At 46.1% G+C, this 66,675-nt stretch overlaps 7 protein-coding genes and 1 long non-coding RNA gene across 8 annotated transcripts in view; 6 read left to right on the forward strand and 2 right to left on the reverse strand.

Moving 5' to 3' along the window:
* The window catches only part of LOC113036488 (olfactory receptor 10A3-like), a 1,125-nt gene extending 485 nt beyond the window's left edge, over window positions 1-640 (forward strand). Inside the window, exon 1 of the mRNA XM_026192881.2 lies at window positions 1-640. This exon is cut by the window's left edge and continues 485 nt beyond it. Within this exon, the coding sequence (XP_026048666.2) occupies window positions 1-493 (493 nt within the window). The 3' untranslated portion in view covers window positions 494-640.
* A 9,834-nt stretch (window positions 641-10,474) lies between these two features.
* On the forward strand, window positions 10,475-13,068 carry LOC145420193 (uncharacterized). The gene is made up of 2 exons (XR_013901493.1): window positions 10,475-12,464; window positions 12,551-13,068. It is a non-coding gene; the product is annotated as an uncharacterized LOC145420193 (long non-coding RNA).
* Window positions 13,069-16,055: 2,987 nt separating this feature from the next.
* On the forward strand, window positions 16,056-16,889 carry LOC113036489 (olfactory receptor 51G1-like). Its single transcript, XM_026192882.2, has one exon. It carries the CDS (start codon window positions 16,056-16,058, stop codon window positions 16,887-16,889), a length of 834 nt encoding a protein of 277 aa, XP_026048667.2.
* Window positions 16,890-27,762: 10,873 nt separating this feature from the next.
* On the forward strand, window positions 27,763-28,753 carry LOC113036490 (olfactory receptor 10J5-like). The gene is given in 2 exon segments (XM_026192883.2): window positions 27,763-28,506; window positions 28,508-28,753. Coding segments are annotated over 2 exon segments (942 nt in total). The 3' UTR covers window positions 28,706-28,753.
* A 4,352-nt stretch (window positions 28,754-33,105) lies between these two features.
* Window positions 33,106-34,041, reverse strand: LOC113036491 (olfactory receptor 10J5-like). Its single transcript, XM_026192884.1, has one exon. It carries the CDS (start codon window positions 34,039-34,041, stop codon window positions 33,106-33,108), a length of 936 nt encoding a protein of 311 aa, XP_026048669.1.
* Window positions 34,042-44,967: 10,926 nt separating this feature from the next.
* Window positions 44,968-49,738, forward strand: LOC113036411 (uncharacterized). Its single transcript, XM_026192747.2, has 4 exons — window positions 44,968-45,463; window positions 45,703-45,783; window positions 46,936-47,016; window positions 47,097-49,738. Exons 1-4 carry the CDS (start codon window positions 45,220-45,222, stop codon window positions 47,999-48,001), a joined length of 1,311 nt encoding a protein of 436 aa, XP_026048532.1. The 5' UTR covers window positions 44,968-45,219; the 3' UTR covers window positions 48,002-49,738.
* A 3,388-nt stretch (window positions 49,739-53,126) lies between these two features.
* Window positions 53,127-54,062, forward strand: LOC113036270 (olfactory receptor 4S1-like). The gene has a single exon (XM_026192489.2). The coding sequence runs from the start codon at window positions 53,127-53,129 to the stop codon at window positions 54,060-54,062; it is 936 nt and encodes a 311-aa protein (XP_026048274.2).
* An 8,547-nt stretch (window positions 54,063-62,609) lies between these two features.
* The window catches only part of pgm2l1 (phosphoglucomutase 2-like 1), a 12,284-nt gene continuing 8,218 nt past the window's right edge, over window positions 62,610-66,675 (reverse strand). Inside the window, exons 8-14 of the mRNA XM_026193005.2 lie at window positions 66,504-66,601; window positions 66,244-66,424; window positions 66,076-66,169; window positions 65,631-65,760; window positions 64,555-64,744; window positions 64,346-64,479; window positions 62,610-63,571 (exon numbers count right to left, since the gene is read on the reverse strand). Of these exons, the coding sequence (XP_026048790.2) occupies window positions 63,469-63,571; window positions 64,346-64,479; window positions 64,555-64,744; window positions 65,631-65,760; window positions 66,076-66,169; window positions 66,244-66,424; window positions 66,504-66,601 (930 nt within the window). The 3' untranslated portion in view covers window positions 62,610-63,468. The remainder of the gene's footprint in view (window positions 63,572-64,345; window positions 64,480-64,554; window positions 64,745-65,630; window positions 65,761-66,075; window positions 66,170-66,243; window positions 66,425-66,503; window positions 66,602-66,675) is intronic.

Consider the following 66,675-nt stretch of genomic DNA (forward strand, 5'->3'; position numbering starts at 1 on the left):
TCTGAGTGCTTCATTGCAGCTCTGTGGAAATGTCATTAACAAAGTGTACTGTAACAATCACTCCATTATCGAGCTGGGATGTCATGACGCCACAGTTAATAATCTCTATGAGCTCACTGCTGCCTCTGTCACAGTGTGTGTCCCAGTATCTGTAATCCTGTACACCTACACAAGGATCCTGAAAATCTGTTTTTCTGGATCCAAACAGACCCGACAGAAAGCCGTCAGCACCTGCACGCCTCACCTCGCTTCTCTGCTCAACTTTTCTTTTGGGGTTTCCTTTGAAATACTACAGAGCAGGTTTGATATGAGCCACGTTCCAAACATGTTACGGATATTTTTATCAGTGTACTTTCTTACATGTCAGCCCCTCTTCAATCCTGTCATGTATGGCTTGAACATGTCCAAAATACGGACCATATGTAAAAATCTGCTCTTAGGTTATGTTGGGAAGAGCAGGATATTAATCAAAATTGTTCAGATTGAGAAATAAGAGACAAACTACACTGATATGAAGAATGAGCGGTTCTACATATGATATATTGTTTATGCTTTGGAAATTTACCATTCGACAGCTGATGCAGACATGTCTAACAGTCATTGAAATCAGTCAAATAAAAATAATGGAGATGTAAAAAAATGAGGAAGTGTCTTCATTCCCAGACAGATTATTGAAAACTGTTTGAATAATGAAAGAAAAGATAATTGTTTCTGTGTTATTGCTGCTTGATGTGAACATTAACATTACGATACTTTAAACTTGGACCACAGAAACGTCACTACACTCACCTGTTCTCAGCTGCATTTGAATAAAGCACCAAATCTGCACTGTTTTACTTTTGAGCTTAAATTTCAAAACTTACATTTTAACTACTGATTTTATCTACTAGTCCTTTCTTTTTCTTTTTTTTCAATTTTAAATCATGCTTTCTATTTGTTTTGTTTTTTAATGTCTCTGTAAAGCACTTTGAATCACCTTGTTGTTGAATTGTGCTATATAAATAGACTTGCCTTGCCTTGATACACTATCTGCAAAAGACTTGAGACTGGGGCGGAGGTTCAGCTTCCAGCAGGAAAACGACCCTGAACATGAAGCCAGGGCAACAATGGGATGGTTTAAAACAAAACATATCCATGTGTTAGACTGGCCCAGTCAAAGTCCAGATCTAAATCCAATCCAGAATCTGTGGCAAGATCTGAAAACTGCTGTTCACAAACGCTGCCCATCTGATCTGACTGAGCTGGAGCTGTTTTGCAAAGATTGAGCAAAGATTTCAGTCTGTAGATGTGCAAAGCTGGTAGAGACGGACCCTAAAAGACTGGCAGCTGGAACTGCAGCTGGTTCTACAAAGTATTGACTCAGGGGCTGAATAATTACACACACCCCACTTTGCAGTTATTTATTTGTAACAAATGTTTGGAATCATGTATGATTTTCGTTCCACTTCTCACATGTACATTGATTCATGTTTGTGGCTGTAATGTGACAAAATGTGGGAAAAGCTGAATACTTTTGCAAGCCACTGTATAACAACCCCATTGTCACAAACTGTGGTTCGCTAAGGTTCTTTCTTTCTATCTTTACATCATCAAGTGCCCTGAGATGGCTCATATTAGACTATATAAATAACTTCAACCTGGATTTAAATAAACTGAGTGTTTCAGCTGATCTGAGGCTTTCTGGGAGTTTGTTCCAGATATAAGGAGCATAAAAGCTGAATGCAGCTTCTCCGTGTCTGGTTCTGACTCTGGGAACTGATAAAAGACCGGATCCAGATGACCTGAGGGATCTGGAAGGTTCATACTGGGTCAGGAGGTCACTGATGTATTTTGGTCCTAAACCATTCACAGCTTTATAGACCAGCATCAGAACTTTAAAGTCTATCCTCTGACGGACAGGCAGCCAGTGTAAGGACCTCAGAGCTGGACTGATGTGGTCCACTTTTTTGGTCTTAGTGAGGACTCGAGCAGCAGAGTTCTGAATGAGCTGTAGTTGTCTGACTGATTTTTTAGGTAGACCTGTAAAGATGCTGTTACAGTAATCAAGCCTACTAAAGATGAATGCATGGACTTTTATCTCAGCCTTGGCACCAAGCACAGATGGATGACGTATGGAATAAAACAAGTTGGAGGTGAACAGTTTCACCCCTGACTTGTTAAAATTAAATCCATTTGCTTTGAACAGATGCCTGCGTTCCCAAAAAATATTAAAGTTGTCGATAAAGTGCACTGAGTGGTCAGCACATGCTGATATGAGCCATTTATTCAGTGTAAACAACCTTCTGAATCTCTCGTCTCCTCCTCTGACCGGCGGTACAGGTCCACTGATGAATACAGCTGCATTCAGAGAGTTTACAGTATTTAATAATCCAGTAAAGTCCCGTTTCAGAACCTCCGACTGTTGTTTGGACACATCGTTTGACCCTGTATGCAGAACAATGTTTGTCACAGTTGGATATTCATCTGCAATTTGAAGAATTCTCTCCTTCAGGTTGTTGACCATATCGTTAGGAAAGCAGAGGACTTTAGTGTTCTTACCGCACATCCTTTGTACATCCTTTACGGCAGAGTCACCCACAATCAGAGTTTCAGGCCTAGCCTTTAGCTTTCCCTGTGGCCTTTCACTTTTCAACAGATTTTCAGACCTTATTTCGCTACTTTTAGATGGATGGTTGTCCGATATAGATCCAGGGTCCTTTGATAGTGGAGCAAATCTGTTCTGCAGTTTCACATTCAGTTGTTTTGGAGGTTTGTTGTTAACCTTCCTATTCACGGTTGTCCAGTCCTGTTTCCTCCCGTATACAGGGGTAGAAGAGCTTCTCTGTCTCGTAGGAAGTGAAGGCCAGTCGGTTTCAGAGATTTCAGCTCGCTGTGCCCTGCCTGTGATACGTCCTCCCCCTTCCTGGAGACATGATTTATGTCTTGGTTTTGCACCAAGACAGTCTAAGGGGGGATTATCACTTGAGGATTTATAATAATGCACAGAGTCTACTTTCTTGGTCATGTTATCTGTGCTCCTTAGCTGTGTGCTAGCTTGCTCATCGCCATTGTTTTGAATCAAAGGCAAGGTTGTTTCATTTCCACACAGTCCATTTACCGCCACGTTTACTTCTAAACAATGAATTTTTGTCTCCAGTACTGCAATCTTCTGCAGGAGGCTGTGGTAGTCATCTGTGGAGAGGGAAGGCATCTTGTTGCTAGTTAGCCTAGCGGTTAAGTCAAGTCAAGTCAAGTCAAGTCAACTTTATTTGTCAATTCTGCCACATGTACAGGACATACACAGAATAGAAATTGCGTTACTCTCAAACCCTAGTGATTAGAAAAATGCAAATAAAATAATTAAAAAGTAAAAATTTAAATAAATACAATACAATTTTACGTATAACAAAAAAAAAGCTGTGCAATATACAATATACAATATTCAAGTAAGAAGGCATAGTGGTGCAAAATAGGCAAATAGTGCAAATGGAGATTTAGTAGTGTACGGTAAGAGATAGTGTAACAACAAAGTCTTATGAGGTCCGATGCTTAAGCAGTCCAATGCTCCACAAAGTGACTGGAGCAGGCCAGTGAGTGCGTCAGAGAGTGAGTGTGTGTGTGTGTGTGTGTGTGTGTGTGTGTGTGTGTGTGTGTGTGTGACAGAGTTCAGTGAGACCGTGGTGGAGAAGAGGGGAGAGGGGGGCAGAATCGGGAGGGAGTTAAGCTTCCTGACAGCCTGATGGATGAAGCTGTCCTTCAGCCTGCTGGTCCTGGCCTGGAGACTCCGCAGTCTCCTCCCCGACGGCAGCAGCTTGAAGAAGCTTTGCATTGGGTGTGTGGGATCAGCCGCTATGCAAAGGGCTTTTTTAGTGAGACGGGTGCTGTAAATGTCCTGGAGGGAGGGGAGAGAGACACCAATGATCCTCTCTGCAGCTCTCACTATGCGTTGGAGGGTTCTATGGCAGGACGCATTGCAGGCTCCAAACCACACAGTGATGCAGCTCGACAGGATGCTCTCGATGGTGCCTCTGTAGAAAGTGTACGTGATGGGGGCTGGTGCTCCTGCTCTTCTTAGTTTGCGGAGAAAGAAGAGACGCTGCTGTGATTTCTTGGCCAGTGCTGTGGTGTTGTACGTCCAGGAGAGATCCTCTGTGATGTGCACACCCAAGAACTTGGTGCTGCTCACTCTCTCCACAGACGCTCCGTCAATGGTCAGAGGAGCATGTTGGGTGTGCATTCTCCTGAAGTCCACAACAATCTCCTTCGTCTTCTCCACATTCAGAGAGAGATTGTTGTCAGCACACCACGTGGCCAGGCGTCTCACCTCACTTCTGTAGTCGGTCTCATCCCTGTTGCTAATGAGACCCACCACCATTGTGTCGTCCGCAAACTTGATGAAGAGGTTGGAGCTGTATGATGGAGTGCAGTCATGGGTCAGCAGAGTGAAGAGGAGGGGGCTCAGCACACATCCCTGCGGGGCCCCCGTGTTTAAAATGATGGTGCTGGATGTATTACTGCCGACCCGTACTGCTTGAGGTCTTCCGGTGAGGAAATCCAACAGCCAGTTGCACAGTGAGGTGTTGAGCCCCAGCTGGACCAGTTTTTGAGTGAGCTGTTGGGGGATTATGGTGTTGAATGCTGAACTGAAATCTATGAACAGCATTCGAACATATGAGTCTTTTTTGTCCAGGTGTGTGAGTGCTGAGTGGAGTGCAGTGGAGATGGCATCATCGGTTGAGCGATTGGGCCGATACGCAAACTGGAAGGGATCCAGGGAGGGGGGCAGGACAGTCTTGATGTGCTGCATGACTAGTCGTTCGAAGCACTTCATCAGGATGGGAGTAAGTGCAACAGGACGGTAGTCATTAAAGCAGGAGGGAGATGACTTTTTTGGGACCGGAATGATTGTGGTGGCTTTAAAACATGTGGGGACGACAGCCTGGATGAGTGATATGTTGAAGATGTCTGTGAAGACATCAGTGAGTTCCACTGCACAGTCTCTCAGTACACGACCAGGAATGTTGTCAGGACCCGGAGCTTTACGTGCATTGATCCTGCTGAGGGATCTCCTCACGCTGTTAGCCCCTTTCCAGGCTATTGAGGCTGTTCGGTGCCCAGACGCTGTAATCAGGCTTCAGCTGTGTGTAGGCCACAGACACACGGAGCGCTGAAGGTAAGTTAACTATAAAAATGTTGCTGTTTCTGTTAAGAACACTTTAGTCCTAATGATCTATAAGTGTCCAGAAGCTATCGCAGGTAAGCTCATACGGAAAAAGGGAAAAAATCAGCATAAAAATCAACAAAAGAAGCAAAGCATTAAAGAGCAAAGAGATGAAGCGTCCACACTCACAAAAGGGCAGGAGCATTCAGCACACTAGAGACTGTCTGCTGCCCTCTCTCGACCCCTACCAGGTTGCTTACAGAGCAAATTAAACCATGTAGCATCACTATTGCTCTTCACTGAGCACTGAGCCATCTGGAGAACAGGAAGACCTACGTGAGGACTACAGCTCAGCATTTAACACCATAATCCCAGACATCTCAGCACCAAACTGGACCACCTTCAGACACCCACCCACTCCTGGATCAAAGGCATCCTTACCAACCGGCATCCATCAGCTTATGTCTACACTAATCGGGATAAATTTGAAAATCTAAATCTAAAAACATCCGTGTCCACTCTATAGTTTTCCATTTGTGCATTCGACCTGCGTCATTTCCGTCTGCCGTTTATTTACTTTCTGGCTCTTTGAAACATTGCAGCAAAATGTCGAGGAAAAGCGCTGAGTTTTTTAAATGGACTGACAATGAGGTGGACTTGTTGTTAGTAGTATTTATTTATTGTCATTGTCAAGAACAATGAAATTGCATTTGGGGCTTCCATACAACCCCAAAAAAAGAAGAAAATAATAAATACCCCTTAAAACCCAAGTGTACATATTTAACCCAGTGTGACTCCAATGCAATAAGACAATCCTTAGCAATAATGTTCGTAGAAATTCAGACAAAGACCTGAGAAACATGACAAAATACAACAATGCACCCATTCAATATTATTGTACTGTGAGATATGATATCAGATATGATAGTTATCTATTTAAGAAAGAGGGGGGGGGGGGCAGGAGGGGGAAGAGAATAAAGATATGATGCACCAATGCAGACCAGTTCATTGCTATTAAGAAGTTGGATATGGTTATTGTCCGTGAGAGGGGGGCAGAGAGTTCAGGAGCCTCACAGCCTGTGGATACAGGCTGTTGGCCAGTCTGGATGTTCTGGCCTGTATAGACCTGTACCTTCTCCCTGAGGGCAGCAGATGGAAAAGGTGGCGCGCAGGGTGATGTTGGTCCCGCAGGATACTGTGCACCCTCCTCAGACAGCGAGTGGGGAAGATATTACTGATCTCTGGCAGACTTGTTCCAATAATTCTGCCAGCTTCTTTCACCACCCGCTGGAGTGCTTGCTGATCGGCCTTGGTGCAGCTGGGGAACCACACTAGAAATCCATACGTCAGAACGCTGCTGATGGCACAGTTGTAGAAGTTCAACATCAGAGATCTGGGAATGTGTGCGCTCCGCAGTCTCCTCAGGTAGTAGAGGCGCTGTTGGGCCTTCCGTGCAACTGAGGTGATATGGTTGCCCCAGGACAGGTCCTCGGTCACAGTTACCCCCAAGAATTTAAAACTGCTCACCCTCTCCACCGCCTCACTGCCAATGAAGAGAGGCAGATGGTTGTTATGGCCCTTCCTCCGGAAATCTACAATGATCTCCTTGGTCTTTTTGGTGTTTAAGACCAAGTTATTGTCGTGGCACCATGACTCTAGTTGTTGCACCCCTGTCCTATAGTTTGTTGCGAGTAACACAAGGGCACAAAGTTGCTGAACAACAGCTCTGAGTAAACACTCCGTCTTCTGGAGCATGTACAAACTGATATTAATCTTTAATAGGGCTGTCAAAATTGAGAGCCAACAAAACAACTGCCGTACAATGCCTGTCATGGTCCCCGTGTCTGCCTGGCTGACTCAGGTTGGCTACATGTTTCTTGTTTACATCTACCTCTCTCACGCTTGCCGTGTCTCGCTGGGGCGGAGCTCATTGCGGGCTCCCGCCCCTGGCCCTCTCACCTGAAGTTAATCACACACGTGTTTCATTGCCTAAACTCATCCACTACTTAACCCTTTAAAGCCGGTCGGAGCAGCATGCTCCGTTTTGCGTAACTATTTTTAAATCCCTGTAAAACCTGAACCGTGTAAGCTAGCGCAATAATTTTTTTTTGCATATGAAACCGGAGGAGTTGTACTTACATCTTACGCCATCAGCTTGTCCTCGGTCACGGTTTCCTTCCACATAAAGCTTTGCAAAAACTGCATATGTATTTGTGATTTAACACAGGTGTTATTCTAGAAGGGAAACCCTCCTCAAAAACGGACGGAGCAGTGGAGCCGCCGAGGGAATGCACTGAATTAAAAACTGTATAATTAAAATATAATTTATTATACAAACAATTAAAAATGCAAAAGCAATTAAAACAACCCTGGCCAAGGGGTAACACAATAAAAATCAATAAAACACAACATTAAAAGTCCAGTGGCATCCGCCACGATATAAAAGTCACAAAGAACTAAAAAATCCAGCGAAGTGGTGTAAAAGGGAAACCCAGCGGAGTCCTCGCCTTCCTCCCTGCATTCCGCGTCCCAGTACGCTGAAGGAAGGGAGGGAGCGGCAGTCACTATTCTTTTCAAGCAGTTTTCATTCGTAAAAAGGGGATAAGTCGAAGACTTACCCCGGGTGGGCAGAGCTCTCAATTCCGCTCGCCGATTCTTTAAAACTGCAAATCGGCACCAGCTGTCTCGCCGCCTCTGCTCTCCCGCAGTGCACAAGCTGGGCTCTTGTTGCTACTGCCGTCCGACTGTTCGCTCTGCGTCCCTAGTCGCTGGTGCTGTATCGTCCTCCCGCACTGCTGACACCAAGCTTCGCCAGCCCTTCGGCTTGCAGGCGCCGGCGCCGCCTGACACCGCTCACTCCTGCCCGTCGCTCAAGCCTCCCCTCAAGCCTCTCCTCTCTGTGGTCTTCCAGGCCCTCTTATTGGCCTCTGGGACCTCCCAGGTGTGATCAGGTTTATAATCGGGTAGGGGCTGTTAGGATGCCTGGGTCGTTGACCCAGGGTTTTTGAGTTTATTTTATTATTTATTATTTTCAGTCTTTGGTTTCTTGGTTCTGTCTTATAGTTTATGTCTCTGTCTTCTCTAGCTGCTCTGTCTCCCCTGTCAGCTGTATCCCCTTGTCTAGTTCGCGTCTCTGTGTATCCTTAGTTGCTATATCCCCGTGTCCAGTCAGTGTCTGTGTCTGCCCTGGTCCCACGTCTCTGTTCCCTCTGTTGTAGTGCCTGCATGTGAGTCTGTGTCTTTTGTTCAGTCTTTGTTATGGGTTTCCTGTTTTACTTTGAAAGTCCATGTCTGATGTTAATGTATCTGGTTTTGCTTCCCCTTGTCTCGTTAGGCCTGATTTGCCCCAGCTGTGTTTCCCTCCTGTTACTCATTCCCTGATTGCTCCCTCTGTGTATTTAAGCCCTGTGTTTCTCTGTGTCCGTGTCGCGATCTACCGTTTATTTAGCTGTGTGCTTTGTCAATCCGCCGGTGTTAGTTTTTTTTTTGACCTTTTTCCAGTTATGTTATGTTTGAGTTCAGCATTAAAGCTGTTTTGGTTTAAGTTTCTCTCTGGAGTCTGCATCTTGGGTCCTATCCCTGTCCGCACACAGCCGTCACCTAACAGAAGATCACAACCATACTATGGACCCAGCAGACATTGAACTTCAGGAGCGACGCCGAGCAGCCTTTGCCCAGCTGGAGGAGGAACTCCGCTGGAAGCCATGGCTCACCCCTGACGTCGTGCGCATTTTCCATGGCACTCGGCTGGCTCTCGGTGGTCCCCAGAGCTGTCAGAAGTCTCCACCTGTTGCTCCGCTGGCACTCAAGATGCGGCCGCTTCAGTTGGAAGTCCTCCGCGTGGCTTCAGGCGCTCACGCTCCGGCCTCAGCGTCACCATTCTGTGCACTGGAGGCTCAGTTGCTAACGCCGCCAGCTACCTCTGCCCAAAGGAAACGGCGCTCACGTCGCCGTCATATGGACACGTCTGAGCAACCTCCGGTGGTGAGTCAAAAGGACTACACCTTCCAAACTCCACCTGAGCTGTTAAACAGTAAAGACTATGAACTTACCTCAGACACTTTCGGGATTTCTTTTCTCGACGAGGATTTGGATTGGGAGGCCAGTTTTGGTTTGAATCCTCCCGCGCTAGTTCATCACAATAAGCATTCGTCTGGGATTTTTAGTTCGAGGTCTGCTTGTTGGAGTGGGAACAAGCTAAAACCCAAGTTTGCCGAGTCTGTTTTTTCTGAGACTGTGAACACTGCTAAACCTAAGACTGTATGGACTGTTAAACATGGTGGGAAAGAGTCATCACCTATTTTTGATGAACCAGTTTTCAGTGAGCCTGCTCCTTTGCCTTCCGGTGCTCCTCCGCCCAGGGCAGATGCAGTCCAGCCGTCTCCTGCACCTATATCAGTTCCTCGGGTGAGGGGGGCTAGGGCCCAGTTTGTCCCTGCTCCAGTTTCCAGGCCGGCTGAGGCTCCGCTAGTCTCTGCGCCCGTGCCTATTCCGCGGATGGGAGCGGCTACTGCCCAGCAGGCCCCTGCACCGGTTTCTGTCCTCGCTGGAGGCTCAGGTGAGCCCGTCCAGCAGTTTTCCGTAGGCTCGGAAGACATAGCTCAGCTTAGTGCGCATCCACCATCTCACCCACCATTACTACCATCGTTACAACAGTCAATACAACTTAAACTTCTCTCCATAGCTCAAACATGAGCTCACCTGTCAGCTCAGTCACCTGCTCAGTTCTCACCTCAGTCATTCACTCCACCGTCTGTTCCCGCTGGGGGTTCTGGAGAACCGCTTCAGCCGTCTCTTCCTGCTGGAGGGTCCGAGGGGCCCGTTCAGCCACCTGTCTCCGCTGGAGGGTCCGAGGGGCCCGTTCAGCCTCTTGCCTCGTCAGCTGGAGGACCCAGCCAGCACGTCCCAGTGTCTGCTGATGGTTCTGGCGAGGCCGTTCAGCCACCACCGGCTCCACCGCCTGGTCCGGCCTCCGAGTCTGCAGCTCCGCTTGGTCTGGCCTCCGAGTCTGCAGCTCCGCCTGGTCCTGCCTCTGCAGCTCCGCCTGGTCCGGTCTCCGGGTCTGCAGCTCCGCCTGGTCCATCCTCAGCCTCTGCAGCTCCGCCTGGTCCATCCTCAGGCTCTGCAGCTCCGCCTGGTCCAGCCTCCGAGTGTTCAGCTTCGTCTGCTCCTGAGATCTCCCTGCTGTCTGTTCCTGCACGTCCCGCCCGGCCTGCACGTCCCGCCCGGCCTGCACGTCCCGCCCGGCCTGCACGTCCCGTCCGGCCGATGACTGGACGTCGTTGCCGTCATGGACGGCCCCCTGAACTACGCCGCCGCCAGTGCCTCCCGCCCGGCCGGCCTCCTGACCTACTCCGTCGCCGCCGGTGTCTCCTGCCTGCCCGACCCCCTGAACTGTTTTCTGGGCTCTTGGGCCGTCAGCCTCCGGGCCGCCCCCCTGAACTGCCCGGGTTTGGACTATCGTGCTGTCAGCCTCCGGGCCGGCCCCCTGAACTTTGTGTGAACTGTTTTTCCTGGCCGCCTGCGCCTGTCGTGAGCCTGTGTTTTGTTATGTTGCTTTCTGGGCTCCGTTGTTTGCACTTTTTTTTTGTTTCTGGCTCCTTGTTTGGTTTGTTTCGAGCCCTCCGTCCTGTTTCCCCCACCGCCCTCCCTGGTTGGGTTGTTTTTTGTTTTGGTGTTTCGGTTTGGGCTGTCTGGGAGCCAGCCCTTTAGGGGGGGTACTGTTAGGATGCCTGGGTCGTTGACCCAGGGTTTTTGAGTTTATTTTATTATTTATTATTTTCAGTCTTTGGTTTCTTGGTTCTGTCTTATGGTTTATGTCTCTGTCTTCTCTAGCTGCTCTGTCTCCCCTGTCAGCTGTCTCCCCTTGTCTAGTTCGCGTCTCTGTGTATCCTTAGTTGCTATATCCACGTGTCCAGTCAGTGTCTGTGTCTGCCCTGGTCCCACGTCTCTGTTCCCTCTGTTGTAGTGCCTGCATGTGAGTCTGTGTCTTTTGTTCAGTCTTTGTTATGGGTTTCCTGTTTTACTTTGAAAGTCCATGTCTGATGTTAATGTATCTGGTTTTGCTTCCCCTTGTCTCGTTAGGCCTGATTTGTCCCAGCTGTGTTTCCCTCCTGTTACTCATTCCCTGATTGCTCCCTCTGTGTATTTAAGCCCTGTGTTTCTCTGTGTCCGTGTCGCGATCTACCGTTTATTTAGCTGTGTGCTTTGTCAATCCGCCGGTGTTAGTTTTTTTTTGACCTTTTTCCAGTTATGTTATGTTTGCGTTCAGCATTAAAGCTGTTTTGGTTTAAGTTTCTCTCTGGAGTCTGTATCTTGGGTCCTATCCCTGTCCGCACACAGCCGTCACCTAACAGGGGCGGAGTCTTTCCAGGACAAGTCACCAAATAAATACTATTAAAAACATGCAGTAAAACTCATAAAAATAACCCATTGTACAATATTAAAATATTAAAAAGGTAAAACACAGCAAAACATGCATAGTAAAAAACCCTAAATAACTTCTCCCTTTCTACCCCGTGACATATATAAAAATTGCTGTATCTCCAAAATAAAACTATGAAGACACTCAAAATAAATTTCCTGTTGTTGTAAACTATTTTTTGCAACTTTTTTGTATTTAAAGATTTGAGGGATAAGTCTCTTAAATTTCTCCAAGTAGAAATATATGTTAAAAAAAAAAAAAAAAAGATTTTCAATTTTTTTGTACTTTATTGCACTTGTTTGCAATTGATGTAGTTACTATGGACTTAATGCAGACATATTATTAGAATATGGGCTATAACAGTTGTATTGATGTATAGCAACTTGAAATGCTCCCAAAAATGGCAAAAAATATAAAGTAAGTTCTGGCAGACTTGGTTCTATGGTAGGTCTTAAAGGGTTAAGGCAGTGGCTGGAAGCATCTCGTCGCGGACTATTGAGTAACCTCGGCAGTAAGCTCCGGAGTACTAGTCTCTTGTTGCCTTTTCGTATCGCTGACCCTTTGGATTAATCACTTGTTGTCTGTAAACAGGAATTCCGTTTCTGTCAGGGTCCTGGGACTGGGCGACCCAGGACCCCTGGGCAGTCATGGACCTGTGATACTATTATGTATTTTTGGTGTTGCTTCCCCTTCTCCGTGCTTGTACATATGTGTGTGTGTGGGTGGCTGTGTGTCTGAGCGCTTGTTTATAGGCGCCGTCAGGCCTGGGGGGTGTGGCCCTGCTAGGGGACTGGCCACACCCGAAGCCACACACCTGCTGCTGATCAGGCCTCGTCGGGGGAGCTACTTAAGAGAGTCTTGGAGCGCCCACCGACGCGGGATCATTGCACGAGACTCCACGTTAGTCTTCTGTTCAGTTTAGTCTGTGAGTGTATGCCTACTGGAATTACGTGTCTTGACGGCTGCCTCTGTCATTTTCCCCTCAGGAGGAGCGTGGAACACCGGAGGGCAGCAGGCACGGGGTGTGTGTGGACACACGAGAGTGGAGAACATGGAGCACAGACTTTTTGGGAAGACACGACACGGGAGTCACGGGAGAGCACGGGGATTTACTGTTATTGTTTCCATCACTGTAAATAAACGCACTGTTTATACACAGAGTACCGCGCCTGGGTCCTCCCTCCCCACATCCCCCACGGTTTGCCACGCCAAACCGTGACAGCTTCCCTGGAACCCTTGGTGTGCGGGCTGCTGGTGTGCTGTGTTTTTGTGAAGTCCCTTGTGTGTGAAGAGCTCCTTTCCCGGATTTCCCTGTGCCCTGGATTCCCCCGCCCTCTCACTTGTATATATTTGCACCTGGTGTTGTATAGTAAACGTAACTGTATTCTAGCTTCCTCGTCTGCGCTTGAGTCCATCCCACTTCGTGACAATGCCATCTGCCATCTTAGCTGTAAAGGTCACATGACTGCATCACATGATTAAAATGCATTATCGTTTTTGAAAACCTTCGGTTTTTTGCAGTTGTAGAATGTTTAGCTGATTTAGAGTTTAGAAATGTGTTATCATAGAATGTAGAACTGTTGTAGAGACACTGCCCTTAAAGTAATAAAGGCCTCACTCTGTCGTGGACTTAGGAGTAGGGTACCCCTCCCCCACTTGAGCTGTGAAAGTAAAACAGAGAAGAGTTTATGCTGAGTGGAAATTCCCCAGAGGAAGTTTTAGGGTGGGGGTCTCAACATTGTAACTGGATACCTGTGGTCTGGAAGTGAGAGGGGTTTTATGACCTCTAGGGAGTTACCTACACCCACAGTGTTTTAACGGTCACTCACACACATCCACACGCACACTCACTCATGAGCACTCACATAGACACGCGGGAACGTGCACATGTAGGCATTCATGTGCTCGTGCACATAGACACAGACAGAGTTTGCAGCACACCGTAGGGGGTTTATGATGGGGACGTTTCTATAAAGCTGGCTGTAACTAACAAAGGGGTGAAGATTTTGGAGAGGGACATTGGCCTCGTCTTCCCTTCTAGAAGTGCATGCTTAAATGAAGAAGAGTAAATTTTAAAATTTTAGTTGTAACTTTTAGAGCTCTGCACGGTGAAGCTCCCCAGTATATCTCTGACCTGTTGAAACCTCATGTTTCATCCCGAGCACTTAGGTCTTCAGGTCAGAGGCTACTGGTGGTCCCACGTACTAGATTTAAAACACGTGGGGATCGGGCTTTTCAGGCACCGAGGCTGTGGAACTGTCTGCCGTTGTCTTTACGCTGTCTAGACTCTACTGACTCCTTTAAAAAGCAGCTGAAGACATTTTTGTACAAACGGGCTTTTAATTAATTTAATTAATTTTAACTTGTATGTCGGATCTTATTGTAAAGCACTTTGTGATTTTTATCTGTGAAATGTGCTATATAAATAAATTTTACTTACTTACTTACTTAAAGATAAATGAAGATGAATAAAGATTTTGTGGCACCTGACTACTAAGTCCGGTGCCATCTCTGGATGCTCGAGGAATAAAAAGAACCGGGGTAAAACTGATTTGCCAACACAGTCCACAAGGCGACACGAAAACGGCATTTCAAATGTCTCCACTTTGGAGAGCGTTTTCAAAAAGCTCCGTTTTCCTTGACTGAAGACGCCGTCTCAGTTTGGATGGAGAGAAAATGATGCGTTTTCAAACGAAAACGTATTAGTGTGGACATGGCCTCAGTCAGACTCGGCCCCCACCTCTCCCCCCAACAGGTCAATCTGCCTCCCCACCTACTCCACCCTCCTCCACCCATGCACACATTTTACATTGGCAAGTATATTTGTCCTTAAAAGGTTTCCCCTTTTTTTTGTTCACTCCCTCACATCCACCCTGATCAGGAATTTGCTGAGTCCTTCCATACTCTCACTGATTCATTCAACAACTGTGGTCAGAATGCAGCTACCCGTGTCCACTAACAACTTCTTAAACCCATGAAACCTTCAAACTTCCCTGAGAACAGTTAGTGATGAGACCAGGGTGCTGCAGAGGAGGTTGTTCTGGTGGTTTAAGATAAGATAAGATAACCTTTATTAGTCCCACACGTGGGAAATTTGTTTTGTCACAGCAGGAAGTGGACAGTGCAAAAGTTATGAGGCAAAAATTAGAATACAATAAGAATAAATACAGTACACAGCTGTACAGAATAGAATAAAATAAAATACTATATACAGTAGAATAAAATAAAATAAATATACAATAAGATAAAAATAGAATACGAATGCTATATACAACTGAGTAAAAATACAACGATGACAGAAAGGATTATTGCACTTAGTGTTATTGCATATGTATGGATGTGTGTGCTTGATCAGTTAAAGTCTTTATTATGGAGTCTGACAGCAGTGGGGAGGAAAGACCTGCGAAATCTCTCCGTCCCACACCGTGGGTGCCGCAGTCTCCCACTGAAGGAGCTGCTCAGTGCTGTCACAGTCTGCTGCATGGGGTGGGAGACGTTGTCCATCAGGGATGACAGCTTAGCCGCCGTTCTCCTGTCACTCACCACCTCCACTGGGTCCAGAGGGCATCCTAGAACAGAGCTGGCCCTTCGGATCACCCTGTTCAGTCTCTTCCTGTCCCCAGCAGAGATGCTGCCGCCCCAGCAGACCACGCCATAAAAGATAGCAGAAGCCACAACAGAGTCATAGAAGGTCTTCAGGAGTGGGCCCTCCACTCCAAACGACCTGAGTCTCCGCAGCAGGTACAGCCTGCTCTGCCCTTTCCTGTAGAGGGCGTCTGAGTTATGAGTCCAGTCCAGTCTGTTGTTCAGATGAACACCAAGGTACCTGTAGCTGTCCACAGCCTCAATGTCCATACCTTGGATGTTCAGTGGTTGCAGTGGAGAATGCTTGTGCCTGCGGAAGTCTACCACCAGCTCCTTGGTTTTACTGGCGTTGATCTGGAGGTAGTTCAGCTGGCACCAGTTCAGTTTAGTGTCCAGGATCAGGAAGGTTTGTATTTCATGGTCTCTGCAGACGGTGCTGTTCATAAGGCCAAAGACTGACATCATTTCCCTGAACAGGTAGGCGGTCTTTGTCAGGTTTTTTCTGCTGATTTGTTGCATCAGTCAGCTCCAGCTTTAGTGACGGCTGCCTCTGCGATCAGGGAAAGTTTCAGTGAGCGTGGCAGCAGTAAGGCGAAGCTTCACAAACACACAATGGTACGTTTGTGTAGAGAATACTTTTAAGTAGATACTTTGACAGATGTGTGTAGCACATCTGTGTTCATTAACATAAAGAGAGAAACGTGTTTTTCCTGCTCTGATCATGTGATGATGGCTTATGATGAGAAACGCCTAAAATGTGAAATTGTGTGTTTGCAGGATCACAGTGAAGACACAACGCAGGGGAACAAAATACAGCTCATCATAAACTCCTCAAAGGTTTCATACTTCACACTTGCTGCTTACTTCGACACCAGTACTTTGAAATATTTCTGTTTCACGGTTGTTATGTCTTTATACTTATTGATTCTTTGCGCCAATGTCCTGCTGATTGTGGTTATCTGTGTGAACAGAAGCTTACATGAACCTATGTACATGTTTCTGTGCAGCCTGTTTGTGAATGAGCTGTATGGTAGTACAGGGCTGTTTCCGTCCCTCCTGCTTCAGATCCTCTCTGATGTTCACACTGTTTCTGCTCCTCTCTGCTTCCTGCAGATCTTCTGTCTGTACTCGTATGTCTGTGTTGAGTTTTGCATCTTAGCCGTCATGTCTTATGACAGATACCTCGCCATCTGCTGTCCTCTGCAATATCACACACGTATGACGCCTGCAACGGTTGTCTTGCTGATTGCACTTTCCTGGTTATACTCTTTTCTTACCATTCTTGCTTTGATCTTACTGATCGCTCCTCTGGAGCTCTGTGGGAACGTCATTAACAAGGTTTACTGTTTGAACTACTCCATTGTGAAACTGGCCTGCTCTGAAACCACAGCAAATAACATTTATGGTCTTTTTATCACAGCTCTCACAGTCTTTGTTCCAGTTATCTTAATCCTTTGCTCGTATGTGAGGATCCTCAAAGTCTGTTTTTCTGGATCCAAACAAACCCGACAGAAAGCCGTCAGCACCTGCACGCCTCACCTGTCCTCTCTGCTAAACTTCTCTTTTGGTGTTTGCTTTGAAGTGATCCAGAGCAGGTTCAGTCTGAGCAGTGTGCACAGCATGGTGCACATTGTTTTATCGCTGTACTTTCTAACCTGCCAGCCGCTCTTTAACCCCGTACTGTACGGACTGAACATGTCCAACATCCGCAAACGTCTGTTTGCTCACAAAAGGAGATAACTGCAGAAGCAAAATCATCATCATGTCTGCTCTGAACACTGTGGTGAATATTGTATATTATTATTATTATTGCATATTATTCCATGTAAATACATGGCTGCCTCTGACTCGTGTAAACTCTTCTGTGCAGATTCAAACCAGCAGCCTCTGAAAGCCATCTTACTCCTCTGGTTGCTCATGAATCTTACAGCTACAGTCACATCCTAAAAGGCTGTCATGATTCAGACTCAAATACTGTGTCTGCAGCATGAATCACAATAGGTTTCTTACACAGTTATTACAGTTCTTCCGGCAGAGGCACAGTCTGCCGTCGCTTTGTTGAGAGATTCTGAGTGAAATGACACACCAGCAGCTGAGTCTTTACCTCCTCCAGCACACAGCACATTTTCAGAAACCACAAACAGAAGATTTTAGCTCATACATGCATCACAGCTGCACTTTCCATACAGCCGGACCAACGTGGAAAAATTCAGTAAAAAGGGTTAAAAGTTCATTTGACATCTCTCTGTAGGCCATCCAGGTGCTGGTTGTCTGAGGAGCTTGGAAAGAAAAGCGACTGGACTTTTCAAAGTTTATTTTGGGCCTTTGTTAGACAGTGCAGTGAAGACAGAGAGAGAGGCGAAGCCATGTGGCAAAGGGCTGTCCCGGGCTGGCCGCTCTGAGTCACATGGGGTGCTGTACAGGTGACTGGCTGTAGCTCAGGAGGTAGAGCAGGTCACCTACTAATCGCAAGGTTGGTGGTTCAATCCCCCTAGCATGTATGCCAATATCCCTGGGCAAGGTAGTAACCCGAAGTTGCTCTCCAATCCCTCCGTCCATTGTGAAAAAGGTTGTGGGTCATTACCAGCAGAGATTTGGGCTGAAACCATTGTGAGACTGACAAGATGTGAGTGGACATCAAGGCATCTGGGAAGGATCCCAGAATAAATCGGAGTTGTAAGCCCCCCTTTGTTCAAAGATGGTCATTCGTAGTGAACATAGATGACTTCTGTCAGTTCTGAGTGAGGTCGTTTATGTCCAGAAGTCCAGATGCTTTCTGTTCACGTCCTTAAAAGTTAAACTGACCTAACACCCAACAGGATCTTGCTGTTCTGCAGGTTGTTAACCTGTAAAGTCTGAACTATGAAATAATTGCCAGAAAATTAAACTTTTTGGAAACTGCAGTTTTTAATTGAACCTTCTGACAATTTTTTTTTTCAAAAGTAGAAGACAATACATTCATAAGTTTGCATCATTTTTGCCACCTTAAACATTTCTGCTTAACAGGATCAGCTGACCATGGGGTCATTCTGCACGTGGATCATTCCAGATCCGTGGGATGGTCTATCAGTCTCAACCTGCCTCAGTTTCATGTCTGTGATGTGGAGCAGCAGGAACTTGGTGGCAGATCTGTTTTTGATCATTCACTGCAGGAAAGTTCACAAAGTGCATTCTGGGAAAACCTTCTGATTCAACTTTCTCTTTTTGAATTTTGCAGCACTTCATTAGAAATGCTTAAATCAGTTGATTTGTCAGGGGAGCAGTTAAGAGGCACTCGCTGACTTTTAGTGACCCACTTGAGGTTTAGGTCAGGGTTCACTGAAGGCCGGGTTCAGACATGGGTTCATGTTTGGCAGCGATGACGGTCCAGTGTTCTCTGAAGCGAGTGAAGTTTCTACCACACAAATGCAGCCTTTAATAAAAATGCATATTTAAAGGGTTTTGTTTTTAGTGCGAGCGACGAGTTTATGGCCGTTTTCTTCTTGTCTCAGCGTGCAGTTAATCATGTGACAGCCTGACTCTAAACCCTCAGTGGCCCTCAGGTGTTAGGAAGCTAACGTGGCGCTGGGATCAGTGCCGTCTTGGATCGAGAGTTGACTTTTAGTTATTTCCACAAAAGATGAATTTAAGACTTTGAACAAAGTGAGAGAACTTTTCTGTTGAAGTAAACCTGCTGATGCTGTAAGAGTTACATCATCACTGTAACAGGTAGATTAAAGGTCACCTGTGCATGTAAACATTTCTGTCCCTGAGGTGTCTCCTCATTAGCCACAGTTTCCTCCAACTCCCTCTGATGCAACTATCTGTGAGTGCTTTTGACCAGAGAGACCAATCAGCCGGAGCGGACCTCAGCTCTGGTCTCAGAGGGCTGAGGACGGTAATGACCCCCCTCAGAGGACCCACCCATGAAGACACACCCTGCAAACTTCATACAGACTTTCTGAAACACTGCTCCAGCTTTTTCCTGATGTTGTAGAATGTGTTGTCCATATTTATGTGGACACCAACTCTGAACATCCACCAGCTCACTGCTGATCCACTTAGTGTTGCACTTTAGCCACATGCTAAGAAACAGAATAATATAAACACATTACAGAAAACTTTAGAGTCACACGTGCAGTTTTATTATGCATATTCCACACCGGTGTAAATAGGTATAAAAGTTCATAAAAGTGTTACCAACGATCCAAACATTGTCCACTCCTGCAGTTCCTGGCGTGACAGCAGTGTTCTGCTTTTTATAATGGCCTCCTTCACATCACTGTGACCTCTTTGGGCTGCATAATGAAAGTTCACAGTCAGCAACCCCGACTTCCATGCCTGGACTCAGCAATAGGCCACAGCTAGTCATGAAACAGCTTGTCATTGTTTCAACTTTGTTGTGACCAGTAGGTTACAAAAAACAAGGAAAGCTGACAAAACAGACACAATATCGTAAGTTATGAGAAGGTTTTCTTACATATTGCACTGCTGAAACAGAAATAGGCGGTACTGTATGTTCCCAGGTTAAACTCATTATAATCAATGATTATCCTAATCCTATGGAATCAAAATACATTGATATGCAAAAGATCTTCATTTCTTTATATTCAGCCATGTGGCCACAGCTCCGTACACAGCTTCAACAATGAAGGTGTGGTCCACTCAGCTTCCCTCAAAATGCTGTTGAAGCTTTGCAAGATCCAGGAATTAAAGATCTTGTGGACTGGACCCTCTGCCAGATCCTCCCAGCACACCCTCACTTTATGTTTAGATATTCTAATTGTACCCAGCATCCTCCCCCTCTACCTGATCCAACTTACCACCAGCTGGTGATCAGCTCTATTCCTTTCACCTGGGTGTCCAGAACACATGACTGCAGATCTGATGATTTGATGATCACAAAATTGATCATCGATCTGTTACCTAGGGTGTCCTGGTGCCATGTGCGCTTATGCACATCCCTGTGTTTGAACATGGTACAGACATACATACATCCGGCAACAATCCCCCAGCAACACAATAGAATAGCTTTTTATTGTCACTGTACATGTACAGTGAAATTTTGTGTGTTCAGCACCAACTGTGCAGCAATAAAAATATAAAAAGTAGAAAGCAGGAATGAATAAAAGACAAGGGGAGTTTATATACAACAAAAATAATATATAGAAAACAGGACGTGTGGGATCTGCTTGACCTGAGGCACCAACCAGAGGGCAGCAGGTGGTGGGCGTGGTCACCTGTGATGGCCCTGGTTTACCTGAGACAGGAGGATCAGGTGATGACCTCCAGGGGTGTCAGAGGGCAGCCAATGATGTTTCTGGCAGTGTTAATGACCCTCTGTGCAGCCTTCCTGCTCTCAGTCGTGGCCCCTGAGGAGAGCACTCTCCACTGAGGAGCAGTAGAAGGCCAGGAGCAGCTTCTGGCCCAGGACACAGAGGAGGTACAGCTGCCGCTGGGTCTTCTTTTCCAGGGCGATGCTGTTGTGGGTCCAGGTGAGATCAGCTGAGATGTGGATGCCCAGAACCCTGAAGGTGGAGACAGATTCCACCTGTTCTCCATTTATAATGAGAGGGGAGTGGACCCGTCTGTGTCTCCTGAGGTCCATGATGAGTTCTTTGGTTTTAGGATGTTCAGCTTCAGGTTATTCTCTGAGCACCAGCAGGACAAGTTCTCTACCTCTGTCCTGTGTCCTATCTCATCTCCATCAGAGATGAGCCCAATCACAGTGGTGTTATTGGCATACATGATGATGACACCACTGTGATTGGGTGGTTTGGTGTACAGTCATAGGTGTACAGAGTGTGCAGTAGGGGGCTGAGAACGCAGCCCTGTGAAGCTTCCGTTGGTGAGGAATTCTTTGATCCAGGAGGGGTCTGAAGGTGGTCCAGTTTAGTCCTGAGGATGTTGGGGATTATGGTGTTGAATGCTGAGCTGTAGTCCACAAAGAGCATCATCACCAGGTGCTTCCTGTTCTCCAGATGGCTCAGCACTCTGTGACGGGTGATGGTATCCTCATGGATCAATTTGCTTTGTAACCAACCTGATAGGGGTCGAGAGAGGAAAGTAGACAGTCTCTGATGTGCTGAACTATCCACTTAAAACACCTCATGACTACACATGTGAGGGTTATAGGTCTGTAGCCATTGAGGGTGTCTATTCCAGTCTTTTGGGGGATGGCGATGATGGTGGAGGCCTTAACCCTTTGTGGTCGGTCGGAGCGGGCACATTCTGTTTGCCAATGCCAATGTGTGATTGGGCTCATCTCCATCAGAGATGAGCCCAATCACACATTGGCATCCTCGAAAGAGGACTTAACAACGTGGTGTATGCTGTACAGTGCAGCGAGGAATGCTCAGACCTCTACATCGGAGAGACCAAACAGCCACTTCACAAGCGCATGGCACAACACAGAAGAGCCACCTCCACAGGACAAGACTCAGCAGTCCATCTGCATCTAAAGGTCAAAGGTCACTCTTTCGAGGATGCCAATGTTCACATTTTGGACAGAGAGGACAGATGGTTTGAAAGAGGAGTGAAAGAAACATCTATGTCCACTGTGAGCGACCATCTTTGAACAGAGGCGGGGTTTACGACACCAACTCTCTGCCATCTATAATCCAGTTTTGAGATCCTTCCCAGACGCCTTAACGCCCACTCACATCCTGGGCCATCTGACCTCAGGAATTCGCATGATAAGGTGGGGCCAGGTTTCACAATGAACACACCTGAAACTCTTTCTGATTGGGACCCACACCCAGTTTCACACCTTGGCTCAGGTGATTAGAGGATCATCAGGGGTCCTTTTGTCCCTCTGTGGGGGGTCACTCCTGTTAGGTGACGGCTGTGTGCGGACAGGGATAGGACCCAAGATGCAGACTCCAGAGAGAAACTTAAACCAAAACAGCTTTAATGCTGAACTCAAACATAACATAACTGGAAAAAGGTCAAAAATAAACTAACACCGGCGGATTGACAAAACACACAGCAAAATAAACGGTAGATCACGACACGGACACAGAGAAACACTGGGCTTAAATACACAGAGGGAGCAATCAGGGAATGAATAACAGGAGGGAAACACAGCTGGGGCAAATCAGAACTGACGAGACCAAAGAAGCGTAAACTGAACACACTGAGATAAGACAGAGACCTTCAAAGTAAAACAGGAAACACATAACACAGACTCACATGCAGGCACTACAGAGGGAACAGAGACGTGGGAACAGGGCAGACACAAACATTGACTGAACACGGGGATATAGGAACTAAGGATACACAGAGACGCGAACTAGACAAGGGTGACAGGGGAGACAGAGCAACTAAAGAAGACAGAGACATAAACCATAAGACAGAACTCAAAGAAACCAAAAACTAGAAAGTATAAATAATATCATAAACTCAAAAACCCTGGGTCAACGACCCAGGCATCCTAACAACTCCCACTAGGTTTATATCTGGGACTCTCCACCATTTGACCTTAGAACTGAAGAAGCTTCTCGGATGAGAGGTGAAACGTCTTCAAGCAACTTAAAGAAGTCCAGACGCTTTTCTTTGCAAGCTCCTTTGACTACGATGACCTGGATGACTGAGAACCTTCACAGACATACTCAACTCATTCCTCTACTTCCGTACCATTGATTCAGTATTGATCCATTAATGTTGGATTCTCAGGCAGCTGCTCTATTCCCATGAAAACAGAGTTTGATCTTTGGTTTCATTCTATAATACTGGACTTATTTTTCCACGAAGGTTTGAACTTTGACAGTTTAAACAAGAGAGAAAAGTGTGAAAATGTGTAGTGAGGGGTTTTACAGCCTTAAAACATCTTGTGGTGGGGCGTGATTGCGGTGCCGTGCGGACGCACCTGCACGGCATCCGCAATCACGCCCGCCGTGTTAAAACACGGGGACTCAGGGGTTGGTGGGTGTGTGATGTGGCGTGAATAAGGCACAGCGGGACCACGGAGCAACGTTCAGAACCAACTTTATTTTAATTCACGTCACACCACACACCCACCAACCCCTGAGTCCCCGTGTTTTAACACGGCGGGCGTGATTGCGGATGCCGTGCAGGTGCGTCCGCACGGCACCGCAAACCACGCCCCACCACATACCCCCATCGCCCGATTGAGGCCGGGGAGCAATCTGGCCGAACCTACTCCCCCCCGCGAACTGGGGCGAGACTCGGCCCAAAACATCGGCGCCCCAGCCCAAGCGACGGGGAAGCGTCCATTCTGGTGGCCGCCCGCGCATCCAGCGGCAACGGCGAAGCTGGTCCGGAGGTCGGCCGCGTAGCAAGCGGACACGGCCCCACAGGCATGGCCGTGAGCTCCTGCACACAGGCGGCTGGGCAGACGTCAGGCGCGCAGAATCGACTGGTGGCAGCGAGGCTGGACTAGCCAGCCCGCTGACCCCCGGCTTAGCGGGGCTGTCCCGCTCCTCTGCCTCCAACTCCGGCTGCGCAGGCTGCTCTGGAGCAGGGACCTCCGTCTCCTCGCACGGCTGCTCCGCCACCGCCTCCGCCACTCCCGTTTGGAGCGGCTCCCCGCACTGCGCCTCCGCCTCCAGCAGGCACAGCCCCTCGTCCACCTCTGGGTGGAGCGACTCCTCTTCCTCCGGCAGGTGTAGACCCTCGCCCGCCTCGTCCTCCGCCTCCGATTGGAGCGGCTCCTCCACCGCTCCCGGCAGGAGCAGCCCTTCACCCGGCTGCTCCTCCTCCTCCGGCAGGCTCGGACCCCCGCGTGACTCGTCCACCACCTCCGGCTGCCGAGGTGCCCCACACGGCTCCTCCACCGCTTCACTGTCCTCGGGACACACTTGTGGTGGTGGCGCCCAGGCCCAGAGCAGCGCCACCAGCTCCCCAATCCTTTCCAGGTGGCGCTCGGACCGGTCCTGCAGCTCTTCCTGCTGGCGACGCACCTCCGCCGCCTGCTCCCGCTGGGCGGCCGCCATTTCGGCCACCCTTCGAGCCAGCTCCTCCATTCCCTGGCTCCGATACGGACCCGCCGTGCCGCCTCCTGGGTTTCGGCACCAATGTGGCGTGAATAAGGCACGGCGGGACCACGGAGCAACGTTCAGAACCAACTTTATTTTAATTCACGTCACACCACACACCCACCAACCCCTGAGTCCCCGTGTTTTAACACGGCGGGCGTGATTGCACCAACCACCCCAGTGGTTGGTGCAGCTTTTTATGGGTGGAAACACCTGCAGGAGTGTTCACAGGTGAGGTGGTGTCTTTAATGCAGGTTTTTACTATAAAATGTTCAGAGAAGAACAAAACTTTTGTTTGCAAATGTTGCTGAAGATTTTGGGGTAATTATTTGAATCACACGGTGTCATCTTTTTATACTTATTTTGTGGCTTAAAGAAAAACTATGCTAAATGTAACTTCCTCTGTCTTGTTTCATTCAAGGTTATTATCGTTAACGAAAACTAGAAGTGTAAAAACATTTTCGTTAACGGAAATAAAAATAAAAACAAAAAAAGCAAAACTAACTAAAACAGTAATGAGTGTTCATAAAACTAAAATTAACTGAATTTATAGCAAAATGTGTTTAGTTTTCATTGATGTGAGCGTGTCCTGGGTGAAAATAAAGTTTCGTTTCCAGATTTTTCTCTTGCTGTGTCTCATTATGCCAGCAGGTGGCAGCACGTTAGTCGAGTCGTCTGTGTTGTTGCTCCGTCCACGCGCAGAATCATGTCAGGAAAAGTCAGGAGAAAGCGCCAGAGTCCAATTTGGGATTACTTTGAATATGACTGTGTTTTGGATAAAGCAAGTGTCTTGTAGTGGAAAGAGACAAATTATGAGGGACATTTCTAAAGGGAAAAATCCCACAAACCTTAAAGTGCACTTGAAAAGCTCACACAAGAAGGCTAACCTAGCTTAGCTTGAGAAGGGAGCACACTCAACCCTCATCCCCAGAAACAGAAGCTAACCCCAGGCAAGGCAGCGTGATGCATCCCGAGACAACAGGACGGGGACATCTACACAACTGTGTGAGTCAATTGCCTTCAAAAAGTTTATCAATTCACTTGAACCAAAATTACGAACACCCGGTGCTGCGAGAGTTAATAGTCTCATTGGGGCCAAGATATACATTTTATAGTTGCCTGGTATCAGTGGTTGTTCATCTGCCTTTATTTATTTATTTATTTATTTATTTATTTATAGAACCCATAGGTGGGAATGTCAGTTGTTTGTCTCTGCGTGTTTCCCCTGCGACAGACAGGCGACCTGTGCAGGGTGCAGGGTATGGTAGCTGGAATAGCAACATACCCGAGGATAAGCAGAAGAGCATGACTGATATGATGAAACTGGGATTTTGTTGCACTTAATTATTGCAAACACGACTAAAACTAAACTGAAACGAATCAAAACTAAACTGAAACTAAAGATTTTCAAAAAAATAAAAACTAAACTAGCAAACAATTGGTAAAAACTAATTAAAACTGATATAAAAATGAAAATCTGAAGTCAAAACTAAATAAAAATAAAAACTAATGAAAATTGCAAAACTATTAAAACCCTGGTTTCATTCTTGGAGGTTACATGGATGTTGGAAGTTTAAAACTCCTACATTATACATCATGATCATTGCTGCCAACAAGTCTCTGATTGTGGTTATGTAACACTGATGAAGCGCTAATGAATGAATACAGGCTAGGTATTGAGTGAAATATTAGGTTATTATTAATCAGAAGATTTAGGAATGCTACTGGAGCTGATGGGCAGTAATTAATAAATACACACAACGCTTTTGCAGGTACCGTGTATTTAACTGAAACCAAAGAAAAATAACAAGAAAAGAAAAGGAAAACTTAAATAATCACTCCTGCTGCAGCTATTCAATTAACCAAAAAACCCAGTCTCCGACCCAGCGCTCTGAGTTCATTTTTGTATTTGTCTCATTTTGATATGTGATTAGTTTTTGTGTCATTTCCTATCTAGCTTTAGTTTAAGCTGTTATTTATTATTGTTCCCTTGGTTTTCTATGTTTTGGGTTCTTGTATTATTCATCACGTATTAGGTCTGTTAAGTTGAGTTGTCATGTCTAGTTTTAGTGTTTCCCGTTTTATTCTGACAGTGTCATGTGTTCTTTGTTCATTGTATTTAGCTTTCGTCCTCCTGGTCCTGTCATTAGGTTTATGTCAGTCAGCTGTTCCCCCATGTGTCTCCACTTCCCCTGATGGCCTGGCCTGTATTTATATAGCGCTTTACTAGTCCCTAAGGACCCCAAAGTGCTTTACACAACCAGTCATCCACCCATTCACACACTGATCACCTCATGTATGTATTTAAGCCCTCTGTTTTCTGCATGTCATTGTCGGGTCGTCTGTTTATCTCACCAGAGTTACAGTTATAGTCATAGTCTTCGCCCGTTTTTCCACCATAGTCATAGTTACAGTCTTTGTCATTGTATGTTATAGTTTTTGTTTCTTAGTGGGTTTTTTGTCAGTTTGCTTTCGGTTCCTGGTTAACCCCTGCCGTCATCTAATAAAGGATCACTTTTCTGTTTAAACTTACAACTCCTCGTCTTCATCTGCTTTTGGGTCCTGTTTCCATACACATCGGCGCACCCCGCCGTGACAGTGGGGGTGCACAAAGACAACTAAGCAAATTCTTCTGGCTTATACCAAGCAATACAGATTCTCAAAAAGAGTTCCCCATAAATAACACATGTTAACATCAAAAACACTGATCCACACTGAAGTCCGTGAGTTTTATCTGAATGTCCATGAGAGATGTCCAAGCGCTGTTGTCCATAAACGGGGGAATGGTGTGTATGATTGTGGAAATCAGTGCATTTGGTGTATTCCTACCCAACCAGTGCCGATCCTATCAGCTGTTGGCAACACTTCCTAGGTTGGAATAGACGTCAGCGTGAACTATCGTATGTCCGCTATTACCTGGCCGAAACCGGAAGTGATGTCATTTTCGCAGAAAAAATGGACAGACTCGAGCCGTGGAGACCTGGCTTGTATGTTCTCACTCTGCTAGCAACAAGTAAAGGTCTGTTCTGTTTAACTGACTGGGCTCTGAGTTGTCCGGCTAACCTCCACACCACATGCCTGCTAGACATGCTAGCTGCTCCTTCCTCGCCAGACCGCCGTTACAAGTTGTTAATCTGCTGTCATCTAAAGTGGAGCAGTGTTTGCTGCAGAACTCTGAAAACACACAAGTACACATGAACTTATTATAAACAGTAAGTAAACCAAATTTTGATTGAAGTTTATAACTCTTTTAAAGGCCCACTGCCATATAGGAAACCTGTCACGACACATCTTTGTCCTGCAGGTCCTTTCAGGTTTCCTCTGACTCAGGCAGCCAATCAGGAGTTCTCATAATGAGATCAGTCTGCTGCTGTGACGTCTGCTGAGCTGAATGGTTTAAAAGAAGCAGGGCTTCAGTCTGAGGGTGTGTGTATGAGTGTGTATGATTTACATGCTGTTAGCCTGAGTTTCACACAGGAAGGATTTTATATGTTGAATATAATGTTTTTGATGTCAGTGACTGAATATGATTCATCTGCATTTAATGTGTTGTCTTGATGCTTGTGAATTGTGTTAATTAACATTCATATATGTAACAAAATTAGTGTTAAGACTGTTTGATGAACAATTAGAGCATCATGATAAACTTCACAGAGGGCTCATACTTCATCCTTGGTGCCTACTTTGATGCCGGGCCTACAAAATACTTGTTTTTCTTGCTTCTCTTGTCTTTATATTCTTTAATCATTTGTGCGAACCTCCTGCTGATTGTGGTTATCTGTGTGAACAGAAGCTTACATGAACCTATGTACATGTTTCTGTGCAGCCTGTTTGTGAATGAGCTGTATGGTAGTACAGGGCTGTTTCCGCTCCTCCTGGTTCAGATCCTCTCTGATGTTCACACTGTTTCTGCTCCTCTCTGCTTCCTGCAGATCTTCTCTTTGTACTCGTATGTCGTTGTGGAATTTTTGACCTTAGCCGTCATGTCTTATGACAGATATCTTGCCATCTGCTGTCCTCTGCAGTATAACATGCGAATGACATCCAGCACAGTTTCTGTGCTCATCGCTGTGTCGTGGATCTATGCTTTGTTGCTGGTTGCTGTGACAGTTTCTCTGAGCTCACCTCTGCAGCTGTGTGGGAACATCATCAACAAAGTGTACTGTGATAACTATGCCATTGTTAAACTGGCCTGTTCTGACACCACACTCAATAACATCTATGGACTGATCAGCACAGCATTCACAGCGTTTGTTCCTGTCACGTTAATCTTTTTCACCTACATGAGGATCCTGAAAGTCTGTTTTTCTGGATCCAAACAGACCCGACAGAAAGCCGTCAGCACCTGCACGCCTCACCTCGCTTCTCTGCTCAACTTCTCTTGCAGCGGCTTGCTTTGAAGTATTGCAGAGCAGATTTAATATGAACAATGTACCAAATGTACTGCGTATTTTGATATCACTGTACTGGCTTATGTGTCAGCCGCTCTTTAATCCTGTGCTGTACGGGCTGAAAATGTCCAAAATTCGTGACATTTGTAAAAGTTTGCTTTATTCAAAAGTTAACACAATATTGAGTTAGATTGAAAAAGAATGAAAACAATAAATGTGTCTGGCTTTATTTATTTTATTTCTTTGTGTACTTCATTACTGCCATAAATAGGGCTCGTTCATTTTTCTGTAAAGTCTGAAGTCTATATCATATAATGTTATTTCTAACTACTACATCGTTTCTCTTAGACAGCAACAAGACCTGCAAAACACTGAAAATGCTCTGCTTTTTGGACTGAGGTTGAAGCGTCTAATCGGGAGAGGGAGATAAGGTGGCAGACAGTCAGTTGTGGGTTCTGTGCTCCTTCCTCACAGAACTGAAAGCATCCTCAGCTAAAACAAAGCACAGACACTCATAGAGGCTTTAACGCCTGGCCCATCATGGCAGCACATGCTCAGGATCAGCTGCAAACTGCAGCAGCGCCACAAGTCCCCTCACAACATTTCAATACCATTACAAATTCTTAGCATTATTGCGGTTCACCTTTTTTTTCTTTTGTTTGTTTCTTTGATAATTTTTTATTTCAACATTTGTTGCCTCTTTGTCTCAGGGCAAAATTAAGAATGCAAAAGTATGAAAGGTAAATTAAACAACCCATAAAACTAAACAACAAAAAAAACAACAGTCTGCTCAGGTTGTGAATGCACATACTTCATATCATGAAAGAGGAGGTGGGCGGAGCTTATAAGTGCTGACGGACATCACAGAGTCAGAGGCTCAGACACAGCTGGCTGTCACAGCTGATCTAAGGTCAGATGTAAGACATCTTTATAGGTGAAATGCACAAATTGTTGCAGCCAGCACACCTCACTTTAGAGAACAACCTTTGTGGTTCAATGACCTTTGACCCTTATTTCACTGAGTGTAGAAATGTCTTATCTTCTGCAAAATGACAGTCAAATTGTAAATTTCAAAAACAATCTTAAAAACAATTTCTCCAGAGGAACCGGTTTACCTTCATCCAGGAGAAAGAGATGAAATGTTCAGGAATCAAACACCAGGATGATTTCATGGCTGAAAAAAACAACTTTCTCCTCAGAGCTTCTTTTGCATAAACACCCAGCAGGCCTACTGATCATTTCTATTAATATGCTTTAGCAATAACTACATTTAACTAATATACAGCTCTTCAATGCTTATTCAAGGTTTTACTTTTACTGCTGTTCATGTTATCTTAAGAGTTCAGACTGTCAGGAGCTTTTACCTGGCGTTGGCTCTCTCTGCGGAAGAGCATCACTTCCTGTTCCAACACAGTGGGGTTTTTGTGTAGTTTATCTGCGGAGCAATTTAATAAAAAAAACTTCTTATTTCATAGTAGAATCTTCACGTGCTTCATCCGAAGCACTCTCTGTGTACTCACTCGCTAATTTGTATTCGCTCACTGTGTCTTTAGATTTTGCTAGCTTAGCTTAGCTCATAACCGACTCACTAGCAGCATGGCCTCTAAAAATTCCCCGAAAAGCCTTCAGTTAATCCAAAATGCTGCAGCAAGAGTCCTGAGGGCTCCAGTATTCCTTGGAATGCTGCTGAAGATCTGCCAGAGGTGGAAGATTTTGCGGACCGGGCCCTGTGCTAGGTGTTCCCAGCTGATTCTCACTATACATGTGGGTGCTCCAAGTCTGTCCAGCGTCCTCCCTGACCACCTGATCCAATTCATCACCAGGTGGCGATCACCTCAGCCTCTCTCTTCACCCGAGTGACCAGAACATCTGACCACAGATCTGATGATATGATCATAACATCAATCATCAACCTTTGGCCTAGGATTTCCTGGTGCCACATGCACTTATCGATGCCCTTAAGTTTAAACATGGTGTTCATTATGGACTAAAACTTTGAGTTTTTGATGCCACTGAGGATGGAAAGGTAGCTGACAGAATAGAAATGCATAAGTGATGTCAGACACCAGAGACTTGGTGGAAAAACCCCCAAAACCAAACTAAACTAAATGTTAGCTTAGAACGAACCTTTTTAAGCTTCAAATCATACCAATCAATTGATGAATAACTAAATAAGGCTTAATCATTTCCAACACCCTGGAGGACAGCAGGGAGAATTGAGACGCTGAATGGTGCTTTGATGCGATCGTCATGAAGCATTTAAATCACCACCAATATCAATTAAACTGCTGATCAAAAGTTTAGGACCACACCTCCAAAAAAAACTGTAAACCCCCAAAAACAGAAATCAAAGATCCAAACATGAGCTCAGTGATGAGCTCCATCGTTATAGAAACCACCTCAGGTGGGATCTGCTTGTCATGCCAGTAGCGTTGGAAACCATCAGGACCATCAAGGTTACATTTGTTCTCATCAGAGAATAAAACTCTCTTCCACCTTTCAACGTCCCATGTTTGGTCCAAACGGTCAGTTCTGTGGCGTTCAGGGAGACGAGGCCTTTGAAGAAGTTCTTTGTTTTTGAAGCCCTACAGCCTCAGATGCCATCTGATGGTTATGGGGCTGCAGTCTGCAGCTGTAACGGCCTAAATTTGGGTCGACATATAGGGCCTTGGGGGTTGGCTCACTTACCGGTATCCAGAGAACAGTCTGTTTATTCAACCTCACTTCTGGCCCCGGTGCCCACCTCTTAATTTTAAATACATGTAGACATTGAGGGTTCCCGGGAGGGGCCATGCTGCTACCAGATGCTATTTGGCAGAGGATTGTTAGCACCACCATTTAAATGCATTTTAGAAAAGCATGCATCAACACCACATATGAGCGGGTGGAGTGAGGTATGGGGTCTTCTCACACCCCCGTTCCCTGTTCCCTGTTGGGGGCGGGGAGCCGGGGGAAGGAGTTGGCCATCTGGTTGGGGTCTGGGATGGTGGGCCTCCTTGCTGCTGCAGGACCAGGGGGCGGTCTCAACCCCAGATTAAAGAGAAACATCTCCTGGGTCTCGGGGGTGATGGTACCTGTTATAGAGTATGTACTGGGAGTGTGAGTGCGTGTACAGTGTTCATTTCTGTGTGTCTCCATGTTGGGTGAGAGCTGAGTATTTGTAGATGTGTGCATGAGAGTGGGTGTGGTGGAGGTGTGGTCCCGGGCGCGGCTGCAGGGGAGGAGTGGTGCAGTGAGCTCAACGGGGCGGTGCTGGAGACGCAGGTGAGAACAGCTGATGGCGTTTGGACTGATGATGGTTTCCTTCCCCTTTTATAGTGAGACGGGAGAGGAGCGGAGGGGAAATCAGCTGAGACTGGAGCTGTCAGACTGTGGACTATCTTAATAAATGAAAACTAGAAATAAACGTGGCATCTGGCGACAAACAAACGTGCATGTGTGTGCGTGTGTGAAGTGCATTTCACAGTGGGAATGCATGTTTATGTTTGTGTGTGTCTGTGTCAGGGTTCCTGGGTCATTGACTCAGCATTTTAGTTCATGTTCCGTTTATTTTCCACATTCATGTTTCCCGCTTCACCGTGCCAGCCCTCTGTCTCAGAGTCATTAATTCTGGTTCTACTTCCTATGTGTCAGCTTATGTTCAGCTGTGTACTCACCGGTCATCATCCTCATCAGTCAGAGTATTTAAGTCCTTCACCGTCTTGTCATTGATGTGATGTTGTCACTGCCATCGTTCCCGTGTGTGTTTCCAATTCAGCCAGCCATTCAATCATCCAGCCAGTCAGCGTTTGTTCATGTTCTGTTCATCCGCTCACTATAATAAACTTCTGTATCCTGCGCCGTGAGTCCTGCTTTTGGGTCATCTCCTCCTTGCATCCACACACGACCCCTGACAGCCTGTTAGTCTGTGTCTATATGTCAGGTTGGGTCTCAGACTCCACCTCTCTTAGAACATCTCAAACTAGATTTCATTAAATGTAACATTTAAACGTTCCATCTTACTTTAGTAAATAACTTTGATGTAAAAAGTTAAACCCAGCATTCTTGGCAGACTTTTTCTTTCAGTGTTGGAGAATCTAATTTTAAAAAATTGCTGAAATCTGCTTTTTTGAGTGTCTCAAAGAATTCAGTGACAAAAGGTCCACCATGTTGGTGTCGCTTTTACCAATTTTATCTGGACATCCTACATCAGGGGTGTCAAACTCCAGGCCTCAAGGGCCGGTGTCCTGCAGGTTTTAGATGTGTCCTTGATCCAACACGGCTGATTTAAATGGATAAATGACCTCCTCAACATGTCATGAAGTTCTCCAGAGGCCTGGTAATGAACTAATCATTTGATTCAGGTGTGTTGACCCAAGGTGAGATCTAAAACCTGCAGGACCCCGGCCCTCGAGGCCTGGAGTTCGACACCTGTGTCCTACATGAACACATGTGGAAGGTACCGTGTGGCTGCTTATGTGTTGCTGAATGATTAAAGGCTTTGCTGTCTCTTACAGTGTTTAAGTGGCTGAAGACTGAATGCAGCCTAACGGGAAACAACAGCCAGTGAAGAAATGTCTTTAAATATTCTCATTTGTTTAATTACATCTGCTACATGATCCAAACTTTCCAGTAGAGCAAACTTTTACAAATGTCATAAATTTTGGACATTTTCAGCCCGTACAGCACAGGATTAAAGAGCGGCTGACATATAAGCCAGTACAGTGATATCAAAATACGTAAAATGTTTGGTACAGTGTTCATATTAAATCTGCTCTGCAATACTTCAAAGCAAGCCCCAAAAGAGAAGTTGAGCAGAGAAGCGAGGTGAGGCGTGCAGGTGCTGACGGCTTTCTGTCGGGTCTGTTTGGATCCAGAAAAACAGACTTTCAGGATCCTCATGTAGGTGAAAAAGATTAACGTGAGAGGCAGAAAAATGGTGAATGCTGTGCTGATCAGTCCATAGATGTTATTGAGTGTGGTGTCAGAACAGGCCAGTTTAACAATGGCATAGTTATCACAGTACACTTTGTTGATGATGTTCCCACACAGCTGCAGAGGTGAGCTCAGAGAAACTGTCACAGCAACCAGCAACAAAGCATAGATCCACGACACAGCGATGAGCACAGAAACCGTGCTGGATGTCATTCGCATGTTATACTGCAGAGGACAGCAGATGGCAAGATATCTGTCATAAGACATGACGGCTAAGTTATAAAACTCCACACTTCCATAAGAGTACAGACAGAAGATCTGCAGGAAGCAGAGAGGAGCAGAAACAGTGTGAACATCAGAGAGGATCTGAACCAGGAGGAGCGGAAACAGCCCTGTACTACCATACAGCTCATTCACAAACAGGCTGCACAGAAACATGTACATAGGTTCATGTAAGCTTCTGTTCACACAGATAACCACAATCAGCAGGACATTGGCGCAAATGATTAAAGAATATAAAGACAAGAGAAGCAAGAAAAACAAGTATTTTGTAGGCCCGGCATCAAAGTAGGCACCAAGGATGAAGTATGAGCCCTCTGTGAAGTTTATCATGATGCAAAGGTCCGTCACAATCAGCTTAATGAACAATACTTACACCAAATATTTTCATATAAAAACACACATGAACTGATGAGAAATGTGTAACTGCATAACAATATTTCACAGAGCAAATGAAAGGAACCTGTCAGAGTTTTTAACTGAAAACCTTCCGAAAAGTCAAAAAGCAGTGAGTGCATCAGACCAGCTTCTTTTAAAGCCTTCAGCTCAGCAGACGCCCCCAGCAGCAGAATGACATCATCCTCTGAACCTTCCACTGGCTGCTGACTGCTATGAAATGTTAACATCAGCTTTCAAACTGGCAACATAACACGGTGTGTTTCCAATGGCATTTACAATGATCCACAGGGATGGGTGCTGTTTGTGTGTGAAGTTTTCCTAGTTTAGTTAGAAGACCCAAATGCCATGCTGCAATACTACACTGCTGTGGTAGCCAACATTTCAAATGCAGGTTGTGTGGTTTGTTACTGTTACTGAAGGATACTCGCTGTAAGTGTCACAGAAATGGCTTATGTATAAAGAAGTTTAATAGATGGTTCCAGCAGTTAAAATGTTCTTGCTTGTACATTTCTGTGGACAACATTGTAAGGGTGTGTTTATCTTGTCACAAAGAACCAGTTTTGTTACACCGCTATTATCGCGAGGTTTGGGCGTGATAATATAGGCTGTGAGCCCACGTTTAATAATCACGCTAAGGAGTTCAGCGAGCTATCTGCAAAAGCCTGGTTAGTCTACCAGCTGTTCAAGAATGCACAGGACTGTAAAGTTATTGTTCTAGGACCTCCGAAGTGGCAGGTGGCCACGAGCCTTTGTGTTTTATGTTTGTAGTTTTCACGGCGTTCAATAAATGCAGCAAAGCGCCCGTCTTGAAGAAGCCGTGCCTGTGTTGTCATTTCGGAGTTATACTCGCCACACCAACACCAACCAGATGTTTAAATCTTCATATAAATGAGTAACAGTAGGTGGACATTAGGTAAGGCTGCACTTTTTGCAGCGATCTCGTATAGAAAACTATTCGCGCGTATATAAAACAGGTCCGCGGCTCCGAACCGTAGTAAAGGGACCTCTGGCTGATACGTCAGGTTTGTGTCGGGCTCGTAGCTGAAAACTAGCTTTACTTTGTTGTGTGGGTCAACTTTGCTAGAGACAGAGAGAGGCGTTGAAAGGCTCCAACGGAGCTTATTGTTTCAGAGGAAACACGAACACAGCGTACAGTCGAGTCTTAATAGCTTACTTACAGCTGGGCTCGTCAGGCTCTCTTCTTGGCTGCAGTGGTTATTATTATATTTACATGCTTCCAGCTCCCGTTTCTGCTCGATGACAACTCGTACACAGACACTCGCTCACAGACACTTAACGTGTATGGCAGTCCATTCTCCCTGCAGCACGGACTACACTGCCCATGAGGCTACATTGTTTAGGGCGATGCCTGTAACACTCTGCTATTACCTTCATATTAAATAACATTAACTAGTAATGACTTCATCAGCTACTCTTAGTACCATTGATGTTAAGTTAGACTCTTTTTCTCCAGTTGATCTTTCTGAGTTAACTTCAATAATTACTTCCTCCAAACCATCAACGTGTCTTTTAGACCCCATTCCTACAAAACTGCTCAAAGAAGTCCTGCCATTAATTAATGCTTCGATCTTAAATATGATCAACCTATCTCTAATGATCGGCTATGTACCACAGGCCTTCACGCTGGCTGTAGTTAAACCTTTACTCAAAAAGCATCTCTAGACCCAGCAGTCTTAGCTAATTATAGGCCAATCTCCAACCTTCCTTTATATCAAACATCCTTGAAAGAGTAGTTGTCAAACAGCTAACAGATCATCTGCAGAGGTTTATTTGAAGAGTTTCAGTCAGGTTTCAGAGCTCAGCACAGCACAGAAACAGCTTTAGTGAAGGTTACAAATGATCTTCTTATGGCCTCTGACAGTGGACTCATCTCTGTGCTTGTCCTGCTAGACCTCAGTGCAGCGTTCGATACTGTCGACCATAATATCCCATTAGAGCGATTAGAACATGCTGTAGGTATTACAGGTACTGCACTGCAGTGGTTTGTATCATATCTATCTAATAGACTCCAGTTTGTGCATGTAAATGGAGAGTCCTCTTCACACACTGAGGTTAATTATGGAGTTCCACAGGGTTCAGTGCTAGGACCACTTCTGTTTACATTATACATGCTTCCCTTAGGCAGCATCATTAGAAGACATAGCATACATTTACACTGCTATGCAGATGACACCCAGCTCTATCTGTCCATGAAGCCAGATAACACACACCAATGAGTTAAACTGCAGGAATGTCTTAAAGACATAAAGACCTGGATGGCCGCTAACTTTCTGCTTCTTAATTCAGATCAAACTGAGGTTATTGTACTCGGCCCTGAAAAGCTTAGAAATATGGTATCTAAGCAGATTCTTACTCTGGATGGCATTACCTTGGCCTCCAGTAACACTGTGAGGAACCTTGGAGTCATTTTTGACCAGGACATGTCCTTCAACGCACATATTAAACAAATATGTAAGACTGCTTTCTTCCATTTGTGCAACATCTCTAAAGTTAGAAATATCCTGTCTCAGAGTGACGCTGAAAAACTAGTTCATGCATTTATTACTTCCAGGCTGGACGACTGTAATTCATTATTATCAGGAAGTCCTAAAAACTCCCTGAAAAGCCTTCAGCTGATCCAAAATGCTGCAGCAAGAGTCCTGACAGGGACTAGAAAGAGAGAGCAGATTTCTCCTGTTTTGGCTTCCTGTTAAATCCAGAATTCAAAATCCTGCTCCTCACATACAAGGTCTTAAATAATCAGGCCCCATCTTATCTTAATGACCTTGTAGTACCATATCACCCTATTAGAGCACTTCGCTCTCGCTCTGCAGGCCTACTTGTGTTAGGATGCCTGGGTTGTTGACCGAGGGTTTTGAGTTTATTATATTATTTGTCATTTCTAGTCTTCGGTTTCTTTGTTAGAGTTCTGTCTTATGGTTTACGTCTCTGTTCCCTCTGTTGCAGTGCCTGTGAGTCTGTGTCTTTAAGTTCAGTCTGTGTTATGTTTCCTGTTTTACTTTGGAGGTGCATGTCTTATGTTAATGTATCTTCCCATGTTTCGTTAGGCCTGATTTGCCCCAGCTGTGTTTCCCTCCTGTTGCCCGTTCCCTGATTGCTCCTCTGTGTATTTAAGCCCTGTGTTTCAGTTTGTCTATGTTGTGATCTACCCTTATCTTGCTGTGTGTTTTGTTTGCGTAGGTTTACCTTGGAGTCTTAGTCTTGCTGCCCTTATGCTGTGTGGATCTCACTGTGAGTTTAGTTTAGTTTAGTTTGCTTTTGTATAACTTTCCCCTGCCAGCAAATAAAGCTGAGTTCTTTGTGTTTAAACGTGCCTAATTTTGGGTTCAACTCCTGTCTGCCACACAGCGATTCATGACAGAACGATGCGACCAGAACATGGACCCTGCAGACTCTTCAGCCTTTGAGTTTAACGCTGAGATGGATCAGATGATTAAGCTTCTTGACCGCATTGCCCAGGCCAAGGATTTGAGAACAATGGCGGTTGGGCTAAGCGCAGTAGACGCTGTCATTCGGAGCAACCCTCGGCTAAATCTGTTTTCTACAGACACTGTGCTGGGCAGCTCCATAGCTGCCTGGAGGGAGCAAGTCAGGGCTGGCGAGCTTGCTCTCTCTATTTCCACCTCCACTTCTTTACCGCTGCCCCAGGACAACACACACTCTCCACCTGCCTCAACGCTGTCACAGACTTCGTCTCCTTCCTCCCGTCAGTCGGGACCTTGTTCGCCTGTCCGTTCACCTGCCTTTTTCCTGGCGGCTATGTGGTCGGAGGAGGAGGTGGTCTCCATTTCTCCACCGGTTCCCTCTTCCAGAAGGAAATGTCGCCCTTGCCATCGCCACTCCTCTCCCCAGTCCTCTGTTCTGCAACCTGGTCCCGCTGGAGGGTCCGAGGGGCCCGTCCGGCCTTCATCTGTTGTTCCCGCTGGGGGTTCTGGAGAACCGCACCAGCCTTTGTTTGCCTTCCGAGGGGCCCGTCCAGCAACCTGCCTCCGCTGCAGAATCCGGGTTCCTTCCATAGCCATCATTCGTAGATAAGGACTAGCATTATCTAGTATCCACCCTCGACACAATTATTCGAGACCACTCTCTAAGTCGACTCACGGTTCTGACTGCTTCTAAATGGCTTATCATCTCCGATGAAGTTCAGTGGCCTCGCACTCTGCTCTCGGACGATTTGTGGGGTTATTATTATAGAAGATTATTTTCCCCTAATCAGTCTTTTAATTCATCAACTCCCCCCAAGCTGCTGCTGTCACCGGGGCCCCTGGAACACACAGGTCAGAACCAGCAGGCGCACGGGCCTCTGGCAAACACAAAGCAGACTGCAGCTGCACTGAGCAGTGACTCAGCTCAGGCAGCGACAGTCCGGTGCAGTCCTCAGCTGGCTTCTTAACCTCCAGGGGTCCAGAGTCCGCTGGGGGCTGGAACCCAGCCTCTGGGGAGGCCCTGGAGCAAGTAACAGTCTCTAAACTAGCCAGCTGTTGAGGAAGGATTGCATTTTTAACGTGTTTGTCTCTCTGCAAATAATACGTACTAGAAAAAGAGTCAAAAATGGGAGGCACGGACGCAGCCTCCCGTACAGAGGGAGTCTGTGAAGACGGAGACGGCATGGATGACTGGGCTAGCGGAGATACCGGAGTCCGAGTTGCTTGCAGCTGTGCAGCTAAACGAGGTAAAGGCAGCTCAGCAGGAGAATGAACAGGCAACAAACAGTTCTCCTTGTCGTCTGCTGCACCAAACAAAGCCCCTGGATAAACTGTTCCACAGTCCAAGACAGAAAAAGGGTCCTTCTCACTCACCACGACCGGCAGTTCTGAAGTTCCAATATCCGGCTGTGGGGTGACGCGCCGACGGCGCGATCGTCGCTTCCTCCCGGGCAACACCTCTGGCGGGCCGGGCAACACCTCCGGCGGGCCGGGCAACACCTCCGGCAGGAGAAGCTGACGTGACTGTTCCGGGGCGGCCGTAATCCGCTGCTGCTGGACAAAGTCTGTGGATTCCCGAGCTTGCACCACCCCCCGGGCTTTACGCAGGTTGCAAATTAAGCCTGAAACTCCCTTAAGCTGGCAGAGGTAGGGATTTTCTTCCAGGATTGCTTCGATGGCTTTTAACCCCACCACTTGTGCCCTTGCGTTGGTGGTGTGGGTTACCCAGTCCATCAGGCGTCGGATGCGTGCGAGGTCGCTCTCTCCAGACAAAGCTGCTGGGTCCATGTTTGGTCGGCTCGTACTGTCACGGCTGGCGGAGTGAGCCGTGTGGTGTGGAGGAAAGGGAGGACCCAAAATGCAGCAGTGACTGATGATACGAGTGATGTTTATTTACAAAGTGACAATGGCAGAAACAGGCAGTGAGGCATGACAAAACAACTGAAGAAACCTAAACTGGGAGAACTAAATGACAAACCTGAGACCATACAAAAGGGGTGCGGGGCAGAGAGACGCAGAGACAGGAACACCATAGAACGCAGAGCTACATGGATGAACACAGACAAGCCGACAACGAACACAGACCGACACCCACTAAATATACACACACAAGGTAATCAGGTAATCACACACAGGAGGGAAGAACAGCTGAACCTAATACACCTGGGGACCGGAGGACACAAGCTGAACACAATAACAACAGACACAGACCTTCAGAACAGAACAGGAAATCCAGAACACGAGCCTTCAAAATAAAACAGGAAACAGACTGATGTACAACACAACACGGGGACATGAACAGAGCACCAAGGACAGACACAGGTAGGGCTGACAATACACCAAACTTCAGGTTAACCCTAACTAATACAGATCAGAAAAAACGCAAAACGCTGGGTCAACGACCCAGGACCATGACAGACAGAGTGCAAGCACATAAAAATGATACCAATAGATTCAAGATGAATTTTAAAACAGATGAAGAGAAGTATTTCTTACAGATTCTTAACAAGTTGATTCTTACACTCATGCGCCTTAACGGTAATATTATTAATATAATTACAGTTCCATACTTAGATTGCCATAGATTAGATATAACAGACACACAAACAAATGTGAATATTGCATCATCATTATCATCACAGTCATGGAGTTGTTTGCTGGTAAAATCCTCAGGTCTTCATTACACCTCGTATTAAAGTATACAATAGGTACATGTGTTTTAGTATCAGTTTTCAGGCCCCTCTTCTGTGGAACCAGCTTCCAGTTTGGATTCAGGAGACAGACACTATCTCTACTTTCAAGATTAGGCTTCAAACTTTCCTTTTTGCTAAAGCATATAGTTAGGGCTGGACCAGGTGACCCTGAATCCTCCCTTAGTTATGCTGCAATAGACGTAGGCTGCCGGGGATTCCCATGATGCACTGGGTGTTTCTTCTTCACTCACTATGTGTTAACAGACCTCTCTGCACTGAATCATATCTGTTATTAACCTCTGTCTCTCTTCCACAGCATGTCTTTATCCTGTCTTCCTTCTCTCACCCCAACCAGTCACAGCAGATGGCCCCGCCCCTCCCTGAGCCTGGTTCTGCTGGAGGTTTCTTCCTGTTAAAAGGGAGTTTTTCCTTCCCACTGTCGCATACACACACACAGACAAACAAATTGAGTTCATGCCTCAATGTGTATATTATTTTCTGTTTCTTAGCATGTGGCTAAAGTGCAACACTAAGTGGATCAGCAGTGAGCTGGTGGATGTTCAGAGTTGGTGTCCACATAAATATGGACAACACATTCTACAACATCAGGAAAAAGCTGGAGCAGTGTTTCAGAAAGTCTGTATGAAGTTTGCAGGGTGTGTCTTCATGGATGGGTCCTCTGAGGGGGGTCATTACCGTCCTCAGCCCTCTGAGACCAGAGCTGAGGTCCGCTCCGGCTGATTGGTCTCTCTGGTCAAAAGCACTCACAGATAGTTGCATCAGAGGGAGTTGGAGGAAACTGTGGCTAATGAGGAGACACCTCAGGGACAGAAATGTTTACATGCACAGGTGACCTTTAATCTACCTGTTACAGTGATGATGTAACTCTTACAGCATCAGCAGGTTTACTTCAACAGAAAAGTTCTCTCACTTTGTTCAAAGTCTTAAATTCATCTTTTGTGGAAATAACTAAAAGTCAACTCTCGGTCCAAGACGGCACTGATCCCAGCGCCACGTTAGCTTCCTGTAACATGTTTCACGTTAGTGTCAGAGAAGTGTTAGCCAGAAAAACCTAAAGCTGACGCAGCAGGCAGTGTTTGTGTTCATATATCAGATGTTTTATTCATGTGGAATCAGAGTGACTCTTCAAAGTTCTTGTAGCCATGGAGACCGTGGTTTCTGCTGGTCACTGAGTAATTCGGTGTGACAGCAGCTTGCTGCACAATGCTTTCAGGCCACACCACCATCGCTTCCTTTCTTCTGGCTGTGGTCACGGTGCGTCAGCTGATGCTGCAGCGAGCATTAATGCAGTAACTTTACTGAAAGTTCAGCTTTTCACTGATAGGTGGAAGAAGATGTAAGAAAGAGTGGAGGTTAAGGTTTTCTGAGGTTAAGGCTATTAAAATGTAATATTCTGATTCATTTTAAAGATTTTCTTTTTTGGATCCAAACTTTATCCACGTTCTGTTTGACGCTGGTGCGTTTAACATTTTTTTCTTATTATGCCTTCCCTGTCCAGCACTGTAGCAATCAAAACTGTTGTCTGAAGGCCAAGAAAAATGCCCAACAGGTTTACTTTCCCAAGTGGACCTTTTCCTATACTTGATTGTCATAGTTGATTCACTCTTTATTATTTATTTTTATTTTATTATTACAATCAGAAAGAATAAACTAGAGGAGAAGAGGGACAAAGAGAAAAGACACTGAAAATCTTATTCACCACCTGCTGAGAAAAAAACACAAGCAAAAAGCAGAGTAGGGAAACTACAACAACTAGCATAAGCACAGGTAACAGCAAATAATAAATACTGAATCGTACTGAGCAGCACACAAGACTGACAATGCATGATATGTTTGGAGGCAGCAGCCAGCCAAGAGAGTGTGTGTCTGTGAATACCTTTTTGTCCACCTGTGTGTGTGAGAGCGCTTGTATCCATAAGGTTTCTCCATGTAAATGTCTAATAGTAGATCGGTAGGTGTGGGGAGTCATAGCCCTGCCCCCAGGGACATGAAGCAGGCATGGAAGAGATCCAGGCCCCAGACATCTAGAGGCCGTCCAGAGTGCGGGAGCCCACGGAGGACCACCAGAGCGCCAGCAAAGCCACCCTCCTTGAAAGAGCTGTGAACAGTTCCAGATGAGGGGTCACCCAGCAGCCACGGCGCAGAAGCCACGGGGGGCTGCTGGGTGAAATGCCCGCAGGCTCTGCCTGCAGCCAGCTGTGCCAGAGAGGACTGAGCCCCAGGCCCTGAAGGGGCCCGACCGAGTCACAGGCGCCAGGCCCCTCCAAGCAGCCACCAGGAATGAGCTGTTACATACCTGAGGGCCCAGCACCGGACACCAAAAACCACCAACGCACCGACGCCTGAGGACATCAGCCACTGGCAGGGAGTGTGATGGGGGGAGATAGGCTTCCACACTTTGGAGGGCCGGAGATGTTCACAGAGAGGTGGAGTCTAAGACAAAAACATAACATATAAACACAGACATAAACGCGCATTCCCACCCTCATGCACACATATACAAGCAAAGAAGCCAGCATCCCGGATCCAGACCAGATGGCCAACTACTCCTCCCAGCCCCCTGCCCCCGATGGCGAACAGAGAACGGAGTTATGAAGACCCCATACCTCTCTCTGCCTGTTCATATGTGGTCTTGCTGCGTGCTGCATTTAAAACAGGTGGCCTCTCCTGCACCTCAGTGACATGCCTGCACTCCAAGGTCCTGCATGCCTGGGGGGTTTGATGGAGTGGGAAGAGGGAGGCAGTTGGGGGCAGTTTAATAACACACTTTAATAAATGACAGTTTTAACCTAATTAAAAAACAAATACGTTGATTTATTGAAATAAGTAAACCAGTTAAAGAAAAACAGGAAAATGTAAGATAATAACAAAAAAAATCACATGTAGTGAATAAATCTACAGGCTAACACGTGATAAATCAAGTTTGTTTATAAATAATCTGTATTTACAACAACAACGTGGATTTTTAAAATAAAAAATGTTTTAATCATGTAAATTTCCTGCACCTGTCACAGACGTCCACATGACGATCCAGTCAAAGCTGCCCAAGATGTTGAACTTCATGTTGTGTCACGGTTGGACATCTAAAATTTGGACGTCGTACAGATCTCCTGAACTGGTCATGTACCGAACACGATGGTCTGCACGTTTATCCGCCGTCTAGTGTTTGGTGGGGGGAGGAACTTCTCTGTGGACGGCGCCGTCTGCAGTTCTTCTTTCTCTGCTTTTCTGCTTCTTGGACTACCTGCCTCCTTCAGGGTTTCACTCATTGCTCCACAATTCGTGGCAGCAGTTCCTAAAGTTGCTCTAGCTGATTATACCTCTGATACCTGAAAACTAAAACTTCTAACAGTCATGTTTCTGTATTGTATAATGTGCCTTTCATGGCATCAAGGAGGTTTGTAACGTATAGATCTTGTATGTTGTTATCTCCTTCGTATAAAACGTCTTATTGCCCATAAAAGAGGAAGTTCACTCAGGCCCTAAAACTTCTCCTTTTTCTGAGGTCATATTATAATGATTGACAGTGTTATGTTATAAGGCCTGTGCCAGTAAAACAGCAGGAAGCACAGATACAGGCCTTTGCCATCGGGAGGGATCGATTTCCACCCATGTAGCCTTTTTTTCTTTGTCCTTGCATGTGAAGCTGGGAGTTTTGGGGAGTCCAGTCCTGAAACTGAGCCATCACGTCGTGGGTGTATCACCCGCTCTGCTGTATAGTTGACCCACATCCTGATTCCCAGGGTGCGGCTTTAATGAGGTCCCACCTATGGAGCGTTTGTTTGTGCGGGATCCGATGACGACCTTCAGTCAACCTGCTGGATCGTACATCAGAGGATTATAGTTACACCTGGGCCTATCAGGGCCTCCTCCACTCACCTGAGCAGCTTTCTTTTTTGGCTTTAACTGACTTATTCTGATTTTGTTCTCATGTTGTGTTTTATTTAAATGATATTTCTCCTTCGTGTTGTTGGTTTGATGTTTCAGTAACAACCTGTAAAAACTGTACTTGTAACCGCACACGCTGCGGAGACCGTCGTGCACCACTGAGGAAGAGGAGGAGGAGGAGGAGGAGATGAGGGTCTGACATCATTCTGCTGATCACAAACAGCTGCAAACTGTAAGTGTGTGTGTGTGTGTGTGTGTGTGTGTGTGTGTGTGTGTGTGTGTGTGTGTGTGTCTGCCCTGTCATCTGACACCTGTGAGGCTGCAATGAGGTCACATTTTCAGTACAGTCAAAAACATGAAATGCAGACTAACACACACACACACACGTGGGTGGGGCACCGGGTGGGCGTGGTCCAGGTGTTTTATTAGCTGCTGTGAGAGGTGAACTCAGAGAAAAGGCAGAAGGCGAGAAACACGACAAGGTGAGTTTCTTTAAAACCTTTAAACCAGGAAAAAACGAGTAACTATTTTTACTAATTTGTATAAAATGCATTTTCAAACACTAGACGACAAACACAGGACACCAAAGCATGTTTGTAACATTTCAAAACGAATTAATGACACAAAACCAGACTTAACTAAATAATATTTAACACAAAAACAGTTTACTGTACTTAAATATAGACATAATATAATTTGATAACACGGACAGATTTTAGGCAGATCGTACTGAATAAAACCCTCTTTGAACAGATTTGAAAAGACAGAAAGTTTCCAGAAGATAAAATCTTATTTTAAAAGTGACCCGAGGACTCCAGGGCACTGTTTTTTCAAATAAAAATGAAGATGTATTCTTTATTTTCGTGGCAAATGTACAAGCCCTCATCGGTGAGTTAACCAGAGTTCATGGAAGCTCCTGACCTCCGTCGCTGGCTGACCGTCCTTTAACTCCCCGATGAAATGCTCACATCCTTCCAGGAAACTCTAACACAGCTTCAGAGCCCTGCACAAACTGACATCAGCAGCAGGAGGAAGTTCAAGCATCTCCTTTTTCTCTGCAGACCATGGTGACCTTTCTTCTTCATGCCCTGCTGGCGGTGATGTTCCTTCCGGTTGTCATGTTAACAAATGGGACCCAGTCCCCTGTCCTCACCTTTGACCCAGCAGCTGTCAGTGACCAGGATGCTTATTGCCAGATGCTCCTTCAGTCCAGCGTCCCCGAGCAGCAGATCCCCTGGTTTTGTGTCTGCACTCGGTGCCAGAACACCAGAGGGCCCAAAGGAAACCGCGGAGACGAAGGGCTGCCAGGTAACCTGGATCTATATCATGACATTACAGACCACACAGAACATTTTTACATTATTTTATTTCCATCAGACCGAAAATAAATAAAGAAAAACATGATGAATATGAGAAGCTTACAGATTGTGTATCAGTCTGCACACATGCTTAAATTAACATGATTTACCTCGGCCTCTGTTGGACAGTGAATGAACTGCAGCTATTGTTGCTTTGTCGGTTAATCAGTCTGTTGCTCTCCCCGTCAGGTATTCCTGGTAGTGCTGGGGAAAGAGGCATGTCTGGGTTCAGAGGTCCTCCAGGTTTCGTGGGCAGCCAAGGAGCCAAAGGTTACTGATGGGGAATGCTGTGAAGCAGGCTCAGTAGTCCCAATATTTCCATTTTTCCTTCTTTAAGAGTCTCTGTCAGGTAGAAAAAAACTAATTTTGCAAGATGTGGCTCACTGATTGGACACTGATTCTTTTCACCAAAGCAATCTTTGTACCTGGCCAAGCATCTCATTCCTATGATTGGAAATCTAAATGGGATTTAAAAAAACATTTTATGTGAAGGAATGTCAAACTACTTTACACTGTGAGCCACAAACAGGACGATTTGAATTTCAGAATCAGAATCCCTCACGAAATTATGTTTCAGTGCTCCCGAGAAGAGAAGCTTTCCTTTGTCTCAGTTTAGAGAAGTTTAACTCCACATTTAATCTGTAATTTATGTTAATTTTCTTAATATGGGAACAATAAGTTTAATTTAAACTGTATGTGTCCGTTTTTCTACAGGACAAAGACGTGGCCATAGTAAATGACTGTTAGCACGACTGTTTGGGCTTAAATTATAATAAATAAATGTTCCAGAAAGAGTTCTGATAGCTCATTCTCCACACTGTCCTGTTATTATATAAATAATAATTTCTCTAGTAGATCATGAAAAATCAGGAACTCTTCTGTCATTTAATTGTTTATCTATTACGTTGTATCACCTGAACAGCCATTATTATTATTATTATTTACTTTATTTTAATCTATTTGAACAGTTTTTCCCAAAATACCTACAGCCAATCAAAAACACCACTTCAAATTTGAATCTTTTATAGCATTTACCACGAGAGCAAAAAGAAACACAAATTCCTGGTTTAGCTCTTAAATATTCCTGCATGCTGACTGTGTTAGTCGCCCCGAAAGCTGCTGTGAGAGGCTGAAGTTAAATTATTGGATGATAGATGATCAGTTCCTGTTACGAGCAGTGGAAACTATAAAAGGTTTGAAGCTGCTCCTGTTTCTGCATCATTGACTGTCTTCTCTTTATGAACTTGTCTGAAAAATTCTTCATTTAACCACTAGGGGCCGCTGTAGTAAAAAGAAATGTGTGTTATCTTCTTAGTGCCCTAAACTGCTTGGACTCTACTTGTGATTTTCTGTTTTGCTATAACTAAATGTTTACCATGGTGTGAGTCACCTGACTTCATCTGTTTTGTGTTCAAACTTTAGGACAAAAAGGCCATGATGGGGATAAGGGCGACTGGGGACCTCAGGGGCCTGCAGGACTCAGAGGACTGCAGGGCTTCAAAGGTGAGTGATGAGGCAGTCATCGGGTGCTTCACCCATCGAGCCTCAGAACACCTCCTTATCCTATTTTTCTTGGTCTGCAGGTGAAAAAGGGGAGCAAGGTTTTGTGGGTCTTCAGGGGGATCCGGGTCCTAGAGGAGATGATGGTGTCTGTCCTGATAATTGCAAGTCCATCCCTGGAACTCAGGGACCAACTGGTTTGATAGGCCCTGCAGGATCCAGAGGTCTACCTGGCACCCCGGGGATGCCGGGTCCCAAAGGTGTCATGGGTGAGATGGGAGAGTTTGGGCCCCCTGGTGTTCCTGGCTCTGTGGGTGAGAAAGGAGAGCTGGGGCCACAGGGGGAGTGCAGATGTATAGATGGAGCCGATGGACATAAAGGCGAAAAAGGAGATACAGGAGTCAAAGGTGATGTGGGACCAATGGGCACCGTGGGCCAAAGAGGGCCCCAGGGGATAAAGGGAGACATGGGGCACATAGGGATGATGGGTCCTCCAGGTCCCTGCATGCCCGCCATCCAGTCGGCCTTTGCTGCAGGCCTGACGACCAGCTTTCCCTCACCTAACACCCCCGTGGTTTTCTCCTATGTTTTCTACAATATCCAGCAGAATTACAACCCCAGCACCGGCATCTACATCGCCCCCATCAATGGCACCTATGTCTTCAGCTATCACGTCACCGTCTTTGACAAAGTCCTGAAAATCGGCCTCTTTCGTAACTTCATGCCAGTTATTAAAACCACAGAGGCCAGCCAGTTAGCGACCACCTCACAGTCAGTTGTCCTTCACCTGCTGAGGGGAGATTGGGTGTGGATTCAGGTGAAGGATATGGTAACCAACGGCATGTATGTCAGCAATGAGGCCAGCAGTGTTTTCTCTGGCTTCTTGCTGCACCCAGATTCATGTGATTTGGCTTTACTCAGATCCCCCATGCCCCTCAAGAAGGTTCCCGATGATGGATACACCTGGGGCGGCACCCCCCAACCCTGATCAAGTTCCACTCATGTTACACAAGGCAAAAATATTTCCCACCAATCAGACCGACACAAACATAGTGTAACCACAGACGACGTGCTTGAACATCAAATGCTCCGTCAGGTTTTTGCACTTTGTGAACCATCCTTTAGCAACCTTATGTTTTAGACCAATAGGGTGACTTGTGGTGTTGTGGTCTCATTAATTTTGGAGCTTTTCTGTTTTCTTTGTATTTCTAGAAATTACAGATGGTATCTGATGGTGAAGCTTCTCTCCGAGCCTCTGCTGTAATAACATCCTGTATTGTTGGCGTGTCCTCGTTTCCTCCATGGTTTCAGTAGCGCTGGAGTATTTATCTCCCCTCTTATCTCTCTGTCTTTGTCTGTAAACTGGTGTGAGCTCCAAACTCTGAGATTTACAGGCAACGAGTTACCTGATGATCCCCTGACACCGACCCAACTGGGCAGGGTCTCCCAAAACAGCTCCGCTCTGCTCCAGACAATAAAACCGAGACAACACGAATCTCTGTCGCGCCCTGATGACTCAGCCAGAGCTGTTCTCTGTTTTCCAACAGGTCATGCATCAGAAACATCAGCTCTGAAGCATCTTCACATGCAAAGATTTCTGTGAGACGCACTGCTCATTAACAGCTCAGGATCTTAAAATTCCCAGAGGAAAAAACTTGTATTTTAATATTGGAACACTTGCATTGCAGGATGATTGACTTAAAACTTGAAGATGTTAAAGTGAAAGCTAAGGGGATTTGGGAGCTCATGTTGCTGTCTTCAGATAACATTACACAGTTTCTCTCTCAGAGTTTATTGATCAGTGCTAACTGGCGTTGAGTCTTTTAAAAGAAAAGCTTGTATCGCTGTGTGTTATTAGGTCCAGGTGTTGGTGTCATCAGGTTCCTCACACAAAGCTAAGAATAAATAAACTGGGAGCTCAATATATAAAACACAGTTTATTTAATAAATACATTAATTTCAGAACATACATGTAAAAAAGAACATACATGCATCCAAACCCAACAGGAAATCAGCCATTTTGAATTCCATTTTGGCATCTTTGCTAATAAAGTTTTCTTAATTGAACTTTTATTTAACAGGAAGTCAATTAAAATTTAAATATTTCTCTGCATATTTCTGTCCATCAAGATACATTTTAACAAACTCCTGCTTGAGTTGTAACAGATCAGTTTTCAGAAGACTATGAAGAGTCTGATGTGCCGACCTCTTCATGCTGTGATGGAGGTGTGTCATGGGAACTGTGGCAAATTTTGATATTTAGATATGAAATTTTAAGTTGCTGTGTATAATAAATTGTTCAGTTGACCCCATTGCATGCGAGTCCCAGCCTGAGCACAGCTACCCGCCAGTATTCAGTTACAGTCACAGTGCCACCTAGTGGCAACAGGGTCATTGCCATATCATCCAGTGTATGTAGCAGCCAATGAGCCCCAACCCTGCCTACAGGAAGTGCCTGAAACACATGCAGCATGCTGACGGTCACTGCAGCTGTAACGTTTCGCTGTTCTTTTCATCTCTATTCAAACAAAACAGTTTCAAGAGCTTCATTCTTGTGGTCCACATTAGAAAATAAATCATTAGCAGGTGGGGTGATTCTAGTTCACGCTGAAATAAAAATCAAATATTAGAGATGTTGTGGGTTTTGGTTTGTGATTGTCCTCTGTATGAATACTTGTGTGTTGTTAAATTTAAAAATCCTCTATTAAAATAAGAAAGAAAGGAATCTGTCATTTCATGTCTGAATGAAAACTAACTGCACATTCAACAAGAACAATGTCAGATGTCAGAGCTGGACTCCAGATGAGTCCACTCGAGCTGTCTGTTGTGTCTCTACAAAGTAAACCTCGACTAAAATTAATTCACATTCACGAAGAAACAGTGTCTGAAGGCTGAGCACATGTTAAGCATGTGTGATGCTTCAGCTGGCTGCCTGCCTCAGTAAGAAAGTTGCTTGTATTTTTCCACCAACAACACGTTGGTTCAGGCTTCATTCATTTCTGTTCAACATCGACTGCCAGGGTTGGCATTGTTGGCTGCACAGCAGTGTTTAATTTTCAACAGATTATGTTCGTCTGTGATGATGCGACTCTGACACAGTGACAATCAGTGATGGGAATAACAGCGTTACTAACGGCGTTGCTTTTTTCAGTAACGAGTAATCTAACTAATTTCTATTTCTATCATTACAACCCCGTTACCGTTACTAACAAGAAAATGCGGTCGCGTTACTATTTTTCAACAAACAGGCGGTTGAAGCTGTCTTCAGCTTACCGCAGGTTATATTAGTTGCACGGAAGTAGCTGTAAGTAATCTGGGCGCTACAGCGGCAATCACTTTCTGGCTGACAATCACTTTTTGGCACAACACCTGGAGCTCAGGGGGCAAAACAATAGCACCAGTGCTGCTGTTTGACTGAGGAAGAATAAAGTAGCCGTGGTAAGGCAAGGCAAATTTATTTGTATAGCACAATTCAACAACAAGGTGATTCAAAGTGCTTTACAGAGACATTAGAAACAAAAACAATTAAAAAGCAGGATTTAAAATTGATTAAAACAAACAAACAAACAAACAAACAAACAAACAAATTAACAAACAAACAAACAAACAAACAAACAAACAAATTAACAAATAAACAAACAAACAAACAAACAAAACAGTATATAAAATCAAAACAGATAAAATCAGAACAGTAGATAAAATCAGTAGTTAATGTAAGTTTTGAAATTTAAGCTTAAAAGTGTGGATTTGGGGGGGCGCTAGCGAGCCGGCAATGGAGTAGGACGTGTTTCCGAAGGCTCCCGCTGACCGAATTTCAGAAATAGTTTTTTTTTTTCAACCTACGAAGCCTCATTTTATAACACAGGGGAAGCTAACAGTTTTATACACTGTATTAAAGCTTCATTCGAGACAAAATGGCATCTAACCTAAGGAAATACAAGTACACCGGAGGAACAGCGGCTAGGCCCGGCACATCCTCGGGCGAGGATACCAATGGTAGCCCAAGGGCGGCGCCCGGCTCAGCGACCATTGAGGAACGGGCTCAGCGGAGCGATAGGCGCCTTGTGGACACTGATGCCCTGAAATTGGAGCTTCTTCAATCCATCAAAGACGATATCAGCGTGGCATTAAAAGAAGAACTCAGGAATGCACTGAAAGAAGATTTTGATAACATCAGGGCTGACGTGCAAGAAGTGAGAAATGAGATTGCTAACAATATGGCGGCAGCGCGCGCTGAAATGGATGGAGTTAAGGCCACGGTGAAAGAAGTGGAGGACGGGCTGTCAATGTGGAGCGATGAGGTGGTCACCTTGCAATCTACAGTGAAGACTTTGAGGAAGGAGCTATCTGACCTGAAGGATAAATGCGATGACATGGAAGGCAGGATGCGGAGATCTAATATCCGTATCATAGGGGTCCCGGAGGGCCCGGATTCGAGCTCCACCACGGCCGTATCCGCGCTACTCCGTGAAGCACTGGGTATGGAAAAAGATGTTATTGTCGACCGCTCACACAGGAGTCTGGCCCCGAGAAGGCCGGGTGGTAACCCGCGGGCCATCATAGCCAAGCTTCATTACTACCAGGATTGTGTGGAGATCCTACGCCGTGCCAGGAAGAATTTCTTTGTTTCCGATGTCATTGCTGTGTATCCTGGTGGTGTGGATCAGTGAATTGATGTCTTGTTCACTCTTGGCATACAACAGGGTTCAGGTGATGCAACTTGTGGGCTGTCCTCTTCCTTAGAGACAGGGTAAGGTGTTCCTTCATTTGAGAGGGAATCAGAGTACTTGTCCACATTTAATGAAGCCAGTTGTGGTGGTTGCTAGTAATCTTATACTGATTCCTTCCTGGAATCTGCAAGAATAAACTCTAAATACTTAATTTTTACTATAAAAGTTTTTGGGCCCCAGTTGAACAGTTGGCTGCCCAGAATTTAACAATACTGTTTTTCTATTATTGGGCATGTTCATGAGGGGAGGGCGTGGCGTCAGCAGATTTCTCTCTCCACCTGTCCGTCCTTTTGTCAGGTGTAGAAGAGCAGCTTCCCGTGTGGATCACAGACACCTTCACACTGCTCTGTGAAGCTGATGTTTGTTGTCCCTCTTACAGGATGACTGCTGCTGTCATTTGACTTGCTCTTGTTGATGAGGAATCTGTGCTGATGACCTGGAGTTGTTTTTCTCACTCACTCTCACTCTCTGTTTGACTGTTTCACAGTTAAGGGTGTAACAGAGTCTGCCTCAGTGAGAGCAGACTGACAGAGCCTCAGACGGTTTCTGCTGTTTATTAAATGAGTTGCTGAGTCCAGCTTCATTGCACAGATGTAAAGTGCTTCTTTTCCTCATGCTGCAAGCTTATGATGTTTAAAGAAACTCATCTGTATACTGTTGATTGTCTTAATTAATGACTTTTTATGTTGAGAGGTAAAGACAGAAATGCTGTGTGCAGTTTTAATTGCTGATTCCCTGTTTTGCAACCCGACAGTTGAAATAGAAAGAACTTTGTATATAAATTACTCATAGGATTAAAAGTAGTTTTTTTCCCTTTGAAATCACAGCAATTAAATAAGTTTTTTCTGCAGATGTTAAAATGATAATTGTGTATTCCACCTCAGCTGGATCTTTTTGTTTGTTTGTTTGATTAGAAAAAGAAAACATTAAAAACTGAGATTAGGTCCTCATGTGCTTTAAGTTTCTATGCCTGATGGTAAGGTGGCACCTGAGATCATGTCTTCTCTTTGTCGAGCCTTTTTTCTTTATGTAAGAGCTTCTTTAAGCGTCTAAAGCAGATCTGAATGAAAATGTCAGAAAACATGAAGAACGGAGGTTAAATGTTGATCTCTTTTATGTCACTGTGGTTCACTTTTGTACAGGATGAGCTCCTCAATGTGAACTCTGTTTAGTCTTTCTGAAGTGAAACAAGTACAAGTTCCCATCCTTCACTGTGCGATTCATTGAGTTTTGTTTTCCTTGCCTCCCTTAAGATTGAATTTATGTTTTTCTATGGTTACTCTGTTTAAAGAATAGTTTTGAAGTGAATACAGACTCGGTGCAGCTTGTGTTTAAACTCTGACATGATGAAGAGTTGATGATCCTTTAGCAGCTCGTTACAGGATGGAGAATAACTTTGAAATTGTGTTTGTGCTTCAGGGTCTGAACGACTCGCTGACAAACCGTCAGATCTACTTTGCCTTCGCTCTGATGTCGTACCTCTTCACCGTGTCTGTAAACCTGACCCTCATCATCACCATCAGCCTGGATAAAACGCTCCACGAGCCGATCTACATCTTCTTGTGCAGCCTTTGTTTTAATGAGATCTGTGGAGCTTCGAGTTTCTACCCAAAGCTGCTTCATGACCTTCTGACCAACTCTTATGTCATCACGTACACGGCCTGTTTGGGGCAGATGTTTGTCACTTATAGTTATATTTTCTCTGAGTGTACCAGTCTCACTGTCATGGCGTATGACCGCTACATCGCCATCTGCAAACCACTGCAGTACCGGATGCTGATGACAGCTCAGAAGGTAGCCCAGCTTCTGATGCTCACCTGGTGCTTCTCAGTTTTTGAAACGGCCGTGGGCACCGTCCTGACCGCCAGGCTGCCGCTCTGCGGACGCCACATCCCCAAGATATTCTGCACTAACTGGGAGGTGGTCAAACTGTCATGCTCTGACTCGACCCTCAACAATATCTATGCGTTCATGTTGATATTTTCACACCTGTCACAGACTGCACTAATCATGGTGTCGTACGTCCACCTGATACGAGCTGCCATCAGATCTCAAGCCGACCGCAGGAAATTCATGCAGACGTGTCTGCCACACCTCATTACACTGCTGGTCTTCACCACCTCACTGATGTTTGATACCATGTACTCTCGTTACAGCGGCGGCAGTACAATGAAGGCCCTGCAGAATGCATTAGCTGCTCAGTTCCTGGTGGTCCCACCCCTCGTCAATCCCATCATCTATGGCTTGAACCTGCAGCAGATCAGGTCCAGGATGGTCCACAGGTTCACCCACCGGACTGGGACATTCAGGAAAAACTAAGCCATGTTAATGAAATCAAACATGAAGAAAACATAGGAAGATGAAGTTATTTTCTAATCTTCTGTTCAAGTCAACCAAAATATGTGGATAGAATTCAGTTAAAACTAATAAAGTCCAATCCTAAAATGTCACTTTTGGTTCTTAGTACTTTAAGTTAAAGTTTATGTTTCATTGTTTTAGTGTCCTGTGCTCGAAGGGTCAAAGAATGATCACTCTGTTCCTTTCATTTGTTTAAAGGAATCTGTGTAAAGATTGGTTAGATTCTAGTAAATGCTAAAACTCCTTGTTACTTCCCACCTTTAAACCGTTGTACTCACACCGGCTGCAATGAAACTGGATGAAAAAATGTTATGAAATCCACATGAAAAGCACCATCCCAGCCACGTTGGGCACCCTGCAGCACACACACTTTTAGTGTCACTGCTGCCCTTCATACTGCCGTCACTAGAGGGCAGCGACACTTATGTATGAACGCTGCTCATCAACTTCTCTTCAGTATCCAGTACTGTGATACCACACAGACTAACTCTGGATACTGTAGCTCCTATGAAAACCTCAAATCAGAAGTACCTGACTCCGTGGTATAATTCTCAGACACGTAGCCTAAAGCAGACGACTCGTAAGCTGGAGAGTCACAAATTTAGAGGATCATCATTTAGCCTGGAGAAATAGTTTGCTGCTTTATAAGAAAGCCCTCCGCAAAGCCAGAACATCTTACTATTCATCACTGATTGAAGAAAATAAGAACAACCCCAGGTTTCTCTTCAGCTCTGTAGCCAGGCTGACAAACAGTCAGAGCTCTGTTGAGCCAACCATCCCTTTAACATTAACTAGTAATGACTTCATGAACTTCTTCACAAATAAAATTTTTATCATTAGAGAAAAAATTACCAGTAATCATCCCACAGATGTAATATTATCTACAGCTACTCTTAGTACCATTGATGTTAAGTTAGACTCTTTTTCTCCAATTGATCTTTCTGAGTTAACTTCTATAATTACTTCCTCCAAACCATCAACGTGTCTTTTAGACCCCATTCCTACAAAACTGCTCAAAGAAGTCCTGCCATTAATTAATTCTTCGATCTTAAATATGATCAACCTATCTCTAATGATTGGCTATATATATAAAGTGGAACCCTGACTTACGAACACCCCATTTAACAAAAAATTCATGTCCAAAAGTCTCCTTCTATTTCAGTCACATAGTTATAAGTGCACTCACTGGAAATATCTGCCGATAAGTTCCACTTTGTTCTTACTGTTTGCTGCGGTGATGACCTCACATGCTTTTATGACGGTCCTGCCGTATCACGAGTCCTGGGAGCACTAGGCATGTTTTTCTCCATGGTCGTGTCCAAATTCATGGGCTGCTTCCTCCTGAGGCCGCATTTGTAGACCGATTACGTCACAGCGACGCGCCGAAGGCTGTTCAAATTCGTAGACTCCTCCGAATGCAGCCGACAAATGCGTCCTCATTTTCCCCGAATTTGAAGGATGGGTCGGGTGTGTCCTTCGTGGCCCACCATATCCCAGAATTCATAGCGCGGCCCAGCCAAACTCCAGTTTCCAACAATGGCGGCCGCTACTAAGTTTTAAAATTACTCTTACTAATCTTTCTGGGTCACAAAATAAACTTTTAACATATTTTCAGGCGAGAAAGTAGTTGTGTAAACATCAAATATCTGCTCGGTTTATCAAGATATCCCATATTTGCAAAAGTGCTTCGACGTTTTCGGAGACGTCTGTTACCCACCAGCTTGATAGCTAGCCGGGAGCTCGAGGGTCACTGGAGCCGCCGAGAACGGCACAACTCCCGGCACATCATGTTCAGATCATCGCGGACTTTCACTACTCAGGTTAAACGTAATATATAAGTCACTTAGACAACCTAAAAATGTTATTGTTGGGCTTTTTTCAGTGTTTTATTTGTTCGTGAGTAAATCGGTTTGGCTGAGATTAAAGTTATTAGATTCGATAAAATAAAACTTTATTAATCCCCCGGGTGGGTTCTTCCTTGGTGTTTACACAGCTGAATAAAAGTCAAACAGAAAACTGATTGAACAGAAGTATGAGACGGTCGAGAATTTACTCCAGTGTCCTGTTATATTTTAGATAGCAAGGAGCAGACGGCTGAGTTTATTAAACTCCACCCAGACAGCGGTGACGCAAATCAGAAGGCTGGACTGTCCAATTTCCCCAGCCGTTTACTTCCGGCCTACCCGACCTTCTGAGGACCCGGCCCACGTTGACCGCGAAGGCCGGGTCCTCAAGAGGATGCAGCCCATGAATTTGGACACGACCCATGAGTGCGGGGGGAATAGCGATCTCCAGCCGTGTGCGTTCCTGCACAAATGTGAGACAAAATCCCTCCAGTTCTACGAATCCATTTCTACTTATAGCACGGGTTGTACTTTGACAATAATTACAGGGGGTTTATGCTAGGAGATTTGTCGAGATTGGTAGAGGCATGTGACTTACCACGGTAGCCTTTGTTGCGGGTTGGATCTGTGCACCGCAGTTGGGTTATTTAGCCACTAGAGGGCACTGAAGACCATGTAATTGTCAACTTTTCCTAACTTTGGGGCATTAGGTCCTTTCTGTTGCCTCACATATGCAGGTATTCTTGTTTCCTGCCTGTTCAAATGGGATTGTGGGACTTTCTTGTGTCAGAGCCTTCACCTCTGTGTTACAGTTCATTATATTGGTGTGATGTTGGGAAGTGATGATTGTTATATTTACATGTGATAATTGTGTAGAGGTGTAGATACTGTAGGTTCAGTGAATGCTTAAATTGTACTGATTAGAATATACTGGACATTCAAGAGATTCAGTGCATTGTGTTTGTCAGGTCTGGACGCTGATCAGCGGTTTCTATCTTTCTCTCTCACTTCCATTCTCTTTCTGTTGGTGGGACAGATTCATGCCCTCGGCCCACGCCCTCAGAGAAAGGAGACACCTGAGCCTAATCAAGGTTATGAGCATTTAAGCCAGGAGGTGACTGCTGTTCTTCGCTGGATCGTTGTCTGCCACGCGTTAGTGAAAGTCAAGCCACAGCAAGTTCAGTTAAGTGTTTCTTTGTACTTTGTATTTAACCACATCTCGCTGTCTACAGACTTCCTGGATTCTTCCCCGTGTGATTCTCGAGTGGCGAGTGTTGGAGTGAGATCCTGCTGTGTGTGGATTGTTTGGAGAACGCGTGCCTTCCCCTTGGATTTCCCTGGAGCCCCGTCCCTCACTCTGTTGTACAAAGCACTCCCCTGCACCTTTTTGTATATACACTTGGTGGACTTGTAAATACAACTCTCTCGTGTGAATCTGATCCTGGAGTCCTGCAAGTGAGTCCTCTACATACAACCATAACAATAACGATCCAGCCAGCATGGACTCAGCGGACTCAACCCCAGAAGCAATCTTGGAACGCCACGAATAAATGCTGCGGCACATTAACCAGCAACTGGCTACGCTCACCAAATACCTTTGGTGAGCCCATCCACTCCTCCTCTGTCTGCTTCTCCACATTTACCGGCTTCCGAACCTCCGGCGCCTGCACCAGCTATCTCCTCCACGGACCGATCATTACCCGAGGCAGAGTCTTTCTCGGGTGAGTTTCACAGGTGTGCGGGATTTTTGACCCAGGTGACAATGGAATCCAGACAGTTACGGAGGACCTATGAAACTGATGGAGCCAAAATTGCCTGTTCAGCTGCTACGTGGGCAGGCATTAAACTGGGTGCAAGCCGTTTTAAGAACTTACCCTGAGATCACGTACCAAGACTTCCTTGTTAAATTTAAAAGTGTTTTTGAAAAAGGCACCAGGGCGGAGACAGCCGCTCACCGATTGTTGAACATAAAGCAGGGGAAGTCGAGTATGGCGGAGTACTCGGTCGAGTTTTGGACGTTGGCTGAAGAAACCGGGTGGGGGCAGTCGGCACTGATGATTACCCTGTTGAATAATGTTTGCGATGAACTGAAAAATGAACTAATTATGAGGGATGTACTTAAGACTCTCTCTGATGTGATTACACTGTGTGAAGGTAGACGAGCGCCTACGAGCACATCAGGGAACTGGAAACTACATTACCCAGAGGCCTCTGGGACGCACGGAGATGGCTCCTGTTCACGGTCTCCTCCACGGCTCATGATTGCAGCAAAATTAACTGTGCAACTCAAGACTCATTCTCTTAGGGCTCTGATTGACTCTGGGGCAGAACAGAACTTTATTGACGCCTTGCTGGTGCTTAAGTTAAATTTTAGCATGGAGCCTCTGCCGCATTCACTTCAAGTTACAGAGCTTAGTGGTTAGCGTCTCCCAGACATCACTCATATCACAGAACCTGTTTCCCTGACTCTCTCTGGTAAGAACTCTGAAGCCATACAGTTGTATGTGTTCAAAGCTCCTCTCACGCCGCTAGTCTTTGGTTATCCCTGGCTACATCAACATAACCCTGTGATTGACTGGAAGAAGGAGAGTATCCTGAGGTGGGGAGAAGAATGTCACATGTCCTGCTTAAAGGCCGCCACACCTTCCGTGGACCCGCTAACCAATTTCCCGTTCTCCGAGCCGCCAGACCTCTCCTCCGTACCGCCTATTTACCATGACCTTAAGCAAGTGTGTAAGGATAGGGCACGTTCGCTTCCCCCTCACCGGCCATATGATTGCAGGATTGACCTTCTACCGGCCGCACCACTCACGACCAGTCACTTATCCAGCCTGTCTCAGCCTGAGCGTGAGAGCATGGACAAGTACATCAACGAGTCACATACAGCAGCTCCGCGTTCGAGCTTCTCCAGGGGGTCACCATCTTCATTAAGTTGGACCTGTGCAACGCCCACCATCTGGTAAGAATAAGAGAAGGGGACGAGTGGAAAACAGCCTTTAACACTCACCTCAGCCATTTTGAATATCTTGTTATGCCGTTTGGTCTCACCAATGCTCCAGCTGTTTTTCAGGCCCTTGTGAACGACGTGCTCCGAGACTTCATCAACCTCTTTGTCTACCTGGATGACATCCTCATCTTCTCCTGCTCTGTCACCGAACACCACCGCCATGTCAGGCAAGTTCTTCAACCCCTCTTGAGAACCATCTCTACGTAAAAGGGGAGAAGTGTGAGTTCCATGTCACTACTGTTTCCTTCCTGGGCTACGTCATCGAACAAGGTAATCTCAAAGCTGACCCTGTTCAAGCAGTTGTTAACTGGCTGACCCCGTCTAACCGTAAGCAACTTCAAAGTTTTCTGGGATTTGCAAACTTCTACCAACGTTTCATCTGCGACTACAGTAAACTTGCCTTGCCACTGAATTGTCTCATTTTACCCAAGGTTCCTTTCTGCTGGGATGAACCGACTCAACAGGCCTTCACTCACCTGAAAGAACGCTTTGCCTCGGCACCCATCCTCGTCCAACACAACCTCAGCCAACAGTTCATCGTGTAGGTGGATGCCTCAGATGCGGGAGTGGGGCGGTGCTCTCCCAGCAACAAGGCGGTAAGCTTCATCCATGTACTTACTTGTCTCACTGCCTCTCCCCCGCAGAGAGAAACTATGACGTGGGAGATCGAGAACTACTGGCCATCAAGCTCGCCCTGGAAGAGTGGCATCACTGGCTGGAGGGCGCTGCCCAGCTATTTGTGACGTGGACTGACCACAAGAACTTGGAGTACATTCGGTCGGCTAAACAACTCAACGCCAGGCAAGCCAGGTGGGCCCTGTTCTTTACCAGATTTACCAGGTTCCAGTAATGTCAAGCCCAACGCTCTCTCATGCCAATTCACCGCCTCCGAAGACACAGCTCAGGACTCCCCCATTCTTCCTCCCACGTGTGTTATTGGGGCCCTGACCTGGGAGATCAAGTTGGCGATTAGAGAGGCTCAACAGACTGAACCAGATCTCGGAACGGGCCCTCCAGGGCTACTCTTCATCCCCTCGTCAGTAAGGTCACGAGTGCTACATTGGGCTCACACTGCCAAGTTCACCTGTTACCCTGGGGTCCACCCTCCCGGATGGCCGAACTTCTCACCCTATCTCTAAGGGAGAGGCAAGCCACCCTTCGGAGGAAGCTCATTTCTGCCGCTTGTATCCGCGATCTCGTTCTTTCGGTCACTACCCACAGCTCGTGGCCATAGGTGAGGGTAGGGACGTAGATCGACCGGTAAATTGAGAGCTTCGCTTTTACACTCAGCTCCCTCTTCACCACGACGGACCGGTGCAGCGTCCGCATTACTGCAGCTGCAGCCCCAATCCGTCTGTCGATCTCCGGCTCCCTCCTCCCATCACTCGGGAACAAGACCCCGAGATACTTGAACTCCTCCACTTGGGGCAGGAACTCATCCCCGACCCAGAGTGGGCACTCCACCCTTTTCCGGCTGAGAACCATGGCCTCAGATTTGGAGGTGCTGATCCTCATTCCCACTGCTTCACACTCGGCTGCGAACCGTTCCAGTGCGAGCTGGAGGCCCTCACCCGATGAAGCCAACAGAACCACATCATCTGCAAAAATCAGAGATGAGATTCTGAGGCCACCAAAGCGAAAGCCCTCCGCCACTTGGCTACGCCTAGAAATCCTGTCCATAAAAATTATGAACAGAACCGGAGACAAAGGGCAGCCCTGGCGAAGCCCATCACCCACCGGGAATGAGTCCGACTTATTGCCGGCAATGCGAACCAAGCTCTTGCAACGGCTATATAGGGATCGAATGGCCCGTAGCAATGGGCCAGACACCCCATATTCCCGCAACACCTCCCACAGGACACCCCGAGGGACACGGTCGAATGCCTTCTCCAAGTCCACAAAACACATGTAGACTGGTTGGGCAAACTCCCATGCACCCTCAAGTATCCTGGAGAGGATAAAGAGCTGGTCCAGTGTTCCGCGACCAGGACGAAAACCGCATTGTTCCTCCTGTATCCGAGGTTCGACTAACGGACGAACTCTCCTTTCCAGCACCCTGGCATAGACTTTCCCAGGGAGGCTGAGGAGTGTGATCCCCCTGTAGTTGGAACACACCCTCCGGTCCCCCTTCTTAAAGATGGGGACCACCACCCCGGTCTGCCAGTCCACAGGTACTGCCCCTGATCTCCACGCAACATTGCAGAGGCGTGTCAACCAGGACAGCCCTACAACGTCCAGAGCCTTCAGGAACTCGGGGCGGACCTCATCAACACCAGGGGCTCTGCCACCAAGGAGTTGTTTAACTGCCTCAGTGACCTCGCCCCCGGAAATTGGCGGGTCATTCCCCTCATCCCCAGACTCTGCTTCCTCCTCGGAAGACGTGTCAGTGGGATTAAGGAGGTCCTCGAAGTATTCCTTCCACCGCCTGACAATTTTCTCAGTCGACGTCAGCAGCGCTCCACCAGCACTATACACAGTGCAGGTAGAGCACCGCTTTCCCCTCCTGAGACGTCTGACGGTTTGCCAGAATCTCTTCGAGGCAGTCCGAAAGTCTTTTTCCATGGCCTCTCCGAACTCCTCCCACACCCGAGTTTTTGCTTCAGCCATTGCCCGAGCCGCATTCCGCTTGGCCTGTCGATACCTGTCGGCTGCCTCCGGAGTCCCACAGGCTAACCAAGCCCGATAGGACTCCTTCTTCAGCCTGGTGGCTCCCTTCACCTCTGGTGTCCACCATTTGGTTCGGGGATTACCACCACGGCAGGCACCAACCACCTTGCGGCCGCAGCTCAATGCAGCAGCTTCGGCAATGGAGACGCTGAACATGGTCCATTCGGACTCAATGTCCCCAGTCTCCCTCGGAATGCTGTTGAAGCTCTGCCGGAGGTGTGCGTTGAAGATCTCGCGGACTGGGGCCTCTGCTAGACGTTCCCAGCACACCCTCACTACGCGTTTAGGTGCACCAGGTCTGTCCAGCGTCCTCCCCCGCCACCTGATCCAACTCACCACCAGGTGGTGATCAGTTGACAGCTCAGCCCCTCTCTTTACCCGAGTGTCCAGAACATATGGTCGCAGGTCTACTGATACGATTACAAAATCGATCATCGACCTACGGCCTAGAGCGTCCTGGTGCCACGTGCACTTATGGACACTCTTATGTTCGAACAGGGTGTTCGTTATGGCCAAACTGTGGTTAGCACAGAAGTCCAATAACAGAGCACCGCTCGGGTCCAGATCAGGGAGGCCGTTCCTCCCAATCACGCCCCTCCAGGTCTCGCTGTCGTTACCCACGTGAGCATTGAAGTCTCCCAGCAGGACAACAGAGTCTCCAGGTGGAGCACCCTCCAGCACCCCACCCAGGGACTCTAAGAAGGCTGGGTACTCTGAACTGCCACTCGGCGCATAAGCGCAGATGACAGTCAGGACCCGTTCCCCGACCCTAAGGCGCAGGGAACAAACCCTCTCGTCCACCGGGAAAAACCCCAACGTACCGCAAACTAGTTCATGCATTTATTACTTCTAAGCTGGACTACTGTAATTCAGTATTATCAGGATGTCCATGTGCTCTTCACTTCTCCTTACCAACCAAATCTCACAAACATGGATCCTGTTTAATCCTTCACGGCTCAAATTCAACAAAGAGCTGGAGAGAGAAGGTAATCAGAGAACTAGGAATATTTTTATTTCATTTTCAGTTCGAGTGAAGCTGCGACAGTAATACACAGATGAGGCATCACGCTGTCGTCAACCATTTCTTTAACAAAATAAAAGCATCTGCATGGAGCCGAATGCACAACAGCAGAAACAGCAGCTCCTCCTCGCACATAAACATCTTTAATCTCCTTGAGTAAAAAAATAAATTACCTCAGGCCAACGAACAGTCAATGTGACATCAGAACAAACTCAGCTGTTTTATTTCTCACCAATATTTACAATAAATATCAGCAACAGCTGCTTCTACAATCTGTTTAACATAAAACATCAAGAACTGGATAAAAATAAAAAACAGCAGATTTTACTGTAACAAATAATTAAAGATACAACAAATATTTGGCATTTTTACACAAAAATAAATAAAATAATTTAATTGTCCTGCCTGCCGATTTTATTCATTTAAATTTGGTTGAAAAGAACAGATGGCTGAACAACAACAACAACAACAACAAAATATGCACACGAAAAGAATATTCAGAGCCAACTCCCAGAATGCACTGCTGCTGAATTAAGCGAAATAAAGAGCTCTGCTCACGCGTGTCCTGTTTCGATATTAAGTTTTGATCTTCTGTTTCATTTTGTCTTTTGGTCAGACGTTTTGTTTTAAAGAAAATTAAAACACCACGTCAGGTTTGTCATGAGGAGCTCCTATCACAGCCAATCACACGAAAGAATCTGAAGACTCGCTCTCTGAATCTCTTCAGGGTTCATAGTTCACCAACACCAGAGTGAGGCAGCTGCTGCTCTGATTCACACATGACAGGATGTGATGTCATCAACAGTAAGCAGGTACGAGCAGGCGGTGCTACACCAGGCGGCGAATCAGGTTGTTCTTCTCGGGCTCCAGGAACTCATCCACCAGGGCAGCGGTGACCTTCCTGAGCTCCTCCTCCAGGGTGGACACCTCGCTGCAACACAGAGAGGGTGATGATGTCACAGAGGCCCCGCCCACACATGAGGTCACACATGAAGTTTGTTAGAGTGACATTAGGACCTGACGTAATTATTCTTGGACTTTATCCTGTATGCTCTAAATAAATTTGGTGCTTTTTTTTTAACAAACGTCGCAGTTCCATCAAACTTTCTTGTGGTACACGTTTCTCTGAAACGTCGGTCTTTTCCTGTTAGCAGCACAGTTATTGAGCTCACAGATCAGAGCCAGTTCAGCACTGCAGGGAAAGAAAGCTCCATCAGTCAGCTGGCAGACCACAATTCAGATCAGTGTTATTTATTCACACCTCTGATGAAGTTTCACATGTATCAGTGCTGATAAATGATCAGAATTATAATATTTCTGACTGTTTGAGGCAAAATTGAATCGAGTCGAATGGATTATAGAAATCAGTGATGATACTCAGCCCTCGTGAGCAGCCCAGGCCCGACAGAAGTGCCAAAGAGTGTCAAAGCACTTTAGGCACAAACACTTTTTCAGTCACGAGTGTTTCTTGTAGAACTGAGCTCCAAATAAAGAACTTTTGACAAGATTGTTAGTTGATCATTTACAAATCAACAGCAAAAAAAGTACACATGTAAAACTGTGGTGTTCAGCGATGCGGGTGAAAAATTTGGGTGCGCCGACCTTTTTTGGCACTGCGCACCAGTGCAACCGCGGCAAAAAGTTAGTCTAGAGCCTGCGCTAACATTTCATCTCCATCACAGACAAACAGAAACGAGGAGCCGACCTCTGCCCCGGCACCGCGCAGAACTCTGTGTAGTACTTGATCTTCGGTTCGGTGCCGCTTGTCCTCAGCGTGGCCACGATGCCGTTCTGCAGCGTGAAGGTGATCATGTGACTGCTCCTGGACACAGGAAGAACCTGTACGGGAGAACACACCTGAACACACCTGAACTGAACAGGAGGAACTCGAGGAAGAACAAAACGGCATCTCACAGATCTGAGGTCTGGCTGACTGCTGTCGTATCCCGTGGTAACGTCTCTGACATGAACGATCTGGACGCCGCCGCACGTCTTCGGGTACGAGCCGCTGCCGTCAAAGTTTCTGATGCGGCTGAAGATCCTCTGGATGGTGGGAGGGTCGTTACAGACGACGTAGGAGGTTTTAGACACGTGATACCCGTACCTACAGACAGGAAGTCACACTGAGGATGACTGTCAAAATAAGAGCAGAGCACATTTTTCTGTCCAATGTAGTTTTAGTAGAAGTTTTGTCGAGATGTTTTTCAAAGGATTACAGTGGTCCCTCGCTATAACGCGGTTCACCTATCATGGGCTCGCTGTTGCAGATTTTTTTTTTCTTTTTGCAATTTTGCTTTCTTTGTTTTGCTTTTTACAGCACATTGTGTTCTGCATCCTGATTGGCTGTACACTTCCTGTTAAATCCAGAATTCAAAATCCTGCTCCTCACATACAAGGTCTTAAATAATCAGGCCCCATCTTATCTGAATGACCTTGTAGTACCATATCACCCGATGCATTGAGTTTTTCCTTTCCAGTCACCTTTCTCACTCACTATGTATTAACAGACCTCTCTGCATTGAATCATATCTGTTATTAACCTCTGTCTCTCTTCCACAGCATGTCTTTATCCTGTCTTCCTTCTCTCACCCCAACCAATCACAGCAGATGGCCCCGCCCCTCCCTGAGCCTGGTTCTGCTGGAGGTTTCTTCCTGTTAAAAGGGAGTTTTTCCTTCCCACTGTCACCAAAGTGCTGCTCATAGGGGGTCATATGATTGTTGGGTTTTTCTCTGTATGTGTTATTGTAGGGTCGACCGTACAGTATAAAGCGCCTTGAGGCGACTGTTGTTGTGATTTGGCGCTGTGTAAATAAAACTGAATTGAATTGATTTGGTGTGTGAGGACCAAACTGTGCATGGGCATTAAGGGACACACAATAAAGTCCAGCATAGAATCTTTTTCACTTGAAGCGGGTCAGTAAACGTCACACAGCTCGACATTAAATGACAAGTTGTGATCGTGATGTTAGAGCGGTGCCCTGAAGTCTTACGTCTGGTAGATGTTGTGCAGCTGTTGGCTCAGACTTAGGTGCTTGTTGTGAAGGTAAGCGGCCATTTCAGCCACGACCGCCGCCGAGCTCACGCCGTCCTTATCCAGGACTGTGTCCCCACAGAGGAACCCTGAAGAGATGAAGGGACACCTGACAGTTTCCCTTCCAATAATCCTTTAAACACAGAATGAATTCAGTTCTCCAATAACCATCAAAGGGCCTTTATACTGTAGAGGACGGTGCAACAACACAGGTAGCTGCTCTGTGCTGGTGCAGGGCACTGAAGATGATCACAGTGGGTGTATTATCCTTGAACTGTGATGAAGTCTACTCCCCACTGCTGTGTAATCAGATACTTTAAATTTAAATCAGACAGGAGAGGGTTTCCAGGAAACACCGCTAACTGTTCAGTTTCTACGCCAAACGTCACAGCGAACTTAGTTACCGATGGACTCCTCGAAGGAGAAGATGACTCTGCTTCCTGTTTGGGACAGCTCGTGGATTCTATTCCCGACCCATTTAAAGCCTGGCAGAGTTTCCTGTTGAACACAGAGTAACCATCATCGTCTGACTTCCACACACTGGTGTGCTCACTAATGCCTGAGCGTCTGACCTCAAAGTGGAACCCCTCGATGCGAGCGAAGGCCTGCAGGATCTTCGAGGACACCGTGGTCGCCAACATGTAAATGCTCCGAGCGTCTGCTGGTTCAGAGTGGTTCTCCTTCCACGTGAAGAACATCCACCAGCCCAGCAGGGCTGCCAGCTCGTTACCTGTGAACACCTTCCAGCCACACCTGAAACACAGGGCGATACAGGTGAACCTGCAGCGCTGCCAAATACTTTCAGCTCTGAAGTGCCTTTGAGCAAACATACCCGTCAGACTTCTCTGCTACAGCCAGCCGGTCAGCATCAGGATCTGTCGCCAGGACGACGCGGGCGTTTTCCCGCTCTGCCAGAAGGAGAGAAAGTTCCTGGAAAACAAGACATCGGATAAGCGAACGACAGGATTCGGTCATTTGTGAGCAAACGAGACGGGAACCCGACC

Source organism: Astatotilapia calliptera, chromosome 14 (genome assembly GCF_964374335.1).
Source record: "Astatotilapia calliptera chromosome 14, fAstCal68.1, whole genome shotgun sequence".
NCBI classification, from domain to species: Eukaryota; Metazoa; Chordata; class Actinopteri; order Cichliformes; family Cichlidae; genus Astatotilapia; species Astatotilapia calliptera.

Bases quoted from the DNA above. Each gene is read 5' to 3' on its own strand.
- LOC113036489 (XM_026192882.2), top strand. From the start codon at position 16,056: ATGTCTTTATACTTATTGATTCTTTGCGCCAATGTCCTGCTGATTGTG.
- LOC113036270 (XM_026192489.2), top strand. From the start codon at position 53,127: ATGGAGAATAACTTTGAAATTGTGTTTGTGCTTCAGGGTCTGAACGAC.
- LOC113036411 (XM_026192747.2), top strand. From the start codon at position 45,220: ATGGTGACCTTTCTTCTTCATGCCCTGCTGGCGGTGATGTTCCTTCCG. The intron at 45,784-46,935 runs GTTACTGATGGG...TTCAAACTTTAG, and splicing joins GGGCAGCCAAGGAGCCAAAG to GACAAAAAGGCCATGATGGG. The intron at 47,017-47,096 runs GTGAGTGATGAG...CTTGGTCTGCAG, and splicing joins AGGACTGCAGGGCTTCAAAG to GTGAAAAAGGGGAGCAAGGT.
- LOC113036491 (XM_026192884.1), bottom strand. From the start codon at position 34,041: ATGATAAACTTCACAGAGGGCTCATACTTCATCCTTGGTGCCTACTTT.